The 72089-nt window shown below is 44.2% G+C and overlaps 1 protein-coding gene across 1 annotated transcript; it reads right to left on the reverse strand.

Moving 5' to 3' along the window:
• Window positions 1–8891: 8891 nt before the first annotated feature.
• Window positions 8892–58100, reverse strand: LOC124614383 (pyrimidodiazepine synthase-like). Its single transcript, XM_047142938.1, has 5 exons — window positions 57997–58100; window positions 29768–30099; window positions 23847–23979; window positions 13517–13629; window positions 8892–9328 (listed from the first exon to the last, which is right to left on the reverse strand). Exons 1-5 carry the CDS (start codon window positions 58019–58021, stop codon window positions 9206–9208), a joined length of 726 nt encoding a protein of 241 aa, XP_046998894.1. The 5' UTR covers window positions 58022–58100; the 3' UTR covers window positions 8892–9205.
• Window positions 58101–72089: the final 13989 nt, after the last annotated feature.

Genomic DNA, 72089 nt, shown 5'->3' on the forward strand with positions numbered 1-72089 from the left:
TTTGCCTGCCCACTAGTGGCAGCAGTGATGGTTATCGATATGTAGTAACTGTTGTCCTATCTTTGGGGCGACGTCGTTATTTTCCATGTCGTGTGAGTGTGGAAGCTCCACTGGGAACTCAAGAGGAGCCAGGTCCGCGCAGTGCGCGAACACGCCGGAACCGCTGGCGGCGCGCATGGACTGCCAGATGGAAGGGCTGTGGTCACAAACGTGCACGACCTCATCGTAAACCAGATCCTGCAGCTTTAAGATGAGTGCATTTCAATTCAAGTAGAGAAACCTCCACCACTGAGGCATCTTGCGATTCTCCAGTGACTTGGGTTCATGTTGCAGCTAGTAGAATCGCAGAGGCGAGGAGCAGCGAGTGGAGTGCTTGGGGAAAGCGGATTTGATTAGCTTTACTCGACCTCTTAGTACTATTTACTGCATTCAGCTTGCTACGATTTGTTAAGTTCGATCAGCGGTAGCGGTATTTTTCCTGCCTGGTGGCCGCTAACGCCCCAGTTACCTGCCCTAGGCGTTAGTATATGTAAAGGCAGTGTACGCTTCCTCGCCGTGCCGCTGCTGTCAGGTAAGGTATGTAGTTTTGACAGCTTTCTTGATGGTAGGCCGTTTGTGATTTTTCTACTCTGGTGGTAGTGATTCCTTTCTCGTTCCGGGCGCTCTAAGCACAGTATTCTGGGGGCGTGTTATTCCGTTCTTGCATTTGGTTCATTGGACGTCAGATAGCTTCAGCAAGATTATCATTAGACATTCGTTAGTCTGCCACTAGTCTGAGTTACCATCTTGTGAAGTGAAGGCAACTCTTGGCTGCTTATCTCACCGCTCGCGGAAGTGTTTGTTGCTGGACCTTCTCAGAGGTCGATTCCTGGAGCACCATCTGTGACAGGTCCTTGTATTTTATTATTGTATTATTTATTACCATACCTTGTAATGCCTACATTAAAGGTTATGTATGTCTAGTTAATAGATTCGGATGCCTTCTGGAATAAATCTAGCAGTGTAAGGGTTGTGTTAAAAGGTTACCATGATCTTATTTCACCCGTTGGGTGCTCAGTTGCTTGTCTCTTTTAATTAACCTTTGCTTGTATTTGCTGTTCTACAGCAGGTTTCTAAATTTTTTATATAATTGCCGTTCCTGGCGTGTAAGGCTTTCAGCCGTGATTGTAGTCATTTGCTTTAAAAAAGTAATTTGATATTTGTATTTTAGGAGTAAGCCTTTAAAACCTTATTTAGTGCCATTCCGTCGTCTGATACCTTCTGCTGTGTTTGTGGCCACTTACCTTTTAATATTTCAATACCTGTAAGTTGTAATTGCAGCAAGTTCTTAAACATTCTTAATTTATTGCCATTCTTGGCGTGTAAGGCCTCCAGCTGTGCCCGCATCTCGTGGTCGTGCGGTAGCGTTCTCGCTTCCCGCGCCCGGGTTCCCGGGTTCGATTCCCGGCGGGGTCAGGGATTTTCTCTGCCTCGTGATGGCTGGGTGTTGTGTGCTGTCCTTAGGTTAGTTAGGTTTAAGTAGTTCTAAGTTCTAGGGGACTGATGACCATAGATGTTAAGTCCCATAGTGCTCAGAGCTATTGAGCCTTCAGCTGTCATCACAGTAGCTTGTTTTTCTTAAAAATTATCTGTGTCTGTATTTTACGGTATTGCTAATTTGTAACACACTGAAAACACTATTATTTACACAGTTGTTTATTCCTTCATTAATAACGTGTGGTTTTTTAAATTTATTGTTGAGTCTGGAAATACTGTTTTAAAAATAGATGTATGTAACTGTAAAAGGCAACCAATCGCCATTTCATTTACTGTCGGTTTGATTTTTTAAACTCTGTTAGTGTTGTACGATTTCTGCCTTTGGTATTGTTTCTGTTTTATGTTATCAACTCTGTAATGGCGGTCAGGCAGTGCCCCGGGATCGGCCTATTGAGGAAGGACCACCTAACTTAAGAACTGGCGATGAGACGCCTATTGAGGGTAGTGTTCCGGACTTAGCAGTCCGCTTGCGTGCTACCATTCTTCAGCCGGTTGAGTTTTTGTTTAAAGCTCTTAGGGGTCTTGAGGACAACACCAGCTTTTTAGAGGGCACTCAACCTAGTGGCAGTCAGTTAGACAGGGTGCAGTCACAGTTGATGCATTTGACCAACTGGATATCTGATGTAAGGGCATTACAGTTAGAGGAGCGTTATAAGGAATCAACTGCTGAATAGTAGTCCTTGGTTAATAAATTGCAGTTTAGTGTTACATGTTTAGAGCTTGATGGGAAGAGGACGGGGCAGCACGATTTGTTACTTTCCGGGCGGTGCGCTAGCGAGCCCAGGAATAACGCTCTTATGTCCTTCGAGGGGCTAGCCAGGGCGTTTGCTAAATTGCCTAATACCCTGGTCCATCTGTTTCGAGACGTCACAGAATTATCTATAGACCTACTCGATCAAATTAGAAAGGTGTTATGGTTCTCGGTTCGCTTTGAGCAACACGTTGATGCATTTCGTGTTTCGCGTCTGGTAATTTTGTCTCTATTGTATCCTTTAACTAGAAGCGAATTAAGGACTGTGGTATCCAGGGCTATGGCAGGAGGGTTTTCATTGGAGCACTTGAGGAAGCTTGTGATCATCCAAAGATTGACCACGGGAGTTCGTAAACAGCTCGAGTGTCGCTATATTTGGCAGATGCAGCAAGATAGGGAGGAGTTGCAACAATACGTGGAGAGGGTTGAGATTGCCTGTTTAGCCTTGCTAGTCGACTTCCCAGAACCGGAGTTAGTTTCAATTGTCCTGAGGGGAATGTGAGCAGCGGATAAGTCACATTTTGTTTTCCGTGATCGTCCCTCCACTTTGGAAGAACTTCATACCGCCATTGTAGCGATATCCGCGTTGCCGCTCTCGGACGATAGAGACCGTGAAGTTAAAATTCAGCCCGTGGGCGTCACCGAGGGGAACTCCGGATTACCAAAATCAGCAGAGTCTGCTAAAGGCGAACTGCGGCATTGTTTCAGGTGGTGTCGAACAGGGCATTTAGGTCGTACTTGCATGCAGCTGCCGACACCCAGAGTCAATAAATGCCACCCGGCTGGGCAGCGACCCCGGGGTCGAGCCTTTAAACCCTGTTGTGGCCGTGTTGCTGCTCGATCATCACCCCCACTGCCCTATATTTGTTCTAGAGTAGATGGTGAACCTATTTCTGCCCTTTTTGATTCTGGTAGCTCCTTTTCATTGTTGAGCTAGGTATGGTTTCTTGAAATTGGTCATCTTGCAAGACCCTTCTTTGGTGCAGAGACGTCGGGTTGCCAATGGGCAGGTGTTGCCTCTGCGTGGTTGGGTCCGAGGGAGTATCTCGTTTGGGGATTTCTCGTGGCCCTTGTCTTTGGTCGACTTGATTTTGGGATGCGATTTTATCACATAAAACTGGATTTGTCTTGGATTATTCAGGGTACACCTTTTCCTTTAAGTTCGCTTCTGGTCAGAATTTATGGTTCTGTGAGTGTACTAAACTTAATGTGCATCGAGATGCAGGAATTCTGGTCGTTGATGCTAAGGTTAGAGAGTTTGACCTCACCCATCTTCCTTCCCAGCAGGCCTCTGAACAAGTGGGTTTGTTGGAGAGGTTCCCAGAGCTTCTCTGTGATAGACTGGTGGTTACTAATGTTCTTTACTACCATATTCGTCTGTCTGACCATATTCCCATCAGGCAGTCTCCATATCGTCTCTCGCCGCCTAAGATGAAGATACTACGGGAAAGATCTCCAAAACGCTTGAACAGGGAGTTATTAGGCCTTCTACAGTCACTTATGCCTCCCGTATACTCCTTGTCCCTAAGGATCAGGGGTGAGACTTTCGGCCTGTTGTTGACTACCGTCGCCTAAATGAGAAGGCTGTCCTTGGATCGGATCCTTTACCTGATCTTCATGACTCTTTTACTTGGTTTGCCGGGGCTAATTGGTTTACTGTGCCCACCCTGAATCAAGCCTATTATCAGATTCCCTTATCCGATGAAAGTAAACACGTTACAGCATTTTGTACTGATTGGAAACTGAATTTAATGGGGTCACCTTTGGTTTGGCTACTGATGCAGCCGTCCATGCTCGTTTGCTGGATAATATTCTTGGAGACTTGAAATTAGTCTGTGTTTACAATTACCTGGACGATTTGGTAATTTACAGTCGTTCGTTTCAAAAGCATTTGGAACATATCCAGCAAGTTTTTGCTAGGTTGAAGGGGTCGGTTTGACTGTTAAACCCAACAACGTGACATTAGCTAGGCACCAGGCATCCTTCTTAGGACACCTACTATCAGGCGAGAGTATTCGCATTGATCAGGAGTGGACTAAGGCCTTGAGAGCCCTTCCTCCACCCACTGATACGGGAGGGATTGCCAAGTTCATAGGGATAGCGAATTGTTTTAGGCGTTTTGTTCCTAATTTTGCTCAGTTGACGGCTCCTTTAAATGAATTGCACCGAAAAGAGGTGTGTTTTGAGTGGGACCCTGCTCAAGAGGCCGCGTTAGAGCACATTAAGGCGGCTATAGCCAATCCTCCGGTTCGCGGAGTGCCTGATTTTAATAAGAAATTTATTGTCCAAACCGACGCATCTAATGCGGAAATTGCGGCAGTCCTCCTCCAGGAGTTCGAGGGTCAAAGGCAGCCATTAGCATACGCGCCTCGTCGGTTAACCAGCGCCAAGCTTAAATACTCCGTTTACGAATGTGAGACATTGGCTATCTTGTTCGCGCTGTATAAGTACCGGTTTTATCTCGAACGTAGAGTATCGCAGCTAGAGACCGACAAACAAGCCTTAAGCTGGGTGCTAGCGAGGCCGCGTAAAACTGGTCATATCGCGAGGTGGGCGGTACGCATTTCGGTGTTTCAGTTCGAGGTTAAGCACATTAGAGGCTCTGAGAATGTGCTCGCTGACGTCCTCAGCCGTATGTTTACTGACCAACCATCTAGTGAGGGCGCCCAAGAAGTTTCGGGAGGCAGTCTTAGTTGTGTCGTGTTAGGCGATATTCCTCATGTGTTTAGTGACATCGCCGACCATCAGAATCAGGACCCCACTTGGGGCCCCGTTAAGAAACGGCTTTCGGCGGGGGAGCGTTTGAATGAAGACATTATCAGGAAAGGCATTTTGTGTAAAAGGGTGGGACGTACCAAGTAGATTAAGATCTGTCTACCAGGCACCCTAGTGCGCCCCGTTTTCCATTATTTTCACAACTCGTTGATTGGCGGGCATTTAGGAACCTATAAGACCTTGCAGAAGATTAAGTAGCATCTGCTTAGCCAGCTATTGACTGAGACGTTAGAGAAATGATTTCTCGGTGTCAGTTGTGTCGTGTGGCTAAACCGAATAAAGCTCTTCAACAAGGGTTCCTTAGTTCTGAGCGTGAATCTTGCCCCATGGACAAATTCTATATTGATTATGTGGGCCCCTTACCTCGCACCAAAAGAGGCCATCAGTATGTATTAGTTATTGATGACGCGTTTTCAAGGGTTACCTGGCTTCTTCCGAATCGTAATGCGACTGCTGCCACCACCATTACGCATTTAACTAACGTATATAGTGTTTTTGGACCTCCTAAGTAAATCTTTAGTGATAATGCGCCGGCCTTTCTGTCAGCTCCCTTCAAGACCTTCTGTTTTTAAAGCGGTTTTAAGCACGTAACTACCACTCTGTTTATCCGCGGGATCCTTAAATCCGTACTGACTATCTTTCATCAGAAGTCTCTCAGTAAGTGGGATTCTAGTCTGCCTTGGCTTAGCTTTGCCTTTAATACCGCCAGCTATGAGGCTTTGAAGGCTACTTCGGTTTCCTTGATGTTTGCTTATCCTGTTAATTACCCCCTTTCAAAATTATGGGGGATTCAGGATCTAATCCTTGCGGAAATAACCCCTCAGGTCATCAAAGAAAACTGGAATCGTGCAGGACGCAGTAGTCTCAGGGCCCACAATAGACAAGCTGGTCGTTATTACCGTAATCAGCGAGCCTCCAGGGGTAAGTCGGGAGATCAGGTATGTGTCCGTAATTTTCCTGGGAGGGAGGTGTGTGTTGGCAACCTTGGTAAGTTTACTCCCTGTTTTCTGGGTCTGTGCACGATTATGCAGATTTTAGGCCCATTTAATCTTCTGGTTAAGAACAACCGTACCGATAAGCAATACCGGGTCCACCTTAATCAGATTTGGTTAGGACGCTAATTGGGTCTCCTAACACATCCCCCGGGGTTTCTCCTTGAGAGGGGGAGGTTGAGCCGTGCTACGGCTCGCGTTCGTGCTGTTTGTAGGTTTCCGCCCTCTGTTGGAGGCCAGACCGTGTTGTTTAGTTGGCATGGTTGCGGTTGTTTGACTTCTTCTCGTCTTGACTGGCGCCACTCGTTTCGCAAGCATTGCCTGTCCGTTAGTGGCAGCAGCGGCGGTTATCGATATGTAGTAACTGCTGCCCTATCTTTGGGGCGACGTCGTTGTTTTTTCCTGTCGTGTGAGTGGGCCTTTTCGGTTGGGGACTGAGGAGGAACCAGGTCCGCGCAGTGCCAGAACACGCTGAGACTGCTGGCGCTGCGCATGGATTGCCGGATGGAAGGGCTCTGGTCACGAGGGTGTACGACCTCGCCGTAAACCAGATCCTGCAGGCTTTAAGATGAGTGCATTTCAATTCAAGTAGAGAAACCTCCACCACTGAGACATGTCGCGATTCTCCTGTGACTTGGGTTCATATTGCTGCTAGTAGTATCGCAGAGGCGAGGAGCAGCGAGTGGAGTGCTTGGGGAAAGCGGATTTGATTAGCTTTACTCGACCTCTTAGTACTATTTACTGCATTCAGCTTGTTACAATTTGTTAAGTTCAACCAGCGGTAGCGGTATTTTTCCTGCCTGATGGCCGCTAACGCCCCAATTACCTGCCCTAGGGGTTAGTGTCTGTAATGACAGTGTACGCTTCCTCGCCGTGCCGCTGCTGTCAGGTAAGGCATGCAGTTTTGACAGCTTTCTTGATGGTAGGCCGTTTGTGATTCTTCTACTCTGGTGGTAGTGATTCCATTCTCGTGCCGGGCGCTCTAAGCACAGTATTCTGGGGGCGTGTTATTCCGTTCTTGCATTTGGTTCATTGGACGTCAGATAGCTTCAGCAAGATTATCATTAGACATTCGTTAGTCTGCCACTAGTCTGAGTTACCATCTTGTGAAGTGAAGGCAACTCTTAGCTGCTTATCTCAACGCTCGCGGAAGTGTTTGTTGCTGGACCTTCTCAGAGGTCGATTCCTGGAGCACCATCTGTGACAGGTCCTTGTATTTTATTATTGTATTATTTATTACCATACCTTGTAATGCCTACATTAAAGGTTATGTATGTCTAGTTAATAGATCCGGTCGCCTTCTGGAATAAATCTAGCAGTGTAAGGGTTGTGTTAAAAGGTTACCATGATCTTATTTCACCCGTTGGGTGCTCAGTTGCTTGTCTCTTTTAATTAACCTTTGCTTGTATTTGCTGTTCTACAGCAGGTTTCTAAATTTTTTATATAATTGCCATTCTTGGTGTGTAAGACCTTCAGCCATGATTGTGGTCATTTGCTTAAAAAAATAATTTGATATTTGTTTTTTAGCAGTAAGCCTTTAAAACCTTATTTAGTGCGATTCCGGCGTCTGATACCTTCTGCTGTGTTTGTGGCCACTTACCTTTTTAATATTTCAGTACCTGTAAGTTGTAAAATAGCTGATGATGGTCGAAGTAGAGAGGATATAAATTGTAGACTGGCAATGGCAAGGAAATCGTTTCTGAAGAAGAGAAATTTGTTAACATCGAGTATAGATTTAAGTGTCAGGAAGTCGTTTCTGAAAGTATTTGTATGGAGTGTAGCCATGTATGGAAGTGAAACATGGACGATAACTAGTTTGGACAAGAAGAGAATAGAAGCTTTCGAAATGTGGTGCTACAGAAGAATGCTGAAGATAAGGTGGGTAGATCACGTAACTAATGAGGAGGTATTGAATAGGATTGGGGAGAAGAGAAGTTTGTGGCACAACTTGACTAGAAGAAGGGATCGGTTGGTAGGACATGTTTTGAGGCATCAAGGGATCACAAGTTTAGCATTGGAGGGCAGCGTGGAGGGTAAAAATCGTAGAGGGAGACCAAGAGATCAATACACTAAGCAGATTCAGAAGGATGTAGGTTGCAGTAGGTACTGGGAGATGAAGAAGCTTACACAGGATAGAGTAGCATGGAGAGCTGCATCAAACCAGTCTCAGGACTGAAGACCACAACAACAACAAGGGGTTTTTAATTGCAGCGAGTTCTTAAACATTCTTAATTTATTGCCATTCTTGGCGTGTAAGGCCTTCAGCTGTCATCACAGTAGCTTCTTTTTCTTAAAAATTATCTGTGTCTGTATTTTACGGTGTTGCTAATTTGTAACACACTGAAAACACTATTATTTACACAGTTGTTTATTCCTTCATTAATAACGTGTGGTATTTTATTTATTGTTAAGTCTGTAATAACTATTTTAAAATAAATTGTGTGTAACTGTAAAAGGCAACCAATAGTAACTGATTACGGCCCCGTCCACAATCGTAACCGAATCCTGCCTTCCCTTAACTAGAACAGGTTTCAATGTCGTTACAAAATAGTGTGCATATGTATTATGTAGTTTGCGGTGTTTGTTGGTTTCTTTGCTGTAACAGGCTCTGTTTCTTAGGCAACAGTAGTACGAATTGTGTCGATGATATTTTCACGTTAAATTGCAAATGGAATCTACATATAGTGTTAACGGTACACTACATGAGTATGTTGCTTTGTGCTAGAAACAAGTAGTGTTGTTTGGACTGGCTTTATGCTTAACATTTTCTTAACATTTTTTTCTGAATTAATCACAGCAGCAACTGATTAAAAAGCGGTAATAAAACACAGTTGATCTTCTGGGCTCAGGTACAAATATTTATTGTCAGTCTGTTTAAACACACTCAAAAGAAAAGAACACACAAAACTAATCGAAAGATAAAGACACATTTAATAATAAAACACCACATAAGTTTATTTAATTTACATGTGTATATTCTCATATTTTTATTAAGGAAACTATATTCAACAGTTTTCGTGTTAATGTCCATCTGTGAAATTATTCAACTTAGTTCAATGTCGAACGTCGAAGAACTGCAACCCATCTTCCAAGATGATACAGTTTCGACGCAGCAAACAGTGATCTGCTGGCAAACGGCACGCTGTGCCTGCTACAGCTTATCGTAGTCAAGGCTGCCGTCCCTGTATTTCATGATGAATGCTGCGTGCGCTTCTACGCTCATGATTGATGCTCTCACCGCTGGATCCTGCTTCATGGCCGCTCCCCACGCCATCTGCAAGGCAAACCTCTTTGTTATTATCTCATTTACAACGGTAACATCAGAGTAAACGGAAGTTTGTGATACGACAGTACTGGTTTAATACGTGTCGCGGCGAGAGTTTTGTGTACTTACAAGCGAATTTCTCTAAATGTTCAAATTTTTGTATTTTATTTTGAGTGCTTTAAGCCATACCATCTTACTGCTTGCTTACAATCAGCTTTATTTTCGTCAGACTAGTTTCCACGTGTACTCAAAGACAAGAAAAGACTGCCGAAACTGCCCTGCTATGAAAAGAAACGGCACCCCAGACCATCACTTTTGTTTATCGGGCAAATATCCCACCGATGTCTGGGTCGCACCCAGACATCTCTTTGCTAGTAATCGGGTCTCAGTTTGAAGTGGGGCTCATCACTGAAGACAGTTCCACTCCAATCAACGAGATTACAGGCCGAATACATGTCTGGAGACTTCCCAGGCAGTGGTGGGATACCAGCCCCCCGTCGCCCAACATATAGCCCGGCAGCCAGGAGTGACGGTCTGAGGTATCGTTTCATTTCGTAGCGGGACTACTTTGGTAGTCTTTCGAGGCACCCATACAGCACAGCGGTTCGTTGACGATATTCTACGATCAATTTTGCTGTCCGGCCGCTGTGACCGAGTGGTTCTAGGGCTTCAAATGGTTCAAATGGGTCTGAACACTATGGGACTTAACTTCTGAGGTCATCAGTCCCATAGAACTTAGAACTACTTAAACCTAACTAACCTAAGGACATCACACACATCCATGCCCGAGGCAGGATTCGAACCTGCGACCATAGCGGTCGCGCGGTTCCAGACTGTAGCGCCTAGAACCGATCGGCCACTCCGGCCGACCTAGGCGCTTCAGTCCGGAACCGAGCTGCTGGTACGGTCGCAGGTTCGAATCCTGCCTCGGGCATGGATGCGTGTGAGGGGACTGATGACCTCAGATGTTAAGTCCCATAGTGCTCAGAGCCATTCAGTTTTGTTGCCCTTCACCGCAACCCATCTTGGGCTTACATTTCAGCAAGATAATGCTCGCCCGTATACGGCGACAATTTCTACTGTGTTTCTTCGTGCTTGCTAAACACTTCCTTGGCCAGCAGGGTCGCCAGATCTCTCCCCAACTGAGAGCACTGGAGAATCATGGGCACGGCCCTCCAAGCAGCAGAGGATTTTGACGATCTAATGCGCCAGTTGGACAGATTCTGGCACGATATCCTTCATGAGAACATCCAAAAAAATCTATCAATCAATACCTAGCCGACTAAGTGCTTGCATAAGGGCCAGAGATCGACCAACGCGGCGTTGATTTGCTCAATTTGTGAAGCTCTTTCTCTTGAACTAATCACCAAATCTTCCTGAAAATGCAATAATTTGTTTGTCTGTACATATACATCTACCGAATTCCGTCCCATTCGGTTTACCCCATCGTGGTGCGTGGTTTTTTCTCTTTTTTTGTTTTGCTCTTTCTATGTTTTGGAGTGCATGTATTCGAGATTACGATAGGACAGTAGCTTTTTTAAATTGTGTCTTTATTGCTGGTTCATTTGAAGAACTTACTTAAGACAAGAACGTGGGTATTCATACCTTAGTCATTCTTCGATGTAATGTAGAAGCTTAGAGTCGTACATTAAGCTATAAACCACTAAATAAACGCCCATAAAGCAACGTTCATAAAATACATGAGTGTTTGACTTCTGTCAGAAGTCAATCAAGGGAAAACAAATATGACCATATAAAAATTTAACAACGTAACACAGAGTGCGTGAATCGACCCACAAGCGTCATTCGTTTGATTCATGGTGTGGAAGCATGCAGAGACGAGTGAGAACGCGGAGTTGGCCAATCACTGGTCATCCCGTTGGCCACTCCAGCTACGACAAACCAGACTCTGACGACGGTCACTGAAGTGGATTACCTCCTGGACCAGACTGCCTTGCCAGTATCGCACCCTGATTCAGCAGATGAACAACCCACCAGTCCTCCACAAACTGAACATACCGTGAGAAACTAAAGAAATGCTCCGACTATCACCGCCAATACACGAATCTAGCGAGAACTGCTGGGCTAGTATTAGTTCTAGTCGAAGGAAAGGGAAATTTTGTCAAAATTCGATGAAGACATGGTTGGGCGATGAAATCTGGGCTGCTGGCAGAGTGTGGTAACAGTCAGCAGCCAGCGGGCCAGCAAGGTGAACATGGCACTCTCAGGCACAGAGCTGCGATGGCAGTACTGCACGCACAGTTTGTTTTGAGTGGAGCAACAAGGAGGCAGAAAACTGCAGCATTGCTTTAAGTGATTGTGATGTATGAGGCAGGGCACCAGGCCAGGGCCAAGACTGGCAATTTGTAAGTAGCTGACGTGTGGGAATTCGAGGCTACAGGCCACGTTCGCTTCCCACCTGGTGTACCGGGGTACGGGCGTGGCATATGGTGTGGGAGGCGCAGCAGTGCTGCAACACCGCCAGAGACGGCGGTTGGTGTTGCCATCCGGCAAGCACTAGTGGCAAGTTGTGGCACACCATCCAGGAGGGCGCAGGTTCGAGTCTGGTCCTGTCCTGGGAGCAGCGGCGGCCCAGTACACCCACCTTCGTCCCAAGGTCGGACAGAGCAGGCCAATCGGGGCGGAGGGCGGCGAGGACCAGGGACTGTTGCAGTCTCTGGAATCGCGGGCAGCAGTGAAGCGCAAGTCGCAATGCATAGGCGGACAGCGACCAGGAGAGCGTGCCCGACTTCCAGCGGGGCGGCCTTGACGACAGCTGATGCGGCGACGACATACCAGGAGGCTGCTGAGATGACTGGACTCGCAGGACAGCGTGCGAGCGGCATACTGACACTACACTTCACCCATAGAGTACTGTAAATTACCTGAATAAACAAATGTTACCGAATACGACTGTACTGCCCCTTGGCACTCTTGAACTTGCTCGGCCTCCTGACAAAATACGGCATGGTGGGTCCCAGCTTCAGCTCTGCCATCTGGAGTCCCAGGTTCGACACACCAACCCCACGGGAGAACTATAGCAGCTTCAGCACATTCTCTGAAGCTGGACAACTGCTGCCTTTACCAGTGAACTCCGAATGTTTTACTGCAGTTTATAGTGATGTGCAATATTTCAAGTCATATTTAGTGAAGGAACAATACTACCGTACTTATAATGTTTGCTCATTGGTTTTTATGGTTAATGCTTTGAGAAACGAACTCAGCACACATTGGTCTGATGCAATTTATTAATGATCACTTGTATTACCTTCAGTTTAATCCTAACTGATGTGAGGCCACCAGTTGTGTAAGATCACTAAAATTGTTTTCGATTTGAGTTATAATGCTATTATGTTAGTCAACTTTATTAATGTCTAAACTTTTTTCATTCAATACATTTTTATATTAATAATTCACAAATCTGCCTGTAAATATTAGAACGATGGATTATTTACCGGAAATGTGAGACACATTTCCGCAGCCATAGATATCCCGGGTAATAGAGCGAGCACCTTGAAGAAAAGAGGAACTTCGGTGGATTGTGTAGGAAAAGGAACAACTTATCACAAAACAGCTGTATAAGGCGTTTGCATCCCTCTCGCATTGTATGTTCTATATCAGCAACCCACAAAACACTCTTTAGCACTCTCTCATTCTGTATCACCTAACGTCTTATACCTAACTGATAAGTGAAATGATGGAATTAAGTTGATTTTAGCAACAAGGAGTTCTCAAACAATCCCCATTCATAGCAGCAACGCCTATAGTGATTTGATCTTACCGTCTTGTATCGGTTTCCCGAAGATGACTTGGTGGAACAGTGTCAAGACTTAAAGATAATGTAAACAGTATCGAAAGATTCTGAAAATACAGCAGTATTTATTTAAATAGAAAACTTTATGTACGATTTGGTTTGCCTTACAGAGTATTAGAAAAAGAAAATAGCATGCACCGCGTTCAGTTCGGGTTCATTAAGAGCAAAAAGATCAGTTCGCGTGTTGGAGGGCACTGCAAAATCGAAAATTATTGATCAGCAATGTGGATTTCACGTTCCGACTCTCTATCTAAATTACGTGTCGCACATCTCTCGTGTCTTAGGGCTTTTTATCGAGGTTGAGTAAGGCATAGTAATAAGAATAGCCTTCTCGTGGTCATTACGACAATGAGTGATGAACGAGACAATCAGAATAGACTCACGAGTCTGGGGAAGTCCTGCAGCGGCAGCTTGACGTCGGGGTGCATCGCGCGCAGCGCTTCCATGCGCTCCGCCCACGGCCAGATCATGTAGTCCAGCATGCCGGGCCTCGCACCTGCAACACACACATCCAGTGCCGTGAGCACATGCCACATCTCAGCCAAAGTGTACGTACGTCACAGTGACCAGGAGTGATATCTCAGACGAATAAAATGAGCGTAAATTAAAAATAATTTGTAAAATGCTAAATCTAAATTAAACCCCAGAATAAACTGCTGTACCTCTTATAACCTGAAACAATGTCTATTCTTTAAGTACACTTCATTTTACTGTGAACAGCAACGGCAGCGGCGATTTATCTTCGACCCAGGCGGTGTGCACCATCAAGATGACAGTTCCCTACTAAAAAGTCTTGTTGTTGTAGCCTGTCACTATAGCTTATACATGAGGCAGGGCACTGACCAGTCATTCATTTAATAAGAAAAACTTAATTTTTCGAAAGAGCATTATGTGATCGGTATCGAAGCATACACCGATGACGACATACAGTGATCAGCCAGAACATTACGACAGCCGACCCACTATCGACATAAACCCGTCCAGGCGATAGCAGCGTCACCTGGTGTGAATTGACCGCTAGACAGACACACGCACGGTGCATATGTTATCAGGGAACGTGCTGTCCGTGTGTAGAAGGGGAAGATGCGCCATCTATCTGCGCCTGACCGAAAGCGGATTGTGATGTACCCGAGACTCGGCACGGGCATTTTGGAAACTCCGCGACTTGTTGGGTGTTCTAGGAGCGCTGTGGTGAGTGTCTTCAGTACGTGGAGAATCAAAGGCGAAAACACGTCCAGATGTCGTGGAGTTGGGCGGCCACCCCTCATTGTAGGTGCCACACGTCGTATGCTGGGAGACCGGTAAAACACGACAGGCCTCGAACTTTGACGAAACTAACATCAGACTTTAAAGCCGGGCAGAGTACAAGTGTGTCTGAACACACAGTGCACCTAACACTCATAATGATGGCCTCCACAGACCACGTCGCACGGTGTGCTGAACACAAGGACATCGCTAACTATGGGGACGTGACCGTTGGCACTGGACGTTGGCGCAGTAGCAGAGCGTTTCATGGTCTGATGAATCGTGACACTTTCTTCATGTACCGATGGAAGGGCACGAATCCGTCGTCTACCACGGGAACAGCTTCTTGACACTTCTACTGCGGGATGGAGACAATCTTGCAACGGCTCCATTATGCTCTGGGGAAGATTCACGTGGGCACCCATGGGTCAAGTGGAGCTCGTGCAAGTCCATGAACAGACCACATACTACACTCCTTCATGACGATCATGTTTCCCAACGGCATTGGCATTTTACAACAAGATATTGCTCCACGTCACAAGACTAGGAGCGTGATTGGGTGGTTCGACAGATGCAGTGGTGAGTCGCCAAATCTGAACACGATCGAACACGTCTGGGATGTGGCTGAACGTGACGTCAGAACTCATCTTCCATCTCGTCGGAATTTACGGAAATTACCTGCCAGCTCCCTCCAGTGACCTACCAAGGCCACATTGCTTCCACGCCGCGATGTATCGCCGCTGTTATCTTGCCAAAGGTGGACATGCTGACTATTAGGTAGCTGGTCATAATTTTCTGGTTGATCAGTGTACATTTTATGTCAAAGGGAAAAGTCTGATTTTTGGCGCGAACTTCATTCTGTTCATGGTTGTTCAACAACATATGGAGTCAGAGTATATTTACTGTATTGGTAGTTTAATAAAAAATATAAATGTAAACAAATCAAATAATAACAACTATTGTATTATTGATGTAAAATTTATAAATGTCTGAGAAACTTTATGTCAACGATTCTGTGAGAATAAAAGCTTTTATTTTGTTTCAAGAGATGTTTGAATAACAACATTCATGGCATCAGCCATTTAATCGGGTCTATCTGAATATTCGTAACTGCTTGTGATGATGAACGGAAACCCTGCTGCCACGTACTTATGAAAATGGCCAAGATGGCATTTCTGGGACTACAAACAGACTGACTTTTCCGTTCTATGGCTGGTAAAATACTGAACTGTGACTGATTGTTTCACTTTAATGGTCATTAAGATACTGGGATGTGATTGGAGGTGAAGAAAGGGGAGGTGAGGGTAGGGGTGTGTCAGTGGAGGGTGTGGCTAATGAAGCGGTAGTGTGGCTTGGGAAGGGGTGTGTGACTTAAGCAGGGGGCATGGCCAAAAATGAGGGCCAGTCTGAGGAAGATGATGTGGCTTAGGAAGGGGGCATGGCTTCGGACAGGGGTGTGGCTTGGAAAGGTGGCATGGCTTAGTAAGAGGCTTTGGCATGGAGGAGGCTGTGGCTTAGTGAAGAGCCATGGCTTAGTGAGAGGATGTGGCAGTAGTATGGCTACCTACTACACTTTACACTTACACTCATTACTGAAGACTGCAGTAACATTGACACCACAATCCAAGATTCCACCCACTTGATCTTGAGAAGAGCAAGAGTTAGTGCAGGGTGTGTACATGCAATTTATTCATATATAATAAGCCATGCCCTTTGTTAATGACATAATTATTGTGACATCATAAGCCATGAACCTTCCTATTGATGATCACATAAGAAATGGACGCAGGAAAATTTAAAATTGGCAGGACATTAAAAAAAGTTAAAGCTGATACTGGGCAGTAAATTCGAAGTCGAAGTCTCTCTCTCTCTCTCTCTCTCTCTCTCTCTCTCTCTCTCTCTCTCTCTCTCTCACACACACACACACACACACACACACACACACACACACCACATACACACACACACACATATACACACACACCCTTACGAAATGATCAAAAGAATTCGACTGTTCGTTTTACACTTACGCTCATTTATCCAAAAAAATTACTAAACGCACAAACAGATACAACCCCCCCCCCCACCCACCCTCCAGACATACATACATAATCAGAGCCTAATATATTTTAGCCAACACTAAAATGAGAGAGGGAGAGTTACAATGTAGTGTCGTCTGGTCTGTGTTAAAAGTATACAAATGACCTGAATTATTTATCAAAAAATACCTCACACACTTAAAACAGATCTAATTTGCGTCAAACTAGTGTCCAAAATGTATATGTCGACTCTAAAGTTAGTATTACATTCCTGGATACTGACTAATAACATAACCTAACAGTGTATAAAGTTAGGCATAAGAGACTGATGTAAAACTAACCTGACAAGACTTATAAACGCAGAAAATACATATTAGCTAAAATACTACACTAAGCAATCAAGCATACGAATCAAGAGACAGTCTGACTTTTTGGAAGAATGTGATTAATTAGGACTACAGTTCATGTAAGTCACAATACATCCACAAATTAAATATTTCCACATCTAAATCATTCTCAAGCACGATGTTACAAGGGACAAATATAATGCATCATGTTGTACACAGTAAAAATATAACCCATGATACTGACTGTCAGCTATTGCTTTTATTATGAATGAATCAGGCCCACTAGGTGTTATGTACAATAACAACTTTCGACTAAAGTTGCAACATCTATCAACCGTAGCTATGGTACCAAGGCTTGCTAAACGTTTGTAGACTGTATTTCCTATAATCAACTATTAAATAACTCCAATATCTAAAACAATTAGCGATGGGAAAACACACACTTACACACACAACGAACCCAAAAGAACAAACAAACTGAGCAGATACCACGTTAAGAAAGAAGGAAGAAGTTGTTTTGACGATTTTTCTGCGGTGTAGAACTCAAACTGCAAATTTTTTCATAATACATAATTAGATCTTTCCCTATGTTTAATTGTCTATCACAATTAATGATTATGACTGTGTTGGAACGTCTCCAAAGAAGATGGAATCGATATCTCAAAAATAAACTCTTTGATACACACATGTATCCACACTCATTCACACTGATACACAAACAGATACATGCTGATTACATGCTTCTCATAATACGCATATAGAATTACAGATTGCTACAAAAATTTGAGCAAAATGAAACTGTATTATTTCTGGAAATATGTAAGATTTTGCAAATTAAATATTTCTGCATCTAAATTGTCTGTAGCAGTGATCAAAAACACATCCAGATCACTTTTTGACACTACTTAAATAGATTACATGTTAGTAGTTCACAGTAGTTCAATCTTTGTACCATACATTCAGTTAATTTAAGTTCATACAAATTTGGTTGCACAAACATGCACATGAGCACTTCTTCAAATCTAGCCTATAGCCAAAACTCAGTTCTAAAACAGAAAGTTCGATTTCCTAACACACTTTGCATACGCAATGGACCCTCAAATTATATATTTCCACACTTAATTTTCTGTATAACTTATTAAAATACACACAGCTCGGTTGCTGACAACATTAAATTCATCTAGAGCACTACTGTAGCTCTAACTTGCCATCCAAATTACTCTGAAATTAGAAAAGTAAACAATGACACATCGCAAAAACAGCTCACTATACATGTTGGAATGCATTTAGCGTAGCAGTACGATCACAGTACCTACCTCTAGCGCAGTACAAAATGGCATTCACCCTTCACTAACCTAGTAGTATCTATTTTCTTTATGATTCAGAATGTTAAAAAATTTACAATGCAGACAGTCTAAATGCGCTGCAGGAAGCAATGGTGACTGTCCATCATTGAGCACTAACCATCATTTTGCATTGAGCATCATTCTCTTCAACTAACAGTATTTAGGGTAGTGGTGGTCAGACATTTCCACATCCGCTCATCTACCAGGTTGCCTCATAATTCATTTTTATTACATGTGTGTGTACAGTACGTTAAAAAATTAAAATACAAAATTTCCACATCTGCCTCATCAACACCTCTCTGATGTGTACACCACAGTAACTTGTGTGTCTGTGTAATGCTTACTTTAACGATGCAACAACACAGGAAATACAGTTTTGCACTGTGTAACAGTGGAAGATGGCAACATGTTGTACTGTGCTAGTAGTAGGCATTCTGATCATATTGTTATGGTAAATGTATTCTGACATACATAGTAAACTGCTTTTTGTGATATTGTTACTGTTCACTTTGCGAATTCTCGAAGTACTTTAGGCTGTGAGTTAGAGCTACAGTAGTGCTCTACACTGAGATGGCAAAAGTCATGGGATAGAGATATGGACACATACAGATGGCAGCAGTCTCGCATGCACAAGGTATAAAAGAGCAGTGTGTTGACAGAGTTGTCATTTGTTCTTAGGTAATCTGAAGAGGTTTCCAACGTGATAAGGGCCGTACGACAGAAATTAACAGACTTTGAATACGAAGTGGTAGTTGGAGCTAGATGCACGGAACATTCAGTTTCAGAAATCGTTAGGGAATTCAATATTCCGAGATCGACAGTGTCAAGAGTGTGTCGAGAATACAACATTTCAGGCAGTGGCCTACGGCCTTCGCTTAACGAACGGGAATACTGGCGTTTGCGTGGAGTTGTCAGCGCTAACAGACATGCAACACTGCGAGAAATTACAGCTGAAATCAATGTGGGACGCACGACGAACGTATCCGTTAGAACAGTACGGCGAAATTTGGCGTTAATGGGCTATGGAATCAGACGACCGCCATGAGTGCCTTTGCTAGCAGACGACATTGCCTACAGCGCTTCTCCTGGGCTCATGAAAATGGTTCAAATGGCTCTGAGCACTATGGGACTCAACTGCTGAGGTCATTAGTCCCCTAGAACTTAGAACTAGTTAAACCTAACCAACCTAAGGACATCACAAACATCCATGCCCGAGGCAGGATTCGAACCTGCGACCGTAGCGGTCTTGCGGTTCCAGACTGCAGCGCCTTTAACCGCACGGCCACTTCGGCCGGCCTTGGGCTCATGACCATACCGTTTGGACCATAGGTGATTGGCAAAAAGTGGTCTAGTCTGTTGGTAAGAGCTGATACTTGCAGTAGGATTCGAGTGTGGCGCAGTCCCCGCGAAGCCCTAGAACCAAGTTGTCAACAAGGTACTGTGCATGCTGGTAGTGGTTCCATAACGGTGTGGGCCGTGATTACATGGAACGGACTGGGTTCTCTGACCCAGCTTAATCGATCAGTGACTGAAAATGGTTATGTTCGGCTACCTGGAGACCATTTGTAGCTATTCATATACTTAATGTCTACATACAACTTCGGATCGAGCGAGGTGGCTCACTGGTTAGCACACTGGACTCGCATTCGGGAGGACGACGGTTCAATCCTGTGTCAGGCCATCCTGATATAGGTTTTCCGTAATTTTCCTAAACTACTCCAGGCAAATGCCGGGATGGTTCCTTTGAAAGGGCACGGCCGCCTTCCTTTCCCGACCTTCCCTAATCTGAAAAGATCGATGACCTCGCTGTTTGGTCTCTTCCCCTAAACAACCCAACCCAACACAACTATGGAATTTTGTGGATGACAATGTGCAATGTCACCGGAGCACAATTGTTCGCTATTGGTTTGAAGGACATTCTAGACAATTCGAGAGAATGATTTTGCCACCTACATCGCTCGACATGAATTCCATCGATCATTTATGGGACATAATCGAGAGGTCAGTTTGTGCACAAAATCCTGCACCGGTAACACTTTTCGCTGTTATAGACGACTATAGCTCAGTATTTCCAGAGGGGATTTCGCGAAACATGTTGAGTCCGTGCCACGTCGAGCTGCTGCAATACGCCGGCCAGTAGGAGTCCTGACACTATTAGGAAGTCCCCCATGACTTTTATCACTTCAATGCACACGAATTTCAAGTTATCAATAAGTGAACCGTATGTATTTTAATAAGTTATACAGAGAATTTAGATGTGAAAATATTTAATTTGAAGGTCCGTTGGCCGGCCCTGTGGCCGAGCGGTTCTAGGCGCTACAGTCTGGAACCGCGCGACCGCTACGGTAGCAGGTTCGAATCCTGCCCCGGGCATGGATGTGTGTGATGTCCTTAGGTTAGTTAGGTTTAAGTGGTTCTAAGTTCTAGGGGACTGATGACTTGATATGTTAAGTCCCATAGTGCTCAGAGCCATTTGAACCATTTTTTTTGAAGGTCCGTTGTGCATGCGAAGTATGATAGGAATATCGGACTTGCGGTTTTAGAGATGAGTTTTACACGTGAGTGTATGACTGGTAATTCGTGGTGCAGTTTAAGCGGTACGTAAAATCTGAAGTAGTGCTCATGTGCATCTTGTTTCAACCAATTTTAAGTATTTAGATGAATTTAATGTGTGGTACAAAGATCGAACTACAGTCATCTACTAACATCATTTAAGAAGTCTCAGCGAGCTGTGTGTACTACAGACAATTTAGATCCGGAAATATTTAATTTGACGGTCCATGATGCTTGCAAAGTTCGCGATATCTTATATGTTTTCCAGAAGTAATATGGTTTTATTTTGCTCGAATTTTCGTGGAGATCTGCAATTATGCTTGCATGTTATGATAACGTACAAGCGGTATATATTTTATAGTAAGTAATGCAGACAATTTAGATTTAATTGTAAGTTACACTATGTCTGAAACCTGTTCAGAATGCTATATTTTTCGATACCATTAAATCTTGCTCGAATTTCTCTAGAGATCTGTAATTATGCTTGCAAATTATGACAAATACGCAAGTTGTGTGAATCTGAGTGCATGTGTTTGTACGTGTATGCAAGTGCATGTGTATGTGTGTGTGTGTGTGTGTGTGTGTGTGTGTGTGTGTGTGTGTGTGTTTGTTAGTACTCGAAAATTGATAAATAATTATATCAAAAAATTTACTTTAGAGATACCTACTCTGTTTTGTTCTAGAATTTCATATGAAGATGCTTCAACTCTGACATCGACTTCGGTCCTAATGTGCCTAAACATAAGGAAAGTTCTTGCTGTGAATTACTAAAAAATGTGCAGTTTGAGTGTTAAAACGCAATAAAATCGTCGAAACACCCTCATCCTTCCTTTTTGCTCTGGTGTGTGTGTGTGTGTGTGCGTGTGTGTGTGTGTGTGTGTGTGTGTGTGTGTGTGTGCGTGTGTGTTTATTTTCACATCACATATTTTTATTAGATTCTGGTGTTATTTAATAGCTGATTATCGGAAATGCGGTCTACAATTGTTTAGAGAGCACTGGTACCATAGTTCCAACTGATAAATATTGCAACTTTTGTCGAAAGTTGTTACTGTACATAACTTCTAGTGGGCCTAATAAAAGCAACAACTGCCAATCAATATCAATAATTATGTTTTTCAACTACATAACATGATACATTAACTTTGATCTTTGTAGTGTGGTGCTTTAGAACAATTTATATGTGGAAATGTTTAATTTGAGAGTTTATCGTGGCTTAAACCAAGAGAAGGCCAAATTAATTACATTTTTTCAGGAAATTGGTCTGCCTATTGGTGTGTTTGTTCGACTGCTTAAGCTAATTTCATTTTTCTGCAGTTATAATCCTTGTCATGTTAGTTTTACGATATTCATCTCTTAGGCGTACCATCTAATGTCAGTTATTAGTTTATCATGTTACCTGCAATTGTTTAGGCATAAAAATAGCATTGGAGTACTCACTTTGGAGTTGACAATCGTATTTTAGGCACTGAGTTGATGAATATGTATGTGGAAAATAACATGGGATACTTAAGTATTCAACTCCTTTGCGCTTCTGACGTATTTTATTAGACATTTTACACATGGAAAGAACATTGTGACACATGACAAGCATCATAGACGTGCTAAATAATTAATCTGAGGCCATGTTGCTTCTTAAAACAAATGTGGTACTCTGATCGAACTATGAACATAGCCCCCTGTTAGCGATGACACGCAACAAGAGGTTAGACCTGTAGTTGATTTTATTTCCTTTTTTGAAGTTTTTCAGAATAGTATTTAAAGTATAGCTCATCTTCAACATCGTATATTACCAGTTCAGTAATCACGTTGCATAGGCATACTTTGATTTTTATCTGTTTATGTTTTATACTAGATCTCATATTCAATAATAAATGTATCTGCCTTCTTAGGTAGGCATGAAAATGGTATTGGGATACGTAGTTTAGATGTCTGAATCATGTTTTCGACACCAGTTTGAAGTAAACATTGCAATTTTTTGCATTTGGATGCATTTTTGCAGACTTGGAATGAAAAATGTGACTTTTGCAAGCATCATAAACGTGGTAAATAATTTATTTGAGGTTCTGTTGTGTCTGAAGCCAAGCATGTTACTGAGATGAACTTTGAAAGCTTTACCAATGTAGCTGTCTGCTGAGGAGGACAAGCAACAGGAGCATGAGAGCAACAGTTGATTGGCTTTTGAAGTTTCATGGACTAGTATTTAAGGTGAGACTCATGTTTGACAACTACGTATTACTAATTCATTAGCTACACTGGATAATAAAATGTTTGTTTTTTACTATTTATGGAGAATATGTTATGTACCTGTAATAATATTTTATACTAAAGAAGACATAGCTTCCAACGAAGTTTACCAATGTGTCTGGTGAGCCAGTTGGTAAAAGGTTTTTTGAATACAGTGACGAACACATTTTCAAGTAGGATACTTTTTCAAGTGTGTGACGTATTTTTTGATAAATAATTCAGGTCGTTTAGATGCTTTTGAGCACAGTCCAGATGTGGCAACTGTGTAATTGGAAGTTTCACTTTAATGGTGGCTAAAACACTAGGCTCTGATTGTAGAAGAGGAGAGAGGGACTGTACATTAGGCAGTGTGTGCGTGTGTGTGTGTGTGTGTGTGTGTGTGTGTGTGTGTGTGTGTGAGTCTGTTAATTTGTGAGTGTTTAAATTTACGTCACTCTACAATCTTTCATTTTTTAAATTTCCCACCAGTTTTCAAATTTCTTGCCTCTGTCTCTTGATGAAATCTTCGAAAAAAAACGGGTGTGGCTTCTGACGTCACAATAATTACATAATTAATAAAAGGGTATGGCTTATTATATCATTGTCTCTGCACGTAGGCAATTTTCACAATCACCTGCAATTTTCAAGGTCAAGTGGGTGATGTCTTTCATTTTAACACCAATGGTATCGCATACCTCAGTACTGTGTTTAAGTGCAAAATGCACCAGGTAGCAAGTAGCCTTACTAGCCTTACTACTCGTAGCAAACACCTGCCACAGGCTTACCAGTGGCCTGTGAGCATATATGATACCGAATACCCTCTGCATTCCAAGCACTGTTGTAGCATTTTTCTTGGAGTGCTCATTACCATCTACCTATACCATATAATCACAGTAACTACGATCAACAACTGCTGTTATATTTGCTACTTAAGAGTCGAGGAAGAGCTGAATGGCTTACCTCCAAAGTACTTGGATCCTGTCTTTGCAAGTTCATTCTCGAAGGGCTGAATGCCAGCCGCAATAGAGTACACGACATCTTCCACTGCCTGTGAAGCGTTGGGCCCTAAGAGCTTCATGTAAATTGGGATCATCTGCCAAAAAGAAACATGTCAGAGCATAGCAGGCGGTGTTTTTAGTTGAAAATGACGGCAGCCAAAACTGGTGTTAAACACATAATATATGCTTGAAACAACAAGTGAAATTCTATGTCAAGCACTTATAATCCTAGTGCTCGGTTTTGACACTAGACAATTATACTGAAGAGAATACATGAATGCGTATTTACAGATATAAAAGCTCAAGGTGTCACAATTTTTTCCACAGTAAATTGTTAACAAATAGCATTAGAAGCAATTTTTATGATATCAATTCACACTTTATTAAAAATTTAATCATAAATAATACACGCAAATGAAAATATGAATAAATTGTTCCCTAACCTCTTACGGATATTAACAATCGCTTTATAATGCAAATATCTTCGATAGATAAATGAGAAGAAGGTGGCTGAGGAAGGTGGTATTCCATAATCATCAATGTATTTGAAAATTTTGATCTTTCACAGTTAACTCGGGATCACGAAACAAAAAGAGCAAGCTGCGTTTCACACGAGCAATGCTTTGTAAAACCATGCACATAAGCTTTTCACTCTTAAGAAAGTTTATTCCACGGCATTATTGTTCAACAAGATTACAAGATTTTTGCGCAGTTACTGGCGACGCGCTGCGGATCCCTCTGACCACGTGTCCTCTCCACCTCACAAACTACGCCAGGTGGCACAGTTAACGTCTTGACAGCAACTGAGACTGTCGTGATTTGAATGCGCTGGCAGAGGCGTGCAGACTTCCTGCGGCGATTATTGCCGTTAGTTATGGGAGCGCGTTTGACAGGATGCGCGCGCGCGTTTGCTGGTCCAGCTGAACAGACGTGTGGCGGGGCCGATACCGATTCAACGGTCGGTCCGACAAGGCTGCCCTCTGTCTATGCCCCTTGATGCAGTCACTCATAAGTCTGCTGACGACGTAGTTGTCTGGACTCTCCTTACGTGGTTACATCTTCCCGTATCGTGCATACACGGATGATCTGCTGCTGGTTAGTTCTCTAGAGGAGGTATCACGGATCCTAGACACCTTCATGGTTCGTGGACGAACGACTGGAAGTGTGGCGAGTGTGCGCAGATCCACGGCGCTGTTTATTGGTCGCGGGCTACCCCCTAGAGATCTGGCGCCGCTGCTCTGTGCCTAACATCTCCGCTCTCTGAGAATCATCATTACATCGTCAACGCGCCGAACAGCGGCGGTCAACCTTCGTCAGGTTTAGAGAATTACCGGTATGATGATCAGTTACAGTTCCCTACACCACCTAGATCCTTAGTGTGATGCCTACCTGAATGATGGTTCATACTGCGCAGATTCTATTGCTGACGATTACGATAGGGCGTTGTATCAAGGGGGATGGAGATATTTTGTGACGGCTGTGCTCATCTTCAAAGTACGCTGTGACACACTCAGTCACCGCCCCGCTTTTAGGAGGACTTGGTCTTACGAACGTCCGCTATCGTGTGGCAGCACTTTACATGACCACAATGCGTAAATAATGGCGCAGTGTCAAGGCCTCCATTACGCACCATTTACTTGCAGTCCTTGTGCCAGTATCTCTATCCCTGCCGGTCCCGGTCGGTAGCATCAGACCGACGTTTGCACAGATCGCGGCCTTCATTGTGGAACTCTTACTCACGCTCGCGCCTTTTCCTGCGTAGTGTCGCCTGTAGCATCGTAGAACGTAAGGTCCCAGTGTTGCAGTGAACTGTGATTTGACGGCACATGCATCACAGCTTCTTTCCGACGCATATCAGATCGACTTGATATTATGCGACCTGTGGGAACTAATCAGGGGCTCCATGCCATAGGGCTAGCGAACTCTCCCCTCTGCGCCGTCTGTTGTAGTGTCGACGATGATTATCACTGATTCAACTGTGTAGCCGTTGCGGATACGGAGGCGTTTTCACCCTTTTTGGACGACCGACACTGACAACACTGTTGTCACGAACATTACCCGTTTTTTCAAACTTGCGAATCAACTTGTTTGCACACCTGGGCCGGTTGTCCTCAGCTTTAACTCGGTCGCAAACTTCCTTGGAGCCGTAGATGGGCTGTTAGTGCTCGCATAGTAGGATTTCACAAGCGCTCTACGCTCACGCACGCTGTACCGTGACATTTTCACGTGCAAATGGCAATTCCCAGCCGGCCGATGTGGCCGTGCGGTTCTAGGCGCTTCAGTCTGGAACCGCGTGAGCGCTACGGTCGCAGGTTCGAATCCTGCCTCGGGCATGGATGTATGTGATGTCCCTAGGTTAGTTAGGGGACTAATGACCACAGATGTTAAGTCTCATAGTGCTCAGAGCCATTTGAACCATTTTGAACTAATTCCCAGCATGCCTCGCGGCCAACTGTGCAGTTTGAATGTCCTAACGCAAACCGTTCAGAAGTTATGATGATTTTATTTCATATAGTTCAATAAGTGTCACACCGTACATAGAATCTATGAATAACGCTGCACTTATTGTTGTTTAAGTTTTCTTAACGGCTCAATCATGGCTGTGTTTCATATCAGTATTTATTATTTAAAATTTAGATGTAAATGTCGTGTGACTAGGGCCTCCCGTTGGGTAGACCGTTCGCCGGGTGCAAGTCTTTCGATTTGACGTCACTTCGTGGGCTTGCGCGTCGATGGGGATGAAGTGATGATGATGAGGACAACACAACACCCAGTCCCTGAGCGGAGGAAATCTCCGACCCAGCCGGGAATCGAACCCGGGCCCTTAGGATTGACATTCTGTCGCGCTGACCAATCAGCTACCATGGGCGGACTATAATTTAGATGCAGTATGCAGTATACTAAACTGGGATGTAAGTCGCTTTCGTACATGTTATCTATTATTTTAGTAATCGTTTATAAAATGTAATTCGATTCCTAATATATGCGTCTCAGGGCCCTATCATGTTTTATACACCAGTTAGATGTAAGAATATTTGGCTCGACAAATGGTCGCGTGTTTTCTACGAGTGCCGCCGCATGTTATTGACTCCGAGTCTTCTCTTTACCCAGCAGTGGAATATTTTTCTGCAACAAAGTCTCGGACGGTCCTCTGGATAAAGAGCTGGGCTTTGGAATATCTATATGGAGATAATCATCACTCACTACTTGAGTTTTGTCAATACTTGCAAACTGAACTTGCCGAGGCTGTCAATTATCTTAAGAGCGTTTTTACCACGCCTCCTCAAAACGGGAGTGTTCCCGACGTGATAAGTGCCGGCGCGATTCGGAATAAAACATGACGCACCTACATCTTGGAATCGGCCAGCCTGCCATCCTTTACCACCCTGCGTGATTTCCAGGGTCCCAGATGGGTGGTCTACTTTTAATTTCTTTTTCCTCTTTATGTATGTGTACAAAAACATGAAATAAGTAAATAAATAAAATAAATATGAGCAATGTGAGGGTGCAGCACGGCGTCGTGGCCAGGTCTCGGTATTCGACGCTTGCCCACCTTGTCTCCTCCAACCTATAGCTGACTCTGGCGCTAACAAACCGAAATAAGAAAGATAAATAAATAAAGAAATTAATTAAACAGGAAGAAGTGTCTCTTATTTCAAGAGCCCAAAAATTGTTAAAAAAAGGGTAGTGTCTAAATAAAAAAGGGGTGTGATTCCTGCTTTGAGTTCTGTTAAATCAAAAAAGAGGTATCGTCTTTGGAAGAAAAGTAAGCAGGAAAAAAAAGTGGTTCAAGAGTGGGATTACAATGCAAGGTGAAAGAATATCAGTGGTACGATTCGCTGATGCTATTCTGAGTAAAAGTGAAGAAGAATTGCAGGCTCTGTTGAATGGAATTAACAGTCTAATGAGTACAGAATATGGAGTGAGAATAAATCGAAGAAAGACGGAAGTGATGAGAAGTAGCAGAAATGAGAACAGCGAGAAACTTAACACCAGGACTGACGGTCACGAAGTAGATGAAGTTAAAGAATTCTACTACCTAGGCAGCAGCATGGCCAATGACGGAAGGAGCATAGAGAATCGAAGCATTTAACATGTGGTGCTGCAGACGAATGTTGAAAATTAGGTGAACCGAAAAGGTAAGGCATGAGGAGGTTCTACACAGAATCGTTGAGCAAAGAAATATGTGGAAAACACTGACAGGATGAAGGAACAGGATGATAGGGCATTTATTAAGGCACCAGGGAATGACTTCCATGGCACTAGACGGAACTGTAGAGGACAAAACACTGTAGAGAAACACAGGGATTGGAATACATCCAGCAAATAATTGAGGATATATGTTGCAAGTGCAAATATGAGACGAAAAGTGTGGCACAGGAGAAAAATTTGTGGGGTGTCGCCGCATCAAACCAGTCAGAAAACTGATGACAAAAAAAAAAGGCGACCTCTTGCGTAAAGCTGTAAATTTGGATTAGAGTCCCGGTCCGGCACATATTTTCGTACGTTACTAATAAATTGTATTGCCGTTGTTCTATCCTACAAGCAGTTTGTGGCAGCATTTCATAATTTAACAATGCGTTTGTACTGCAGAAGGATGTGCCTTGTGCAGTCAGCATAATTAACTACTTGAGACCATCATTGATGTTGTTATCAATGGAGACACGTCTACAGACGTTAAAGTAACCTCTGGCGTGCCACAGGGGAGTGTTATGGGACCATTGCTTTTCACAATATATATAAATGACCTAGTAGATAGTGTCGGAAGTTCCATGCGGCTTTTCGCGGATGATGCTGTAGTATACAGAGAAGTTGCAGCATTAGAAAATTGTAGCGAAATGCAGGAAGATCTGCAGCGGATAGGCACTTGGTGCAGGGAGTGGCAACTGACCCTTAACATAGACAAATGTAATGTATTGCGAATACATAGAAAGAAGGATCCTTTATTGTATGATTATATGATAGCGGAACAAACACTTGTAGCAGTTACTTCTGTAAAATATCTGGGAGTATGCGTGCGGAACGATTTGAAGTGGAATGATCATATAAAATTAATTGTTGGTAAGGCGGGTACCAGGTTGAGATTCATTGGGAGAGTGCTTAGAAAATGTAGTCCATCAACAAAGGAGGTGGCTTACAAAACACTCGTTCGACCTATACTTGAGTATTGCTCATCAGTGTGGCATCCGTACCAGATCGGTTTGATGGAGGAGATAGAGAAGATCCAAAGAAGAGCGGCGCGTTTCGTCACAGGGTTATTTGGTAACCGTGATAGCGTTACGGGGATGTTTAATAAACTCAAGTGGCAGACTCTGCAAGAGAGGCGCTCTGCATCGCGGCGTCGCTTGCTCGCCAGGTTTCGAGAGGGTGCGGTTCTGGATGAGGTATCGAATATATTGCTTCCCCCTACTTATATCTCCCGAGGAGATCACGAATGTAAAATTAGAGAGATCGCGCACGGAGGCTTTCAGACAGTCGTTCTTCCCGCGAACCATACGCGACTGGAAAAGGAAAGGGAGGTAATAACAGTGGCACGTAAAGTGCCCTCCACCACACACCGTTGGGTGGCTTGCGGAGTATAATTGTAGATGTAGATGTAGAGGTGGAAAATTATATGTGTAGTATCAAACCATTAATAAATTAAAGATTTGTGCCTTACTTGGGCATCAAATGAGCCAGTGTAGCTCGAATGACGCACCGGCTGGTACTTCGTTCTAGAAATTCCTTTTTGTCCTATCGATTGTTCTCCCAGAGCCTTACAGCGTGGCCTGTGAAAGGCTGAAGGTCAGTGTAAGACAGTTCTGGAATGTGAATGTAGCGTGAAGCGGGAAAACCGCACATTTTGTTATGTAAGGAATATTTTCTTGTGCGAAAGCGACTAACCTTCCCAAACGTCTGCAGCAGCTGTTTATGGCGAAGATTCTTCTCCTGGTCAACAGACCACAGTGGTGGTTCTGGAAACTTTCGGTCCAGATAGTCTGATACGTCGAGAGACTCGACGACCACGTCGCCGCCACCCACCTCCAGGGCGGGCACTTTTGTCTCCGGATGCACAGCGCTGTACCACTCCGGCTTGTTCTTGAGGTTGATGTCCACCATCTCGAAGGGAACGTCCTTGGCAGCCAGGACGAGGCGCGCTCGCTGCGCGAAGGGGCAGTACAGCATGGAGTAGAGTCGCAGCTTGCCCGCCTCCACTGGAGGCGGCTGCGGGTCACCTGCCGACACACGTGAACCAAATGTGCTGCAGTTTGCAAGATATGTTTTTCATGTGATGAGTCGCAGTAGGTTTTCCCGAACTTGTCACAAACTGTTGTTCGTTTAAACAGACTCAGAATCATTCTGAGGAATTGGTAGGACTGTAGTTCAAAAAAATGGCTCTCAGCACTATGGGACTTAACGTCTGTCATCAGTCCCCTAGACTTAGAACTAATTAAACATAACTAACCTGCCGAGGCAGGATTCGAACCTGCGACCGTTCAGCGGTTCAGCCCCTAGAACCGCTCGGCCACAGCGGCCGGCTGAAGTGAAAGTGTATCACCATGCTGAGATTTATCACATTTCATTGAATCGTGAGGTAAATTGTGCCAGTAGTAAGGGTTAGGACTGTTGAAGGCTGAGTAAAACCCATGCCAGAATTACGGATCTGCTACTAACTTTTGCTAAGTGACATCTGGGCCCCTGCTTTATAGATCTGCTGTGTATTGTGGGCAACAGCTGTCAACTGCCGTATGAAAGAGGCGGATTTTATTATCTATCATAACTGATTCTTAAAATTTCATTTCCTTTTGTTACAGTTACGATCATCTTTCAACGTTATTTGCATGGGACTGGCTCATGTGGTTAGAGGTATGGCACAATAATTACAGTAATTTCAATTACATAAAACATATCACATACATACACTTACCTACAAACCTAGCCACCGTGTTACAAGGTAGTTATAAAATCGGAACTATAATATGTCACGGTGTGGTTGCTGGCCACTTGGTAACCTGTAACAGGATGTATCTTGCAACAAAAGCTAGTGTACAGTGATGAATGATAGCATACGTAATTATAGTCAGAGTGGACATATAATTCAGATCGCCCTCTAAATACATGCAACACTAGCAGACAGTTACTATCTGATGGCAACACGGTATACAAACCGTCAGTCTCAGTTAGTAGTGTCTAGGTATGGTTTTGTAGCATTTAAGATAGTCATAACGTCATCATGCATATAAACATACAAAGGTGTTAGTCCACAGGTCAGATGGTTATAGAAAGGTGTTAGTCTACAGGTCAGATGGTTTTAAGGTTTGCGATCCATTAGCCAATCTGATTTTAAGTTTTTCAGCTTGTTCATCCATCTTCGAGCTTATGCATGCTATCGATTTCAGCATAGTTTGTGCAAAGTAAGCTACGCACATCACTGTGGAAAACAATGTAAACTTTATAACGATAAACACAGTATTAGGACAACACTACGTGAGCTACGTAGCTATAATACTGATAACAATAAAAACATAAAAGCTAACATACTAATTTAAATACAAAAAACTGTTATGTCTTTTTTGTGCAGTCTATGAATTCTTTGACTGCATAAAACGTCTTTCTTTAGCCAGTTATGAAAATCTTTAATGGGACAGTATGCACTTGAAGCGGTGCCTAGACATGTGTAAATTTTCTGCGTTTTACTTAGTATTGGTGTAGTATTGATATCGTCTATTTTTTGACTGTGAAGTCTTTTATGTTGATGAATTGGCCATCTTAACTTATATTTGTTTGATTTTTTCATGTACACTTGGCAAATGAGTGTAAATAATAAGGGCACTGTCAAAAAAATCCAGTTCTTTTAAAACCTGGCATATTGGTTACATCGTTTCTAAGATATTTCCAGTACACTCATTGTCGGCTTCAGTCACATGATAAATTTTTTGTCCCAGAAGAGGTACCCCACAACAGCATGAGCATGTTCTACCGCTGTGAAGACATGTATAGTACAAGTAAAGTAGCATTTTCGTTAACACATACAAATACCCGAAGTTGACTTATTAAGTACGTGACTCTTGGTAGTCTAATTAATAAAAATATGTGTAATTGTCTTGCGATAATTTACTGTCCAAGGTCATACCTATCAGTTTGACAGTTATATAGTCAGCATTAGAATTAATTAATTTAAATGAAATGTTCTCAGTTTTATCCTCATTTACAGCTAATTCGTTTTCTTTAAACCAGTCACTGAATATTCTTAGATCCATTCGGCTTCTAAGTCATTTTCTGCTTAATGCGCGGATTTGCATGGCATGATATTGTGCCGGGAAATTCTAAGCTCAATTATTGAACCTCGGCGAACATCGACTGAAACAGTTAGTAATCTTGGGCTCTTATTGTGAAAGTTTGTCTTCCGCTTCCTATTTCTAATATATCATATTATAAGAGAAATTTATAAATCTAGACTACCAGAGTACCATTATTTATCTACTATGCTTTGATAGCTTATATAATGAAAGGTTTACTCAGATCAATTAACAAGGATGTAGGTGACATTAATAACCACACATAAATAAAAACGCTAATTTAACGTATAATGACAATCAGTTTCACTATGAGAAGAAAAGCTACTAGACCGATAGATTATTTTTATATCCCTCACCCCCTCCACCCCCTTTCCCCCTCTAAAGTACGTAGCACCCAGGATGTAAGGGGTGGTTGAACTTAACTTCTCGTCCAGTTCTCGTATGGACAGTTGGACGCGGCACCAAGATATGTGACGGATGATGGACGGTTGGGCGTAATCAGTGGCTGCGTGGATGTGTTAACGCACTGCGTAACAGTGGTTAGTGGGCTGTCCAAAGATGGCGAGAGCATACCCCATACAGCTTCCTTGCCGCTTGCTGCGTTTGCCATTTTTCAAGGTGTCTGACGTCGCAACACTTGGAAAGGCCTGGTGTATGGAGGCTAAAGAGGGGATCAAACTAAATCAGTGCATGATATGGGCCAATGCTTTGTGTATAAAATCGGGTATTTGCCGCGATGCGTAGCAAGTGTCCGCTGGATCTCTGTGACATCTTACCGAATTTGCTATATCAATAGTAGTTCAGTCTGATTTGGCAGTCATACAGCTGCTACGTAGTCTGCCTGAATCCTCAGTGGCTCCTCCTAAACCATTTCAGCCAACGACGCACCGATGTTAGATGTATAAACCGTCCATCATCCCATAAATAACCATAGGAAGCACTTCCACCCACTTTTCTTGGTGACACGACAGCAGTCTTTGAAGTTGAATGCCACCTTTCAACCACTCCATTGGTGAAAGGGTGATAATTTGTTGTGTGGTGGCGTTCGAAATCGCGCACATTAGACAATTCGTTGAAATGGTTGGCCTCAAATTGCCGGCCGTGGTCTGTTGTAATATGGAGAGTAGAGCCGAAGTGTACTAACCAATTTGCGACGAACGTCTTCGCAATCGTCTCGGCGGATTTGTCCGTCACTGAATAGCTTCTGTCCATCTCGAGCATCTGCCAAGTGCCATAAATAGATACATGTAGCCTTTTGAAGGCAGTAGAGGACTCACGAGGTCATGTATATGTGATGTAACACCGCTGGAAACACAGGAAATATCTAATATCCGTATGAGCATGGAGTCGCACATTGCGTCTCTGACACGGAAGGCAGGAACTTAGGCCAGAGGGCCTTCCAACATTGACGATATCTAAATCTACGTCTATATCTGCGTGTGCATCTACATACGTGCTCCGCAAGCCACAATACAGTCAGTGGCGGAGGGTACTTTGTACCACCACTAATCATTTCCCTTCCTATTCCGCTTGCAAATAAAGGGAGGGAAAAACGCATGCCTATATGCCATCGAATGAAACCTAATTTCTCATGTCTTACGTTGGTGGTGGTAGGATCGTTATGCAGTTAGCTACAAATACTGGTTCTCTAAATTTGCACAATAGCGTCCCGCAAAAAGAATGTCGCCTTCTCTCCAGCGATTTTCATTTGAGTTCACAAAGCACCTGTGTAATACTTGGCGTGTTGTGTGAATCTACTGGGAACAAATCTAGCAGCACGCTTTTGAATTGCTTCGATGTGTTCTTTTTAATCCGTGCCGGCGGGTTTTCCAAACACTCGAGAACTATTCAAGAATGGGTCACACAAGTGTCCTACCTTCGATAACTTTTACAAACGAACCACACTATGCTAAAACTCTGCTGATGATCGAAAATCGACAATTCACCATCTCACTACAATACATCAAAATGGTTCAAATGGCTCTGAGCACTATGGGACTTAACATCTGAGGTCATCAGTGCCTAAAACGTAGAACTACTTAAACCTAACTAAGGACATCACACACATCCATGGACTAGGCAAGATTCGAACCTGCGACCGTAGCGGTCGCGCGGTTCCAGACTGAAGCGATTAGAACCGCTCGCTCACAGCGGCCAGCACTACAATTCTTACTTACATGCTCGTTCCGTTTCAAATCGCTTTGCAACATGAAGCCCAAATGTTTACAGACCTGACTGCTTCAGGTAGCATACTACTAATGCTGTAATCTAACATTGCGGGATTGTTTTCATACTCATCAGGGTTAACTTACATTTTTCTACATTTAAAGCAAGCTGCCACTCATCACACCAAATAGACACCCTGTTTAAGTCCTGTACCGTTCTACAGTTGTTCAAAGAGACGGCTTCGCGTACACCACAACATCATCAGTAAACGGCAACAGACTGCTGCTCACCGTTTGCGACAGATCATGTATGCATATACAGGGTGTTACAAAAAGGTACGGCCAAACTTTCAGGAAACATTCCTCGCACACAAGGAAAGAAAATACGTTATATGGACATGTGTCCGGAAACGCTTACTTTCCATGTCAGAGCTCACTTTATTACTTCTCTTCAAATCACATTAATCATGGAATGGAAACACACAGCAACAGAACGTACCAGCGTGACTTCAAACACTTTGTTACAGTAAATGTTCAAAATGTCCTCCGTTAGCGAGGATACATGCATCCACCTTCCGTCGCATGGAATCCCTGATGCGCTGATGCAGCCCTGGAGAATGGCGTATTGTATCACAGCCGTCCACAATACGAGCACGAAGAGTCTCTACATTTGGTACCGGGGTTGCGTAGACAAGAGCTTTCAAATGCCCCCATAAATGAAAGTCAAGAGGGTTTAGGTCAGGAGAACGTGGAGGCCATGGAATTGGTCCGCCTCTACGAATCTACATCTACATCTGTTGTTGAGAAGCGTACGAACACTTCGACTGAAATGTGTAGGAGCTCCATCGTGGATGAACCACATGTTGTGTCGTACTTGTAAAGGCACATGTTCTAGCAGCACAGGTAGAGTATCCCGTATGAAATCATGATAACATGCTCCACTGAGCGTAGGTGGAATAACTTAGGGCCCAATCAAGACATCACCAACAATGCCTGCCCAAACGTTCACAGAAAATCTGTGTTGATGACGTGATTGCACAATTGCGTGCGGATTCTCGTCAGCCCACACATGTTGATTGTGAAAATGTACAATTTGATCACGTTGGAATGAAGCCTCATCCGTAAAGAGAACATTTGCACTGAAATGAGGATTGACACATTGTTGGATGAACGATTCGCAGAAGTGTACCCGTGGAGGCCAATCAGCTGCTGATAGTGCCTGCACACGCTATACATGGTATGGAAACAACTGGTTCTTCCGTAGCACTCTCCATACAATGACGTGGTCAACGTTACCTTGTACAGCAGCAACTTCTCTGACGCTAACATTAGGTTATCGTCAACTGCACGAAGAATTGCCTCGTCCTTTGCAGGTGTCCTCGTCGTTCTAGGTCTTCTCCAGTCGCGAGTCATAGGCTGGAATGTTCCGTGCTCCCTAAGACGCCGATCAATTGCTTCGAACGTCTTCCTGTCGGGACACCTTCGTTCTGGAAATCTGTCTCGATACAAGCGTACCGCGCCACGGCTATTGCCCCGTGCTAATCCATACATCAAATGGGCATCTGCCAACTCCGCATTTGTAAACATTGCATTGACTGCAAAACCACGTTCGTGATGAACACTAACCTGTTGATGCTACGTACTGATGTGCTTGGTGCTAGTACTGTAGAGCAATGAGTCGCATGTCAACACAAGCACCGAAGTCAACATTACCTTCCTTCAATTGGGCCAACTGGCGGTGAATCGAGGAAGTATAGTACATACTGACGAAACTAAAATAACCTCTAACATGGAAATTAAGCGTTTCCGACACATGTCCATATAACATTTTTTTCTTTATTTGTGTGTGAGGAATGTTTCCTGAAAGTTTGGCAGTACCTTTTCGTAACACCCTGTAGACAATAACAGCAGTGCTGCCACATTTCCCACGGGCACTACTGACATTACGCCTGTCTCTGACGAACATTTGCCATCCGGGTCGTTGCTTCTTTTTCTTCTATTTATCAGTCTTCTGACTGACTTGATGCGTCCGCCACGACTTCCTTTGCTGTGCCAACGTCTTCATCTCAGAGTTTCACTTGCAACCTACTACATCCTTAGTTATTTAGTGGATGTATCCCATTCTCCGTCTTCCTTTTCAGTTTTTACCCTCTACAGCTTCCTCTAGTACTATGGAAGTCATTTTCTGATGGCTTAACAGATGTCCTATCATCCTGTCAGTGTTTCCCATATAACGCTTTCCTCTCCGGATCTGCACAGAACCTCGTCATTCCTCACCTCATCAATAAACCTAATTTTCAACATTCGTCTGTAGCACCAAAACTCAAATGCTTCGATTCTCTTCTGTTACGGTTTCCCCACAGTCCATATTTCGCTACCATACACCGCTGTGGTCTAAACGTACATTCTATGACATTTCTTACTTAAATTAAGGCCTATGTTTGATATTAGTAGATTTCTCTTGGCCAGGAATGCACTTTTTGCCAGGGAAAATCTGCTTTGATGCTCTCTTCGCTCCGTTCATCACTGTTTATTTTGCTGCCTAGGTTGTGGAGTTCGTTAACTTCATCTACTTCATGATCATCAGTCCTGATGCCAAGTTCCTCGCTATTCTCATTTCTGCTACTTCTCATTGCTTTTGTCTTCCTTCGATTTACTCTCAATCCGTATTCTGCACTCATTAGACTGGTCATTCCATTCAGCAGATCTGTAATTCTTCGTCACTTTCATTGAGGACAGCAATATCACCAGCGAATCGTATCATTGATATCGTTTCACATTGAATTTTAAAACCACTCCTGAACCTTTATTTTATTTTCATCATTGCTTCTTCGATGCGTAGATCTACTAAGGATACTGCCTACACTATGCTCGTCAGTTCTCTTTTAGAATACTGCTGCGCGATATGGGATCTTTACCAGATAGGACTGACGGAGTACATCGAAAAAGTTCAAAGAAGAGCAGCACGTTTTGTATTATCGAGAAATATGGGAGAGAGTGTCACAGAAATGATACAGAATTTGGGCTGGACGTCATTAAAAGAAAGGCGTTTTTCGTTGCGACGGAGTCTTGTCACGAAATTCCAATCACCAACGTTCTTCTCCGAATGCGAAAATATTTTGTTGACACCGACCTACATAGGTAGAAACGATCACCACGATAAAATAAGGGAAATCAGAGCTAGTACGTAAAGATATAGTTGTTCGTCCTTTCCGCGTGCTATACGAGACCAAAATAATAGATAATTGTGAAGGTGGTTCGATGAACGATCTGCCAGGCACTTAAATGTGGTTTGCAGAGTATCCATGTAGATGTAGATATAGATTGAACAGTAGGGGCGACCCTTTTTAATCCGAGCACTTCGTTCTTGGTGTTCAACTCTGATTATTCCGTCTTAGCTCTTGTACATGTCGTATATTACCTGTCTCTCCTCACAGTTCAACCCTATTTTCCTCAGAATTTAGAACATCTTGCACTATTTGCCACTGTCGAACGATTTTCCCAGGTCGACTTTAGTCTTGCTTCCATTATCAGCCGCAACATCAGAATTGCCTTTCTGGTGCCTTTACCTTCCCTAAGGCCAGACTGATCATCGTCTAACACACCTTCAGTTTTCTTTTCAGTTCTTTTGTACATAACTCTTGTCGACAATTTGGATACATGAACTGTTAAACTGAATGTGCAATAATTCTGGCACTTGTCAGCTCTTGTAGTCGTCGGAACTCTATGGATGATACTTTTCCAAAAAGTCAGATGGTATATCTCCTGACTAATAGGCCAACATTCTACGTACCAATGTGAATAGCCGTTTTGTTGTCAGTTCCCCCAATAATTTTAGAAATTATGATGGAATGTCATCTATCCCTTCTGCCTTATTTGATCTTAAGTCTTCCAAAGGTCTGTTAAATTTGTAATCTAATGCTGGATCTCCTACCTCTTCTAAATCGACTCCTGTTTCTTCTTCTATCACATTAGACTAATCTTCCTCGTCATAGGGGCCTTCAATGTACTCTTCGACCTATCTGCTCTCTCCTCTGCATTTGACAGCGGAATCCCGTTGCACTCTTAATGTTATCACGCTTGCTTTTAGTTTCACCGAAGGTTATTTTGACTTTCCTATATGTTGAGTCAGTCTTTCCGACAATCATTTTTTTTTAGATTTCTTCATATTTTTCATGCATCCATTTCGTCTTAGCTCCCCTGCACTTCCTGTTTATTTCGGTCCTCAGCGACTTGTATTTCTGTATTCTTGAATTTCCCTTTCCATTGATCGACTGAAGTATTTCTTCTGTTACCTATGGTTTCATCGCAATTGCCTTCTTTGTGCCTAAGTTTTTCTTTTCCACATCTGTGATTGCCGTTTTTAGAGATGTACACCCCCTTCCATTGTACTGCCTATAGCGCGATTCCTTATTGCAGTATCTGTAGCCTTAGATAACTTTAAGCGTATCTCTTCATTCCTTAGTACCTCCGTATCCCCCGTATTGATTCTCCCTGACTAATCTCTCAAACTTCAGTCTACTCTTCATCACTACTAAATTATGAACTGAGTCTGCACCATGTGATCAAAAGTATCCAGACACCCCCAGACACATACAGTTTCATATTAGGTGCATTGTGCTGTCACCTATTGGCAGGTACATCATGTCAGCGAACTCGAAGTCACTAGACATCGTGATGGAGAAAAATGGGGTGCTCCGCGCAACTCACGGACTTTGAACGTGGTCAAGTGATTGGGTGCCACTTGTGTCACACGTCTGTACGCGTGATTTCCACACTCCTAAACATCCCTAGGTCCACTGTTTCCGATGTGATAGTCAAGTGGAAACGTGAAGGGACACATACAGCACAAATTCGTACAGACCGACTTTATCTGTTGACTGACAGAGACCGCCGACTGTTGAAGAGGGTCGTAATGTGTAATAGGCAGACGTCTATCCAGACCATCATACAGGAATTCCAAACTGCATCAGGATCCACTGCAAGTACCATGACAGTTAGGCGGGAGGTGAGAAAACTTGGATTTCATGGTCGAGCGGCTGCTCATAAACCACACATCACGCCGGTAAATGCCAAACGACGGATTGCTTGGTGTAAGGAGCGTAAACATTGGTCGATTGACCAGTGGAAAAACGTTGTATGGAGTGACGAATCGCGGTACACAATTTGGCCATCCGATGGCAGGATGTGGGTATGGTGAATTCCCGGTGAACGTCTTCTGCCAGCGTATGTAGTGCCAACAGTAAAATTCGGAGGCGATGGTGTTATGGTTTGGTCGTGTTTTTCATGGAGGGGACATGCACCCCTTATTGTTTTGCGTGGCCGACCGCGGTGGTCGTGCGGCTCTAGGCGCTGCAGTCCGGAACCGCGGGACTGCTCCGGTCGCAGGTTCGTATCCTGTCTCGGGCATGGATGTGTGTGATGTCCTTAGGTTAGTTAGGTTTAAGTAGTTCTAAGTTCTAGGGGACTGATGACCTAAGATGTTAAGTCCCATAGTGCTCAGAGCCATTTGAACCATTTTTTTGTTTTGCGTGACACTATCACAGCACAGGTCTACATTGATGTTTTAAGCACCTCCTTGCTTCCCATTGTTGAAGAGCAATCCGGGAATGGCGATTGCATTTTTCAACTCGATGGAGCACCTGTTCATGATGCACGGCCTGTGGCGGTTACACGACAATAACATCCCTCTAATGGACTGGCCTGCACGTAGTCCTGACCTAAAATCTAAAGAACACCTTTGGGATGTATTGGAACGCCGACTTCGTGTCAAGTCTCACCGACTGACATCGATACCTCTCGTCAATGCAGCACTCCTTGAAGAATGGGCTGTCATTACCCAAGAAAGCTTCGAGCACCTGATTGAACGTATGCCTGTGAGAGTGGAAGCTGTCATGAAGGCTAAGGATGGGCCAACACCATATTGAATTCCAGCATTACCGATGGAGGGCACCACGAACTTGTGTGTCATTTTCAGCCAGGTGTCCGGATGCTTTTGATCACTTAGTGTATATCTGCTCCGTGGTACGTCTTGCAATTCAGTCTCTGATTTCTGAATCTCTGTCTGACTATGTTGTAATGTAACTGAAATCTTCCCGTATCTCCCCCAAGTGTACTTCCGGCTCTTGTGATTCTTGAACAGAATATTCGTGTTACTAACTGAAATTTACTGCAGAACTGCCTTTCTCCTCACTAATTCCTAGTACCAAGCCCATATTCTCCCGTAAATCTTTCTTCATTTCAGTCACTCCTACTATACCTGTTATAGTTTTCCTACTATATTTAAGCTTCTGTCATTCCACACCCCTACCGATAGAGCGTTATCCTTTCTTTGGTTATTCAATCTTTTCCTCATGATCTCTTCCCCCTTGGCAGTCCCCTCACGGAGATCCAAATGGGGGACTATTCTGGAATCTTTTGCCAATGAAGTGATCGTCATGACACTTTTCCAAATATGTCTTGTGGATACACGCTATGTATCTTTAATGCAGTGGTTTCCATTGCCTTCTACATCTTCTTGCTGTTGATCATTGCTGATTCTTCCACCTTTATTGGCAGTTTCCCACTTCAAGGGCAATAGAGTGCCCTGAACCTCCGTCTTCTCCTCCGCCCTCTTTGGCAAGGCCGTTGCAGCATCAGCGTGAGTTCTTATGCCGGAAGTGTTCGGCCGCCAGTACAGATTTTTATTTAAAATCTAGGCGTTAGCATTGTTCGAAGCCGGGACCGAGGACGTTTTGATTAGTAATTAAAAAGGCTACGTCTGGACCGCAGGTCACGTAATCATGGTAATGTCCTGCGTCCTATTACTTAACGAGTCTTCAAGCCACTAACGTATCGGGAATCTATTCCGTATGCTCGTACCTTCGTGCGTGCGTGTGTGTGTGTGTGTGTGTGTGTGTGCGTGTGTGTGTGTGTGTGTGTGTGTGTGTGTGTGTGTGTGGGTGTGGGTGTGTGTTTGTATTTGTGTTTCGAGTTTACAGGCCCTAAACAGCGAGTTTATCAGTGCCCTTAGAAATATTAAAAGAAACACATGTAGAGAAAATGACAAGCGAATAAAGGGCAAGTTGAGTTTCGCACGACCGATGCTTTCTTAAAATATTACGGAGGTAAAATAGTCCCCCATTCGGATCTCCGGGCGGGAACGTTGTTATCAGGAGCAAGAAAACTGGCGTTCTACGGATCGGAGCGTGGAATGTCAGATCCCTTAATCGGGCAGGTAGGTTAGAAAATTTTAAAAAGGGAAATGGATAAGTTAAAGTTAGATATAGCGGGACTTAGTGAAGTTCGGTGGCAGGAGGAACAAGACTTCAAATGGTTCAAATGGCTCTGAGCACTATGCGACTTAACTTCTGAGGTCATCAGTCGCCTAGAACTTAGAACTAATTAAACCTAACTAACCTAAGGACATCACACACATCCATGCCCGAGGCAGGATTCGAACCTGCGACCGTAGCGGTCGCTCGGCTCCAGACTGTAGCGCCTAGAACCGCACGGCCACACCGACCGGCGAACAAGACTTCTGGTCAGGTGAATACAGGGTTATAAATACAAAATCAAATAGGGGTAATGCAGGAGTAGGTTTAATAATGAATAGGAAAATAAAAATGCGGGTAAGCTACTACAAACAGCATAGTGAACGCATTATTGTGGCCAAGATAGATACGAAGCCCACGCCTACCACACTAGTACAAGTTTATATGGCAACTAGCTCCGCAGGTGACGAAGAGATTGATGAAATGTATGATGAGATAAAAGAAATTATTCAGATAGTGAAGGGAGACGAAAATTTAATAGTCATGGGTGACTGGAACTCGATAGTAGGAAAAGGAAGAGAAGGAAACGTAGTTGGTGAATATGGAATGAAAGAGTAAGGAATGAAAGAGGAAGCCGCCTGGTAGAATTTTGCTCAGAGCATAACTTAATCATAGCTGACACTTGGTTCAAGAATCATACAAGAAGGCTATATACATGGAAAAGCCTGGAGATACTGGAGGGATTCAGATAGATTATATAATGGTAAGACAGAGATTCAGGAACCAGGTTCTAAATTGTAAGACATTTCCGGGGGCAGATGTGGACTCTGACCACAATCTATTGGTTATGAACTGTAGATTAAAACTGAAGAAACTGCAAAAAGGTGGGAATATATGGAGATGGGACCTGGATAAACTGACTAAGCCAGAGGTTGTACAGAGTCCAAATGGCAGGAATGGGGGAAAGAAATACAGTAGAAGAAGAATGGGTAGCTTTGAGGGATGAAATAGTGAAGGCAGCAGAGGGTCAAGTAGGTAATAAGACGAGGGCTAATAGAAATCCTTGGGTAACGGAAGATATATTGAATTTGATTGATGAAAGGAGAAAATATAAAAATGCAGTAAATGAAGCAGCAAAAAGGAATACAAACGTCTCGAAAATGAGATCGATAGGAAGTGCAAAATGGCTAAGCAGAGATGGCTAGAGGACAAATGTGAAGATGTAGAGGTGCATATCACTAGGGATACGATAGATACTGCCTACAGGAAAGTTAAAGAGACCTTTGGAGGAAAGAGAAGCACTTGTATGAATATCAAGAGCTCAAATGGAAACCCAGTTATAAGCAGAAAGAGGAAGCAGAAAGGTGGAATGAGTATATAGAGGGTCTATACAAGAGCGATGTTCTTGAGGACAATATTATAGAAATGGAAGAGAATGAAGATGAAGATGAAATAGGAGATATGATACTGTGTGAAGAGTTTGACAGAGCACTGAAAGACCTAAGTCGAAACAAGGCCCCGGGAGTAGACAACACTCCATTAGAACTACTGACAGCCTTGGGAGAGCCAGTCTTGACAAAACTCTACCATCTGGTGAGCAAGATGTATGAGACTGGCGAAACTCCCTCAGACTTCAAGAAGAATATAATAATTCCAATCCCAAAGGCAGCTGGTGTTGACAGATGTGAAAATTACCAAACTATCAGTTTAATAAGCCACGGCTGCAAAATACTAACACTAATTCTTTACAGACGAATGGGAAAGCTGGTAGAAGGCGACCCCGGGGAAGATCAGTTCGGATTCCATAGAAATGTTGGAACACGTGAGGCAATACTGACCCTACGACTTATCTTAGAAGCTAGATTAAGGAAAGGCAAACCTGCGTTTCTAGCATTTCTAGGCTTAGAGAAAGCTTTTGGCAACGTTGACTGGAATACTCTCATTCAAATTCTGGAGGTGGAAGAGGTAACATGCAGGGAGCGACAGACTATTTACAATTTGTACAGAAACCAGATGGCAGTTATAAGAGTCGAGGGACATGAAAGGGAAGCAGTGGTTGGGAAGGGAGTGAGACAGGGTTGTAGCCTATCTTCGATGTTATTGAATCTGTATATTGCGCAAGCAGTAAAGGAAACAAAAGAAAAATTCGGAGTACGAATTAAAATCCATGGAGAAGAAATAAAAACTTTGAGGTTCGCCGATGACATTGTAATTCTGTCAGAGACAGCAAAGGACCTGGAAGAGCAGCTGATCGGAATGGACAGTGTCTTGAAAGGAGGATATCAGATGAACATCAATAAAATCAAAACGAGAATAATGGAATGTAGTCGAATTAAATCGGATGATGCTGAGGGAATTAGATTAGGAAATGAGACACTTAAAGTAGTAAAGAAATTTTGCTATTTTGGGAGCAAAATAACTGATGATGGTCGAAGTGTTTCTGAAGAAGAGAAATTTGTTGACATCGAGTATGGATTTAAGTGTCAGGAAGTCGTTTCTGAAAGTATTTGTATGGAGTGTAGTCTTGTATGGAAGTGAAACATGGACGATAAATAGTTTAGACAAGAAGAGAACACAAGGTTTCGAAATGTGGTGCTACAGAAGAATGCTGAAGATTAGATGGGTAGATCACATAACTTATGAGGAGGTACTGAATAGAATTGGAGAGTAGAGAAATTTGTGGCACAACTTGACTAGAAGAATGGATCGGTTGGTAGGGCATTTTATGAGGCCTCAAGGGATCACCAATTTAGTGTTGGAGGGCAGCGTGGAGGGTAAAAATCGTAGAGGGAGACCAAGAGATGAATACACTAAACAGATTCAGAAGGATGTAGGTTGCAGTAGGTACTGGGAGATGAAGAAGCTTGCACAGGATAGAATAGCATGGAGAGCTGCATCAAACCAGTCTCTGGACTGAAGACCACAACAACAACAACATGTTTTGTAACTGTCCGTGCACCTTAGCAGGTACCATGAAACTTTTCCGAAGTAGCTTGCTACGTAACATGCAGAAAGGTGAGCCGTTAGAACCGACAAATCCGAGATAGATGTAAGATTCATCATACTTTCCTTTTCTTTTTTTTTATTTAGTCGTTAGGTATCTTACTGGCTGAAAATATGGAGCTTAAAATCTTTACATCATCTTCTTGAATATCATAATCTTCATCGAATATCTTTGAGGGTGATGGTTCAAATGGCTCTGAGCACTATGGGACTTAACATCTGAGGTCATCAGTCCCCTAGAACTTAGAACTACTTAAACCTAACTAATGTAAGGACATCACACACATCCATGCCCGAGGCAGGATTCGAACCTGCGACCGTAGCGGTCGCGCGGTTCCAGACTGTAGCGCCTAGAACCACTCGGCCACCCCGACCGGCTTTGAGGGTGATGACCTTTGAACTGTCTATGCAAGATTTTGTTGCAACATTTCTAAGTCAACCCTCCATTCTGTCTTTTAAAATGAACAGTTTAATTTTACAATATGACAAATTTGAATACTATAGTCACAAGATATTAAATATTATAACTGTAGTCAATGACAACCACGAATCTAATACACAGCAATCCGAGAACAGTGCAGATTCGCCGTGCCGAACCGGAGTGCGTTGCAATGGCAAACTCGAATAGGAACTGTGCTTTATGCTGCTCGGCGTGGGTTTGTATAGCTTCAGGCGGGGTAACATAGATAGGGAACTGCCAAAATCCTTCAACGCAGTTCGAGATGTTTAAGAAGGATGAGAGGGAGATAGGAAGAGCATAAGGGAATGGTCGCAGGATGTATAGATGAGACAGCACGCAGGGTGGGAGAGAGAGAGTGAGAGGGGGGGGGGGGGGGGGGGGAGGAAGCATGAACATGGTCACTGCTTGTGTGTGTAGTGACAAGTCGCCACATACCTACACTTACAACCTAAGTTCCCCTGTTTGGAATTTTTGATCGTAGTATTATTATGCTGCTTGTCACCCACTGAGAAAGAAATTGACCTTCAAAATCAGTGGTAAGAGATTTGTAAGACCCGGTTTTCTCAGTATTTTACAAGACTAGTTGATATTACTTTGGCAGAGCCGTCACAGAGGTCTTGCAAAGCCGCAGGGCCCCATGGAGCACAATTTGAGTATCGCTGGGCTGTACTAATATTATAATGCAGATCTGTGCTACAAGCGACGAAACTCACTAATTATACGTAGTAACTTTGACAAATAATTTAATGCATAAACAATCATGACGAATTAAAAACGTTTGTACTACTAAGAAAGCTAACCACTAAATTTCAAGAAGGTAACTAAAAGGCAAAAAACACTGACTGGGACATTTTCTTGCACAAGAGTCTGTGCACCTGAAGACGTCAACTTGTTCTAAAGTTCAAATGTGTGTGAATTCCTAAGGGACCAAACTGCTTAGGTCATCGGTCGCTAGACTTACACACTACTTAAACTAACTTATGCTAAGAACAACACACACACCCACGCCCGAGTGAGGACTCGAACCTCCGGCGGGAGGGGCTTCGCAATCCGTTACTTGACGCATCAAGCCACGCAGCCATTCCGCGCGGGCCAATATGTTCTATTGTCGAAATACTGTTATATTTGAGACGGCGATCTGGTCTTTCACAGTATTACATTTACTCCAGTCCCCGAGTGACGGTTGAGAACACTCTCTCAAACACTCTGACCCAACGGGATCGAAAGCCACAAATAAATACCAGGAACACAAGTCGTCAACGGTGGGTCCACAGAAGAGATCAGAGAAAGCGTCGAGGATTAAACAGCTACTGCTTGCAGAACACAGCATTATTACTGTGAATTAAAGCTCCAAACGAGCACGATCGAGTACAACTATGGCCACGGCGACACTAGGGTGCGCTGCTTGTCAGTTAGCGTGATCAGTCTGTCACCACGACCTTAAAGCATGTGCACAATACCCGAATATGAAAGTAGGATTTACTCAACACTCAGCCCACAAATAAACTTCAGAATGTTCAAATTCGTCTTCGCTCGTAGATGGCTCACCTGAGGATGACTGGCAGGTGTGATGTCGAAATATCGAGGAGTACAGTATTCGATGACCGCCCGCAAGCCCGAAACTCTCTTGAACATTTTTTCCCTCGAGAGATTCTCATCAAACACACAGAGGGTTGGATCCCCTCATTCGAAGGCGCCAGATTGCAACGCCTGGGCTACTCTCAGGTTGGAATCTCCGCTTTCGAAGATTGTGTCCGTCTGTCTGTCTGTCTGTCTGTCTGCCCGTCTGCCCGCCGCTTACTGCTGTAGCTGTTCGTTCGTTCGTCCGTCCGTCCGTCCGCCTGCCTGCTCGCTGTCCGTCTCCGCCGCTACCGCTGCTGCCTGCTGTCCGTCCGTCCGTCTGTTCGCCGCCGCCGCCGCCGCCGCCGCCGCCGCCGCCAGCCGGTGCTCGCCGCCGCCGCCGCCTGGTCGCCGCCGTCGCCGTCCGACCCTGGTCTTCGGCCGTCCTCGTCTTCCTCCGTCTTTGTCTTCGTCTGCCCCGGTTTGTGTCCTTTCCCTTTCGTTCTGTGCGTTATTGTTTCTCCCTGTCGTCATGTCCGCCCCCGCCACCACCGTCACCACTACCACCACCGCCATAGTTTACACTTCCCCTTCCGCCGCCTCCACCACTATAACGTGGTGTGCCCAGTCCCACACCCCTCCTTCCATCGCACCTCTTCTCACTCTCCCTTTGCCCTCGCTCTTTGTCGCCCCCTCTCCAGCTTCTTCCTCCTGCTCCTCTCGATCTGATCCTTTCCCCCCACTCCCCCAGCCTGTCACTGCAGCTCCAGCTAGGGTGGTGGCCCGTCGGGCCACTGTCCATGCCCAGCTCTCCCCGTCGCCTTCACCATCACCGCCGCCGTCATCTTCATAGTCGCCGTCGCCTTCGCCGTCACAGTCATCATCTCCGGCGCCGACTCCAGCCCCGGGACCTGTCACTCCCCGCCACATTCCAGTTGTTCCCATCCCCACACCTCCTCCGCCGCCGTCAAGCGCCCCAGTGGCACCTCTGCCTCGTCTGCTCCAAAAAAGGCTCCGCCTCGTCCCCCTTCCCCCACCCCTGTTGCCATGGATGTCTCCCCGCCCGTCCCTGCCCCCTCCTCCTCCTCCTCTACCCCCTCCTCCTACCGCTACCTCCTCTCACGTCCGGATCCCTCCCTCCTTGAAGCCCGGAACCTCACCCTCTTCCTTCGCCAGAATTGTCCAGGTGCCCCCATCTCCCTCCTCACTCCTCGCCGTGATTCGGTACTCATCTCCTCCCCTAGTCCTACCCTCCACACAGACCTCCTTTCCCGCATCCCTGTCACCCGCTTTGGCTCTCATGCCTCTCTCACCCTTGCTCCCTCGCCACCTCCCTCCCGCCAACCCCAACCTCCGCGTCGCCCGCCGACCCTCACCGCCGTGATCACTCGGCTCAGTCCAGTGATCACGGAGGAGGAGGTGTTGGCGGAGCTTCAGGCCCATCCCCATCTGGACCTGCGTGCGGTTCGCCGGATCCATAACGCTGCCGGCCCAACCTGCCTTATGTGGGTTTTTTCTGAGCACGCCCCCTCCATAGACTGTCTCCTGAAGGAGGGTGCCCTGCTTTTTAACCAGCGTAATAAGGTTGACCCCTCCCGTTCCCCTCCTCAATCCCTCCGCTGCCAGAGGTGTCTGCGCTATAACGCGCACCCCACAGCTGAGTGCCGCGAGGCCCCCACCTGCCCGCATTGTAGGCAAGCGCACTTCCTCAGGCAGTGCCCTAACCTCCAATCCCCTCCTTCCTGCAATACCTGCAATCTCCCCCATCCCACCTACTCCCAAAAGTGTAAAGCCCAACCCCCTCCGACCACTCCTGAACTCACCGTCCCTGTCTGTCCCCTGGACGCCCCCACCCCTCCTGGCAATTCCCTTCGTCCCCCCCCACACCGCTGAGGACGTCATCAGGTTCATCACCATCGTCCTTCAAAATGTTCATCCCTTTCAGCGCCCCCACACCCTCCAGCAGATCTCCCTTGCCGCTCGTTCCATATTCCAACTCAAGATGTACACCACCTACTCCAACAACCATGCCCATTTCACCTTCTCCCGTCTTGACACCCTTGTCTAAATCCCTGTCATGGCGTGACAGCAACGTATCCTTTTCAACAATATCCGCTCCCTCTCCGCCAACAAGAACCTCTTCCTGCACACCCTTGCCACCCACCGCGTGGATGCCTTCCTCCTCAATGTAACCTTCCTCCAACCCCACCACTCCATCCACACCTCACCCTATCTCCTCCACCGCTCCGATAACCCCCTCCCAATTGCGCGTGGCAGAGTTGCCATTGGTCACTACCGCCAGATCCCCGTTCGGCTCCAACCTCTCCTTCCCGACCCCACCGAACACCTGATCCTTAGTCTCTTCTTCCCCGGCCTTACCGTTACCTGCACCACCATCTATGTCCGCCCTAATGCCCCTATTCCCTTCGACTTCCTCTCCCACATTGACCGTACCTTCTCCTCCTACGTGATCGCCGCCGACCTCAACATCCATAGTCGTTCCGCCGCCCAGTTATGGCGGTGGCATCGGTTCCTCTCCTCCCTTCAAGGTGACCTCATCCCCATCCCCCACCACACCCGTCCCGAATCCAACTCCACTCCTGATGTTATCCTCTCCTCCCCCAACCTCCTTGGCTGCATAACAGTGGATGTCCTGGAGCCTATTGGTAGCGTCCATCTCCCTGTCCTCCTCACCGTTTCAGACGGTCGTCGCCCTCGCCCCGACCCTCGTACTGACCCTCCCCCTAAGTATGTCCACGACTATTCCCGTGCCGACTGGAATGCCTACCGGGATACCCTTTCCACCCAGGTCGATAGCCACCCCTTCACCTACCACCACCCTGACGATGTCACCAATGCCGCCTCCTTTCTCCAGCAGACCTTGTCTGAGGCCGTGGAGGCCCACGTCCCTACTGTCGCCATCCACCCCCACCGTCCTACCTTACCCCCACAGGCCGTTCTCCTCCTCCGTGAATCCCGTCGTCTCTACCGTGCCTTCCTCCGCACGTGTGACCCGGACACACTACGACGCCACCGGCAACTCCAGTGACACATTCGTAATTTGCTCGCGGCTAAGAAACGCCGGGACTGGCGACAGACGTGCACCCATTTAAATGCTACCCTACCAATCAACTCGACCAAGTTCTGGTCGGCCTTCCGTCGCCTTACCGGAACTAAACCCTCCCCCTATTATCCTCTTCTCCATGATGATCACCCTTTCCCTGACACCCTTAGTAAGGCCAATCACTTTGCCTCCTACCTCTCCGATGTATTTTCCATCCCTGATGATCCCCTGTTTGATTACTCCCTCTTCCCAGATGTCCGCGATCGAACTGACACCTCCGTCGCTCCCCTCACTCCTGGTTTCCAGCACTTGGACAACATTGCACACACGGAACTCAATGCCCCTATCACTACACAGGATCTCATTGCTACACTCCGCACAAAACGCAACACCGCTCCTGGTCACGATTGTGTCACCTACCGTCACCTTCGTGAAGCTCCTGTCTCTTTCCTCTCCACCCTGGCCAGGCTCTACAATGTAGTCCTGTCCACCGGTTACTACCCCGACCTGTGGAAAACCTCCCGTATCCTCATGTTCCTTAAACCTGGCAAACCGCCGTCTGCCGTCTCCTCCTACCGTCCCATCAGCCTTACCTCGGTCTTCAGCAAGGTCCTGGAATCTATCCTCACCCGACGCATCCACCAGCATCTCCGCCAGCACCGCCTCCTTCCCATTACCCAGTGCGGCTTTCGGCCGTCCTTCTCTTCCGACGACCTTCTCCTTCACCTCACTCATCTCCTTTCCGAACAGCTTAATTCCCGTCGCTCCGCAATCTTCCTCTCCCTGGACCTCGAACGTGCATATGACCGCGTATGGCATTCCGGTCTCCTCTTCAAGCTCCAAACCTTCGCTCTTCCCATTAACTACGTCCGTCTGATCCGCTCCTTTCTCTCCCGCCGTCCTTCCTATGTCACCATCCATAACACAGATTCCTACACCTTTTTCCCCTCTGCCGGTGTGCCCCAAGGCTCCGTCCTCTCCCCCTTTCTGTGCCTTTTGTACACGGCGGACATGCCGCCGCCATCAGCCCCCGTCCACCTTCTCCAGTTTGCCGATGACACCACCTTCCTTGCCCTTGCCCCCACCCTACAGCGCTCCCAACACCTTCTCCAATCCCATCTTGACCGGTTCACCGCTTGGTGCAACCAGTGGTTGCTCAAGGTCAATCCCTCCAAAACCCAGGCGATCATTGTAGGCAGAACCACCCCTTCCTTCCGCCTCCTTGATTTCAGTCTCACCATCTATGGCCGTCCTATCGCCCTCACTCCCACCTTTAAGTACCTTGGCGTCACCCTCGACCGTCGCCTCTCCTGGACTCCCCACCTCCGGACAATCCAAGGCAAGGCACGCTCCCCGCTCAGTCTCCTCAAGCTCCTCTCTGGCCGTACGTGGGGTCTGGACCCCTCCACCATCCTCCACACCTATAAATCCCTCATCCGCCCTATCCTTTGTTATGCCCATCCGGCTTGGATCTCCGCCCCCCTACCTTTTATAAATCCCTCCAAATCCTTGAACATCATGCTCTCCGCCTCGCCTATCGCATCCGTCTCCCCTCCCCCACGTGGATACTGTACAATCTCATCCCCTTCCCCCACCTCCTCCTTTTCCTTGAAAGGATACGGATCCTGTATACCTCCCGCAAATTCGATCCTCCTCACCCGCTCGTCTCCCCGATCCTCTCCCACCCCCGCCTGCTGTCGCGCCTGTATTCGCACGTCCCACCCGGTCTCCATCTCTCCACCCTCCTTACCCTCTCCCAAGGTGGCTTCCGCCAGCTCCCCCTCCCTGATGATGCCCTCCTCCCCTCCATCTACCCCTCCTATCAACTTTGACCCTGCCCCACACCCCACTTCCGGTGTCCTTTCCTTTGGGCACCTTTCCTCCCTTCTCTTCCCTTCCCTTCTCTTTACTTTTCCCACGACCCCTCCCTCCACCCCTCTTCCCCCGGGTTTCCCCTCCCCCTTCCTCCCTCCCCCCTTTCTCCCCTGCCCGCGGCATCTCTGCTCTCCCCTCTCGCTCTCCCACTCCCCTTCCTCCTCCTCCTCTCTTGGCAGGTCCCCGGACTCGCACACGCATGGTGAACATTCGCGCGCCGGAGATCATCGACATCAGTATCTCGTGTGTGTGCTTCGTTTTGTGTTTCGTGCAGTTACGACTCCACTGTTCACATGTGCCATCGCCGTTCTCCGTGTTTTGTGCGCCGTGTCCACAAGTGTTAGTGTTTTTATCGTCCAACGTGAACGGCTTCATGTTTATTGTTTTTTTTGTATCTCCATTTTTTGCCCGCCGTTTTTTGTATTGTCTGTATCACCTCTGTCATGTTATTGTTCCACTTAAGGCTGAAGAGCAGCGTAATGTGCTGCTGCCAGCCCGCCGGTATAGGTGATTAAAATTACAATAAAGGAAAAAAAAATCTCATCAAACCACGTCGCTCTTCCTGCTATCAGTATCGTCTGTCACCGATGGCGTAGACAAAGCTTAGCGGGCCATATCGATGTACTGAACATACGTACTGGATACAGCATTGCATGGGACTAATCTGTGTCCTCTGATGTGAAAAAGTCTAAAAGTTCTTAACCTGAGGTTTTGTCAGTCCTGTGACCATTATGACTGTAGATTCCCCGAGCTGTGCTACAGATGGAAAATTTATAAAACTGTTCTGAATAGAGCAGGCATACACTATAGCTCAGAAGCGTCCGTTCAGGTGGCAGCGTACTTTTGGAATACACATCAGGAATAGTTCATGCAGCTAGGTTATTCGAAACTTCGAGTTCCCCTGATGAAAATATCTCAGGATACATTTACTAATATCGAACCCGTGTAAAAAATGGAAAGTGAAAAAGTAGTCTGTCATATTTTATTAGAGATTGTGAACTCTTTCAGACCCGAATAAGAAAGTAGGATTTATTCAACACTTACTGGAATGAATATGAGTAAGACAGATTATACTCTTCTAGGATGGAGTGAGCAGAAACAAATTTGCGGAGGCAAAATGAATCCTACAGTGGTAAGGCATAGTCAGAAACAGCTAACTGGGAGTGTAACATTAACAACGAGTGTCTCTGCATGCTGCCATATTCAGGCACATTAGTCATTGAGCCAATGACAGCCATCCTTAACTTCACAGAGCGAGTATATTCCAAATATCCCAAACACCTGGTTGTAATAGTGAATGACTTTAATTTGTTTACTAACGGCTGAAAAACTATGCTCACCTTACAAGCGAGCATCGCTCCTGTTACCGTCTACAACTAGTCGGACAGTCCATATGTAAGGCAAATATTTTAAATATTTTCAACATTTCGCGGTAAACTTTGCAACTGAGGCTGTTGGTTTTTACAGTCAAAAAAATATATTTTAATATTCTTAGTTGCTTACGTTTCTCGTATCTTCCATGTGCAATCAAGGAAAGAGCGGTGGCTGTTACCAAACGCAAATGAAAGCTAAGAGAGTAATGTGTTTGGCAGAGGCAATCGTAAATTTCCTTCTTGAAACACGACTTCAGGACATTTCGTTCAAAGCCTCCAAACTAAGAAGAAAGACGGAATGAGTTTGAAAGCATCACAACCTCTCTTCTAGATAAAAACCTAAAACTAAATATAGAAATCACAGTAAACGAAAATAAGACAAAATACATGATGATGACGGATTCTAATGCTAGAAGAATACCACATAACCTAACAGCATCTAAAATTATTTTAAGAAATAACCTGCTTCAGCTATCTATGCGTCCTTTTCACCAGTGATAATAATACATACATTAAAAAAAGTTTTGCATCACCTCTATTCCGAGAGTTCCGAAACCTGTACAGAAAATTGGAGTAGAGATCAACTTAAACATCATTTCCGCCCTTTTTATTGTTCATGAAAACCACACATTACATGTTGTACCGAAAGATAGCGAGACCTTCAGAGGTGCTTGTCCAGATTGCTATACACACTGTTGCCTCTAATACCCAATAGCACGTCCTCTTGCATTGATGCATGCCTGTATTCGTCGTGGTATACTATCCACAAGTTCATCAAGGCACTGTCAGTCCATATTGTCCCACTCCTCAACGGCCATTCGGCGTGGATCCCTCAGAGTGGTTGGTGGGTCACGTCGTCCACAAACAGCCCTTTACAATCTATCCCACGCATCTTCGATATGATTCGTATCTGGAGAACATGCTGGCCACTCTAGTCGAGCGATGTCGTTATCCTGAAGGAAGTCACAAGATGTGCACCCGAATTGTCGTCCATGAAGACGAATACCTTGCCAATATACTGTCGATATGGTTGCACTATTGCACTATCGGTCGGGGGAAGGCATTCACATATCGTACAGCCGTCACGGCGCCTTCTACGACCACCAGCGGCCTACGTCGGCCCCACATAATGCCACCCCCAAAATAGGGAACCTCCACCTTGTTGCACTCCCTAGACAGTATGTCTAAGGCGTTCAGCCTGACCGTGTTGCCTCAAAACATGTCACTGTCAGATGTGTGGTTGAAGGCATATGCGACACCCATAGGGGAAGACAACGTTATGCCAATCCTGAGCGGTCCATTCGTCATATTGTTGGGCCGATCTGTACCGCACTGTTTGGTGCCTTGGTTGCACAGGTGGACCTCGCCATGGACGTCGCATGTGAAGTTGCGCATCATGCAGCCTATTGCGCACAGTTTGAGTCGTAACACGACGTCCTGTGGCTGCACGAAAAGTATTATTCAACATGGTGGCGTTGGTGTCAGGGCTCCTCCGAGCCATAATCCGTAGGTAGCGGTCATCCACTGCAGCAGTAGGCATTGGGCAGCCTGAACGAGGCTTGTCATTAACAGTTCCTGTCTCTCTGTATCTCCTTCATGTCCGGACAACATCACTTTGGTTCACTTAGAGATGCCTGGACACTTCCCTTGTTGAGAGCCCTTCCTGACACAACGTAAAAATGCGGACGCGATCGAACCGCGGCACTGACAGCCTAAGCATTGTTTAATTACAGACAACACGAGCCGTGTACCTCCTTCCTGCTGGAATGTCTGGAACTGAATGGCTGTCGGACCCCCTCCGTCTAATATGCGCTGCTCATGCGTGGTTGTTTACGTCTTTGGGCGGGTTTAATGACATCTCTGAACAGTCGGAGGGACTGTGTCTGTGATGCAATATCCACAGTCAACGTCTGTCTTCAGGAGTTCTGGGAACCGGGGTGATGCAAAACTTTTTTTGGTGTTTGCATGAGGCAAGAGTACAAGCAGCAGTAAAGCATCTTATGCAAACTTACAGGTATTTAACAATTCTGTAAATATGAGAACGAAAAGTAATAGCATATTATTCCCTCATACGATCAGTTGTTACAATGGCATACATGAATTTAAGCCATTTGTGAGAAAGATCCCGTGGAAAATGCTATGGGCTTGTGAGATATGCAGAGGGCTGGAGAAAAAGATACTCTCATGAATTACAACGGCTTGTACAAGAGAAAAATATGACAATATTTATGAAATATGACAATATACTTGGTTTAGGACATGTTTAGAGGATTTTAGGGGACAGAATGGCCAAAAACGTAGTGAGTGGAATACAGTATTTGACCACAAGGAAGGACCGACCAAGAGCAAGAAGAAGAGGGTATGAAGGAAGATTATTCAGGAAGACAAGATCCATTAAGTGCCAAAGCAGATGAAGGAGGAGAAGATGAAAACGTACCTAATAAGGAAATACGAAACACAACTGTACACATTTGTTAGAGTCCACCACAGGTAGAATTTTACGGAAAGAGAAACTAACGATATCATTATGAAAATAACAGAGGAAATTTAAGTTCATTTCTTGTATCTGGAAGAAGGACGATGTGTAAGTCCTATAACAATTTCCAGTTAGATCCTGACCATGCAGCTATCGACTAGTCATATAAGGTTCTCGACTTTCATAGAAGTATTTATCAGATCCGTATCTACTGTTCAGTCTCCTGTGGATCTGTCTGCTGCTTAAACCAAAGACAATAAAAAAATCAAGTGTTAAATTCCGCATACGAGAGCACATTCATGCGTAATAATTCCACTGCCGTACCAATTATTGACCACAATACACTTTCATTAATGAGTGATATAAGTTAGTTTAAGTAGTGTGAAGTCCAGGGACCGATGACCTCAGCAGTTTGGCCCCTTAGGAATTCACACACATATGAGCATTTGAACATCTTTACACACAAGGTGTGTTGGAGATGAACCGTGTGATTTTCAACATGCATCTTTCTTTGCATATTTTCGATTGATAACAAGGCTGCAATAAAATGAAGTATTTTGCAGACATGTGACTAATACGGAGAACTATTGACGCATAGAATCCAATACGTTACACTGCTCGATAAATGTTCAACAGCACCGAAAGTGTTTACATAAAATCAAAGGAAGGAAAGCAGCACTCTCAGATTGTACATCGGTTATAATACTGTGCACAGAAAAAACAGGGAAATACGAGATAACTTACACAGTATTTTCGATTGGTACACTGAATAAGAGTTTCCTTTGAAATGAGTAACTGAAAGAAAATATCCACAATAGAGTAAATAACACGGAAGTTTGTTATCAAACCTCTGCAGCCTATCGTACCATTTACAAACCAAGTGACAATACTCTGAAGCGACAGAACGAAGATGTGTAATTAGTAGCAAAAATGTAGAAATAAAGAGTAGGTTTGGTGGGAGAGTACTGGAAGAGTGCGGTGCATCTTTGACCGAAGCTGCATCGACATATTATTCATCGTAGTTGTTGTTGCTGTGCGATATTGAGAATTAAAATGCAAATATAGGCTTATTCTGCATTCTCCCACGTATGCTGTTCGATCGGATGGGAATTTCTTCTATTAAGTTATCAACAGATTTGTGTTTGTGAAATAAAAGTAGAGGCATAGCACATTCATAGTAAGGGATATGTTTAGTTAAATTTCATGTAGTGACATTTTAAACTTTGTTACGCTCATAGACCAGACTGAAAGATATTGGTTATGATACTGTGAACTGAGGGAGTGTTTCACGGTTACTTCAAATCAACATCTATGGATTCATGTTGAAATGAAGCTGAAAGAAGAATAGTTCTGATTCAGGAAAGTAAAACGAAAGAAGAATGCAACTGAAATGTTGAAATAATTAATGAAACATACCAGAAGAAATGCAAGGCTCAATAAGTTGTATTTGTTGATCTGGAGAAAGCATGTGAGAGGGTGAAATTGTCAAAGTTAGGAGGTGCGTACCGATAAGCAACTTAATTGTAACGTAGTAAAGAACGAGAGCAGCTGGATGGGAAATATCAGCAGGAGTCAAATCGGATGTGAATCAATAATGATATTAGCCACAGACTTTATTCAGGATTTACTTGGAGGAAACAGTAAAGAGTTTTCTTCATGAAGGCCTTGCAGTAGGCAGAAGCTAGCTCACACACAAAATATTTGGTACTGATACTTCATAGCTGAAGAAGAGATGACAGTCATTAATAGTCTGGAAGAGCTGGAAGACAGCTTTGAACAGCGTGGTACGAAAACACATGTTAAAAAGACGTAGAAAATAATTATGTACAGAGGAAAAAACAAAATGGATGTGCAATTGAAAGAGTAATGCTGAAGCAAAAAAATATTTCAAAGTATTTAGGTTGTTAAAAAGTGTAGTATGAGATGCAAGAAGTCTCGGCCTGTGGAAAGGCAATGACTAGCGCTTAAAAGCCTTTTAACATTGTGCCTGGAGGAAACCTCAGATAGGAAGACAAAACAAAGAATGTGAAGGTACGTAAAAGGTGAAAGAGGAATGAGTGTTAATCAAAATAATCAACAATAACAAAATAGACTGACTTACCTACTCAATGAGAACAGACTGTACAATAAGAAAGAGTACTTTATAAGAAATTGTGATCCGTCAAAAGTTCAAAAGACAGAGACTGCATCAAAACATATTCCTCACTCTGCTAAACAACAAGGAAAGAGGGAGATCAGGAAAAAAATGGAAGAGGGTGAGCTCTCAGTGAAAGACCCCTGTAGTGTAGGCACATGGGGATGCTGATGATGCTAATAATATTGAGATCAATATCTGGCAACAGAGAGACAATAATATTTCGCGGCACGCCAAAACATTGAAATCCTCTCGGGCTCCTTGCTGCGTCACTTCTGATACGCAAATGAGTGTTTTCGTGGTAATAAAACCGAAAAGTTTTTTGTGCTCAACACGTTGATATTCAACCCTGACACGAAAACTTCGGATGCATGCGTACAAGAATTATTTCCAGCAATACTTTAATTCAGTGGAAGTGTAATGAGGTCTTGATCGAATAGGTTTAAAATCAGGTATAATACTTCACTTACCCTTCTTAAGGAACTTCACGCCCATAACTGACTCTCGTAAAAAGTATGTGTCCAACAAACTGCGGCAGAATGTCTGTGGAACTCGCTGTCGGCAGTTCTTATAAAGGAACCGCACGTATCTCGCGTAGGTCGGTTAAAGGTCTTTCGCGCAGTCACGGTCAAAATGATAACCCGTGTTTGGCCTGACACGGCTGAAATGTGGTTCCTTTCTTTAAATGCTGAGTCACGTAGAAGGATGGACACAAGAAAGACGGATCGCAGCAGGTCGCACCATCTGGCCGTAGATCGCACGTGAGTGGGGAAATCTCAGATCGATCGCTGATTGCTTATAATTTCCAACCATTCTGATGAATCGCATGCGACGAATCGGCTATGTATTGCACCACGGCTGTCTAGCTGCGACTCGTTTGTCTAGGTATTACGCGCGGTTGTGTAACTTTTCGTCGTTTCGCTATGGCCAAGTGAAGTAAGGATTTCAAGTTAGGATGCGCAGCTATTCAGGGAGCACAAACCAGTTTGAAGAGTGAAGTTGAAAGCCAAGGTGAAGCTGCCACTAAGAAGGAATATGTATCTGAAACACCGATGCTCGCATTTCGGAGGTTATGCTGTAGAAATTCGTGGAAAGTCATAGCGTCTGCACTACAAATGGTGATTGTGAATTTTCTATTGAACACCTAGGGGCATTATTAATGTTTTTTTTTTATAAAAGAAAGGTAATATTAAGTACACATTTTAATCTAAATGTTCAGGTGGTAGCTATGCTACAGACATACTTAGTCGTATGTCATTTCATATGATATTCCTTACACAATTAACATCGAAAATACTGAAACATGACGTCCTAGCCACACTTCCGAGATTTTCATTCATAACTGAAGCCATATGTTATGGAGAAACAGATATTTAATCTCAGGAAAAACACGCAGTCAGGCGAATTTTTTCAGGTTCTCCACTATTTATGACAACAGAAGGCGCCTAACAAGATATAAGTTGCACCCGACGACGTTTCTGTACTGGTGAAATGTGGACTATACGCGTGTGGAGCAATATCACTGGATATATGTGAAACAAGCCTCACTTGCTGTACAGTTATCAAATTAGTTTTCGTAACATCTTTGCTGCACCGTAGCTTCTGAGGCACATTGAAACAACTACCAAAAAAATAGCAGAATTAGATATATTTTAACGATCTTCAAAGCTACTGCATTCAGTAAGAAGGAAACATTAATAGTAAGAATAATATCTTCAGTTCATTTACGGAAGAACATTTATTTACTGGGGTATTATTCGCATCAAATAACTGGAATATAACGTTAATGGTTTTCTTTTACAATATGCAGGTGTGCAAATTAGCTGCAAGTGTCACACCAGTTTGGCACCAATGCAGATAGATATATAATTACCGTTCATAATGTACAACGTACTAAAGTGCAATGGAGCTGCCAGTAAGTTCAAATCTTGTAATTTCGAAGAAGGTGGAAGAAACAATCTCGTACTTCAACGAAGTGGGAGTAAAGTCATACGTGTGATCTAGCGAGAACGGCCCACACACACGTTGAGGGGGGGGGGGGGGGGGGTTCATCCAAAATATCATCAAAACAGTACATGGCAAATAATGTCTAAAGCTAAATATTAATGACCTATAGAGCAGAGAACTGCCGTGGACATGAGTATCTCGTTGCAATAGCCAGTGCCTCCGCCCACTTCACACTTCGCGATCGTAGCCCCTGTGTAAACTATGATCGGTGCACACAATCTCTGCCGCCCAGCAAGCTCATTACTTGATCACTGCTGCTCCAATGTGGGGATAATATAACCAGCTGTGCAGCAAGTGAAGGTTTGTTGGTAAAAAGGACGGATTCGGACACATAGGCTGAGTTACTGCGCAGCAAAATTAGAAGCTTTGTTTCGACAACGAAAGCAACAAAACGTTTAGAATTAACTGCGTTCTTTCTTGGCAGCGCACCATATTGCAGAGCATCTTCCTATGCTGAAAAGATTATTCATCATGTCAGGAGCATGACGAAGTGTGGAAGTGGCTATATTCCTTGATGAATCAGAGTTATCACCAAAAGCAGAGAACGTCATTTGTAATACAATATTTATAGTTTCCTTTGCAACGAAAGTACCCTGACTAAATTTCACGATTCTTTTAAAACTCTGTGATGTTATCAGACTATCTGTATTGACATATTCACTTTTTTTGTCGGTATGTGGATGATTAGACCTTTGGTTTACTGCAGCCCACCACTAATTCCACTTCTGTGCCGTCGTCTTCATCTCTGAGTAGCCCTTAAACCCAGCTCTGTTTCTTGGATATATTCACATCATTGTCTTCCCCTACAGTCTTTACCTTCTGTGTCTGCCTATCTTTTGACGCCTTAACATATGCTTTGTCATCTGTTCCTTCTTCTTGTCAGTGTACGAACATGTTCCCCTCCTCGTCGATTCTGTAAAGAATTCCTCATTTCTTATCTTATCAATAAAATTAATTTTCTTCACTCTTATGTCATACTTAAATGCTTCGATTCTCTTTTTTTTTCGTTTTTCCCACAGTCCATGATTCAGTTCCGTACAATGCTGTGCTCCAAACGCAATTCCTCAGAAATTTCACCCTCAAAATAAGGGCAATGTTTTCTAGTTAGTAGACTTCTTCTAGCCAGGAAACTTTTGTTTCATGTGCTAGTCTGATTCTTATCGGCTACTTGATTCGTTCATTATTTGCTGTTTTCCTAACAATGTGGAAAAATTTCTCCACTTCGTCTCCTCTGTGATCGCCAATTTCGATGTTATTTTATCTCTACTCTCATTTCTAGTATTTAGTCCTCATTATTTTCGTTTTTCTCCGGTTTACTTTCAATCAAGATTCTGTTCTCATTAGACCGTTCATTTCATTCTACATGTCCTGCATTTTTCTCCAACTTTCACTGAGCTTAGCAATGTCATTAGAGAATCTCATTTCAGTCTTAATCATAGTCCCTCCTGTAAAAACTTTCTTGCCTTCCCACATTGCTTCTTCAACGTATAGCCTGAACAGTACCGACGAAAGACTACATCCTTGTCTTACACCCTTTATAATGCGAGAAATTTGTTCTTGGTCTTCAGGTAATATTCTATCCTTTCGTTTTTTGCGTATCGTTCATATTATCCATCTTTCCCTACATCTTACACCTATTTCACTGAGAATTTCAAAAGTATTGCAACATTTCACATTGCCGAACATCTAAAAACATGTTTCGTTTTTTTCTTATGTCTTATTTCCATTATCAAGCGCCGGCCGGGGTGGCCGAGCGGTTCTAGGCGCTACAGTCTGGAACCGCGCGACCGTTACGGTCGCAGGTTCGAATCCTGCCTCGGACATGGATGTGTGTGATGTCCTTAGGTTAGTTAGGTTTAAGTAGTTCTAAGTTCTAGGGGACTGATGACCTCAGAAGTTAAGTCCCATAGCGCTCAGAGCCAGCCATTATCAAGCGTCACGTCAGAACGTATTTGACCTTTACCTTTCCTGAACCCAAACTGATACCCACCCATACATAATCAGTTTTCTTTTCCATTCTTCTGTACATTATTCTTGTCAGCAACGACGATGCATGAGTTGTTAAACTGATTATGCTGTGGTTTTCGTGCTTTTGTGTCTCTTCTATCTTGGGGAGTGTGTGAATAATGTTCTTGCAAAACTCTGCAGCTACATCTCCAGCTCACAAATTCTGTACCTTATCTTGAATAGTCGTATGGTTGTCACGTCTCAGTGGCTTTGGAAATTTCGAAGAAATATATGGCTTTAGGACAGTAAAGAATCATTTTGGTACCTACCTTCTGACTATGTCCTCTTGCTATTCGTTGATTCTAATTTATCTGTTCAATTAAAAAGTAAATGATCAATAAATTGAATTGGGAGGAAGAATCAAGGTCCAAGTAGAAACCTATCTAAAACCATAAATAATCAATAATGGAACTGAACTGTTTCTAATTTAATTTTTTTACCAGATTTGACTGAAGTATATAATCCCTTACGACAGTGGTGCTGTGAAACTTAAGGTATTGCCAACGACCGACATGTAGTTAATAAACAGAAAGTTGTAAACGACCCAGCAGAGACAGGCGCCAAACAGACTGAGATATAAAATATATTATTTATAGAAATGAAAAACAGAAGCAGTCTGTGAATCAGGTTTTATCAAAATGTTGCCAAATGTTTCTTAAGTGTGGAAAAAAAAAGACTTCATCAAAGATTTTAAAGTTTCACAGAAAAAGTTATTCCCTAGTCATATTTACCTCAGACACATTACCGTAATGGATAGTATTTTTACACTTAATTTAGGACTATTGATACTTTAGTTGCATGTAGCTAAGTTGATGGTTTATCAGCTACCGTTATTTTGAGATAAAAAATTTAATTGAGATTTTTATGGGATTTATGGATTTCTCCGTACGAGGAGCCTAGGAATACTCCAACCCTCTTTCCCTATTGCGGCAAATTGAGCACGATTTAATTTTTGCGCTGTAATACTGAGCTAGAGGGTAGCGCAGAAAACCAAAAATCAGAGTCACGCTATTGGAGAGCGATGCAGCAACAGTAGTAAGTGGTTTAGACTACACAGATAGAAGGAGAGAGAGAGAGAGAGAGAGAGAGAGAGTACACAAAGAGCCAGAACGGCCCTCTCTCGTGGCCGGAACCATCAGTGTAAAGTCGAGGTCATTCAATGAACAGCTCTTGAAGGAAGTGCAAGCTTGAAAGCTTGAGCTATTATGATATCAAAGTCTGCATCAGTACCAGTACATGAATGAGTTGGAACAGAGTAATAACGTCGGCCTATGGGAAGTTACACGTTTTTCTGACACATTCACCTCATACTTTGCGTCCTGCTTTAACGATAATGCGTATATGGAACCAATGGATAGGGGGAAAACGAACACAGCGACAATCAGGCAATGGGCCAAGCAGTGTGACTTGTGTGACTCCAGAACTGATTGGATGGCTTAGGTGCGCATGACCGTAACGGTCTGCACATGCTGTAGCACAGTGTTGACTTGTCCCTAGAACACTGCTGCGTTTACATTTAAACGACGTGTGCTACAGACGGAACTGATTTCACATCTAGAAGCCACAAGCGGCTGCTTGTAAAACGACCATGTGGTCGCCATCGTTAGTTATAGTGGTTTCCGAAGAGTCACGCTTCTACTTGCCTCACAATGTTGACATATACTTGTAGGACTACCTTGGAAATATATAGGACCCATTGGCAACAAGTAGACCTCACATCTTTGAAGATGTCCACATTGAGACTAGTATCAGTTATCATGAGGCAGCTGAAGCAAAAGGGATTACGAATGTACAAAGGGCAATTAAAACAAGTCGCAGAATTTATATGTTCAGTATAATAAGAGACAGTAGTGTGAAACTTTTAGATCAGGACGTCTGGAAAACAAGTATGTTTTGTAATAAACGGCAAGGTTGAGTTAACACTGGGAGCCAGAGAGAGTGGGATTATCCCCGCCCCCTGCATCTACATCTACATATATACTCCGTAAGCTAATGTATGGTGCCTGGCGGGTGGTACCTTGTACAACTACTAGGCATTTCCTTTCCTGTACCACTAGCAAATGGAGCAAGGGGAAAACGACGTCTACACACCCCCTTACGGGCACTAATTTCTCACAAAAATGTACATTGGTGGCAGTAGAATCGCCAAGCACTCAGCTGTAAATACCGATTCTCTTTTTTGTAAGTCGTGTTTCGCGAAAAGAAAGTCGCCTCCCCTCCAGGGAGTCCCATTTCAGTTCAAGAAGCATCTCTATAATATTCGTTTGGTGATGGAACCTACCGGTGACATATCTAGCAGCACATCTCTGAATTCCTTCCATGTCTTCCTTTAATCTGACCTTGAGAGGGCCCAAACGTTCCAGCCATATTCAAAAATGGGTCACATTAGTGTTCTAAACGCGGTTTCCTTTATAGATGAGCTACGCTTTCCTAAAACAATCCCCATAAAATGACGTGGACCATTCGCCTCACTTATTGCAACCCTAACGTGCTCGCTCCATTTCATATCGCTTTCCACCATTGTACATAGATATGTAACTGAGGTGACTGTGTCAGGCACGACACCACTAACAATGTATTCGAACATTATAGGATTGTTTTTCCCTTCTGGCGTACATTATCTCACATTTTTCTACATTTAGAGCAAGCTGCCATTCATCACAGCAAATAGAAATCCTACTTTAGTCATCCTGTATCCTTCGACCGTTTCTCAACTACGATTCTTTCCCGTTGTAAGGTTTTCATATGTTTTCTGCTGTTGTAAACAATCCATCTTTATTGTACTGGGACCAAGATGAAAGAGCGCACTGCATGAATAGTGAATAAGATCCTTAACTTTGCATTTAGTTTTGTCTGCAGTTGAGTTGCTAGTCAGTTAGTTGTACAGCGCTGGGGCATTCTTTTTGAGGCATAGTAGCGAGCAGTTGACTTTTTCAAAGAAAGAGCTCAGTTATTTGTGAGTCTGAGAGAAATGTCTGGAATACTTTATTATGGAGATGAAAACTCATTTATAATACTTTCTTTATCTTTATTCTCTTGGAGAAGATTTTAGGAATTTTAAAGGAATATTTGTAATTTTTGTAATGAGAGAATTTTGTAATTGTTAGAGTCTTCTGGTGTTGGACTGTCTTTTTCTCAGTAATAAGAGTTTGATTTCTCAAGAGCGATTTTCTTTAGAGTAAAACCTATCTCCATGGTTCATAGTAAAATTATGAAGAGTTTGTTAGCACTGCGGAAGGGGGTTCTCAGGACACTTTTGATATCAAATTGATATGCAGATTAATTAAATTCGTCAATTAATTACCCCCATCCCCCACCCAAACACCCCAACCGCCACCTCTGGATGATGCCGTATGTTTTTTTTTTTTTTTTTTTTCCAGCCAGCATGTGGCTCCCTGCCCCCTTCCCTTCCTCATCCCTCTCGTCCCCCTCCGACACCTACCCTATTGGCGGGATTTTCGACTTTTGGCGGGAATTTCTTTGCCCTAGAGCTGTATTGACGTCCCACCCCACTCCACGACTGGAATTGGCGGGATATTAAAACCCTGGTCCTTCTGGAGAGAAAGGCCAAGTGCACCATCCTAACACATGGACACTGTCCAGATGGAGGAGAGGAAGTTTAGGCTAGTGTATTTTATTTACTTTGGTTGGGAAACTGAAGTAAAGATGGGTCCTAATGACGTGATTAATCATAAAAATGCTCAAATGTGTGTGAATTCCTAAGGGACCAAACTGCTTAGGTCATCGGTCCCTAGACTTCTTCGCGATTGGTAATACGCATGCATAGTCTGTCTGCGGCGGACTGTTGTTAATCTACAAATTACGCTGTCAGGGATGCGCACTCTGCAGATATGAAAAGGGAAACTGTCACGTTCTAGGATGCTAAGTGTTGTCGACACACTGTCAAGTAAGGAATAATCTATTACTAGGGGGAAAAAAAACAAAAAAAGAACAAAAAAAAAAACAAAAAAAACGAGATCTACAGTTTGTAGATGTCCTGACGGTGTTCTGGGGACATATCAGAGTTGGAAGTCATAAACAAAAGTAGCGAAGCTCATCTGGTAAGCAATAAGAAAGCAATAAGAGCATACACTTACGGGCAAAAATATCAGAGCAGCAGCGGAAATCAACTGTGTACACACGTCAGCTCTCTGTTGCAGTTCCCTACACGGTAAAGTGGAAGTCAAATGAAGGTGTAGAACGGTGCCAGACTCTTGAGTTTCCATCAAGTGCATCGCTACATGAGTCTGCAGACAAGTTCTCTGACGCGTCGTAGCAATACACAGATTTGTTTCCAGACTATGAGTTTCCAGCCTGCAGCACTCGTTGAGCCTCATCGAAGTACGAGGCGAGTGTTAGTATACTTTTCATGAGTTTTCCTAGCCAAAATGCATGCATGTAGATCATCGGGATGAGGGGAATTCTTAGGACTTTTCAGTAGACTGGTGTATAGGACAAGCAAATATCTTCGTCTAAAACCATACAATGCATGGGTATGTCAGCAATATGATCATATACTCACGGAAACCTATTGAAAAAATTACACAAAATCGGTAAAAATTGAGGAAAACCTGGTATAATTGCGACAAATTGATGGCAAATATGTAAAATTGTGGGTACTACGACGAAATATGTAAAATTGCGAAGAACTTGTAAAATTAGTTAAATTGACTGAGACTACATAAAATTACAAAAAAAAAGTAACTTGAAATGCAGCGAATTGAGGTGGGTATTGGGTACCCAGAAACTCAAGTCCCACGAAAGGTTAAAAATTATGCCCTGTCTGCATTCAGGTTTAACCTACCCTCCCCGTCCCCCGCCCACCACTCGCTCTCCTCCTGTAAACTACCTAGGTTTTCGTAATACATTCTTCAACAAAGACGATGTAAGTATTACATAGAGGCGTTGTATTAAAGCCCGCGAGACGTATGTATCCAAATCCAGATTTGTGTTCTCACACATGCAGTCGAATATACACTCCTGGAAATTGAAATAAGAACACCGTGAATTCATTGTCCCAGGAAGGGGAAACTTTATTGACACATTCCTGGGGTCAGATACATCACAGGATCACACTGACAGAACCACAGGCACATAGACACAGGCAACAGAGCATGCACAATGTCGGCACTAGTACAGTGTATATCCACCTTTCGCAGCAATGCAGGCTGCTATTCTCCCATGGAGACGATCTTAGAGATGCTGGATGTAGTCCTGTGGAACGGCTTGCCATGCCATTTCCACCTGGCGCCTCAGTTGGACCAGCGTTCGTTCTGGACGTGCAGACCGCGTGAGACGACGCTTCATCCAGTCCCAAACATGCTCAATGGGGGACAGATCCGGAGATCTTGCTGGCCAGGGTAGTTGACTTACACCTTCTAGAGCACGTTGGGTGGCACGGGATACATGCGGACGTGCATTGTCCTGTTGGAACAGCAAGTTCCCTTGCCGGTCTAGGAATGGTAGAACGATGGGTTCGATGACGGTTTGGATGTACCGTGCACTATTCAGTGTCCCCTCGACGATCACCAGTGGTGTACGGCCAGTGTAGGAGATCGCTCCCCACACCATGATGCCGGGTGTCGGCCCTGTGTGCCTCGGTCGTATGCAGCCCTGATTGTGGCGCTCACCTGCACGGCGCCAAACACGCATATGACCATCATTGGCACCAAGGCAGAAGCGACTCTCATCGCTGAAGACGACACGTCTCCATTCACGCCTGTCGCGACACCACTGGAGGCGGGCTGCACGATGTTGGGGCGTGAGCGGAAGACGGCCTAACGGTGTGCGGGACCGTAGCCCAGCTTCATGGAGACGGTTGCGAATGGTCCTCGCCGATACCCCAGGAGCAACAGTGTCCCTAATTTGCTGGGAAGTGGCGGTGCGGTCCCCTACGGCACTGCGTAGGATCCTACGGTCTTGGCGTGCATCCGTGCGTCGCTGCGGTCCGGTCCCAGGTCGACGGGCACGTGCACCTTCCGCCGACCACTGGCGACAACATCGATGTACTGTGGAGACCTCACGCCCCACGTGTTGAGCAATTCGGCGGTACGTCCACCCGGCCTCCCGCATGCCCACTATACGCCCTCGCTCAAAGTCCGTCAACTGCACATACGGTTCACGTCCACGCTGTCGCGGCATGCTACCAGTGTTAAAGACTGCGATGGATCTCCGTATGCCACGGCAAACTGGCTGACACTGACGGCGGCGGTGCACAAATGCTGCGCAGCTAGCGCCATTCGACGGCCAACACCGCGGTTCCTGGTGTGTCCGCTGTGCCGTGCGTGTGATCATTGCTTGTACAGCCCTCTCGCAGTGTCCGGAGCAAGTATGGTGGGTCTGACACACCGGTGTCAATGTGTTCTTTTTTCCATTTCCAGGAGTGTAGATAATAGCGAATTACCCTTAGTTTTCACAAGCATAGTTATTTCCTAAGTATTATGGAGAATAATCAATACGTTTATCAGACTTAAGTCATTCCCTAAAGTGTTCTGTTTGGAGAGTGTACCGATGCCACGTATATCACTTTTAACAGTGTGAGGAGGCTGTACTTGAGAGACGTGGTGTTAGGACGAAATTGCTTTATTATCCTTCACATGAGCAAAACTACTTCTTCGTGCAAGAGGAATGCTACCAGAACAGTGGCGATGGTACTGTAACCAGCAATAAGACAGTCAAATCTCCTTTGGGTACTGATCGTGGGACTTACTCCCTTGTAAGAAGTTGCCGCTTTTCGTGTGCATTTTCGTGCAGCAGGGCACGGGTGGTAACTCAATGTACCAACTGTCGAAAATATTCATGTCGTTTTTTCTTCGCTGTATTTTCTAGTGAGGCATACCCACATTCATCAAAACCACTACTATGACTAAGAATGGGCATGACCGATGTGGGAAGTGTGATTGACGGTACATACGTTTCCGACTTAAGAATACGTACTAAATCCAATTATTTCCTAAGTGACAGAACAGCAGTCTCCTGACTTCGTTGTAGTTGGTTTATAAGCAGCTCTAGCAGCAGATACACAGCGACGATGCCTTCCTAGGACACAAGGATAGTGTAGAAGGAAGTAGTTTTATTATATTAAAGTTTGTCACCGTAGTGATTGGGGTAGGACGTGCTAGGTAGTTGTATGTCTGAAGTTGGATAAATATATCCTGCATTAGAGTATTAAGAGCATTGAGTTCCAGACACTAGTAGTTTGGAATCCATATGGCTTTAACAATATAGCGTTATTAGATGCAGAACCAAGTAGCCATAGGAGTTTGTGTTCATGCTCTACGATCATTTCTCTCTCGCTGGTACGTTTCTGGTACTGACTCCAGACAGTGGAATAATACTTCACCGCGAAGGGTAGCTGCGAGGTCTGGGGCGCCTTCTCACGGTCCATTCAGTTCCCCCCCCGTCGAAGGTTCGAGTCCTTCCTCGGGCATGGGTGTGTGTGTTGTCCTTAGGGTAAGTTAGTTTAAGTTAGACTAAGTAGTGCGTATGCTTAGGGACCGATGAACTCAGCAGTCTGGTCCCATAAGACCTTACCACAACTTTCAACAATACTTCAGAATTTATAGCACAGTTGATTTAAGTGAAATGTTTCAAACTCCATCTGTCTGGAGCTCCATCATGTATAAACCACACATTTCTTCTTAACCATCTGTATGTCACCGCAACACTCTCATGTCTACAATACACTCTCGACATGCATCCATCTGGAGAGATCTTGTGCACTTGGATTGGTGCTGTGGATAAAGCTGGTGTGAAACACTCTTCACTGAACAGCAGCTACAGACACAGCTCGCTCTGTTCCTTCACGAGACATGGAATGTAATGGGTGTAGGACCCCCCCCCCCCCCCCCAATGAACCATGGACCTTGCCGTTGGTGGGTGGGGAGACTTGCGTGCCTCAGCGATACAGATAGCTGTACCATACATGGGTGCTACCACAACGGAGGGGTCTGTTGAGAGGCCAGACAAACGTGGGGTTCCTCAAGAGGGGCAGCAGCCTTTTCGATAGTTGCTGGGGCATAAGTCTGGATGATTGACTCATCTGGCATTCTAACACTAACCAATACGGCCTTGGTGTGCTGGTACTGCAAACAGCTCAAAGCAAGGGGAAACTACAGCTGTAATTTTTCCCGAGAGCATGCAGCTTTACTGTATGGTTAAATGATGATGGCGTCCACTTGGGTAAAATATTCCGGAGGTAAAATAGTCCCCTATTCGCATCTCTGGGCGGGGACTACTCAGGAGGATGTTGTTATAAGGAGAAAGAAAACTGGCGTTCTATGGGCCAGAGCGTGGAATGTCAGATCCCTTAACCGGCAGGTAAGTTAGAAAATTTAAAAAGGGAAACGAAATGGATAGGTTAAAGTTAGATATAGTGGGAATTAGTGTAATTCGGTGGCAGGAGGAACAAGATTTCTGGTCAGGTGACTACAGGGTTATAAATACAAAATCAAATAGGGGTAATGCAGGAGTAGGTTTAATAGTGAATTAAAAAAATAGGAATGCGGGTAAGCTACTACAAACAGCCTAGTGAACGCATTATTGAGGCCAAGATAGATACGAAGCCGACGCCTAGCACAGTAGTACCAGTTTATATGCCAACTAGCTCCGCAGATGACGAAGAGATTAAAGAAATGTATGATGAGATAAAAGAAATTATTCAGATAAGGAAGGGAGACGAAAATTTAATAGTAATGGGTGACTGGAATTCGATAGTAGGAAAAGGAAGAGAAGGAAACGTAGTAGGTGAATATGGAATGGGGGTAAGGAATGAAAGAGGAATCCGCCTGGTAGAATTTTGCACAGAGCATAATTTAATCATAGCTAACACTTGGTTCAAGAATCATGAAAGAAGGTTGTATACATGTAAGAAGCCTGGAGATACTGGAAGGTTTCAGACAAATTATATAATGGTAAGACAGAGATTTAGGTATCAGGTTATGAAACGTCCCCTTTGAAAAATTGTACATGACTGTGCTTAAACTGACACACAATATTTTGTTAGCGCAACGCAATCTGACTTTCAAAATTCCCTACAAAAGAATGGCCCTGACTAACATTAAACTACACCTTTCACAAATCACTTACCTCACAAAAATCTTCGCTGCTCAAGCTACTGCAATACAGCGAGCGCCACTACTGCTAGCTAAATAAAAGATTCAAACTACTGAAGGCACTAACTACTGATAGGGATAGTTAGCAAATGAAAGATATTAATAGAGAACAAACAATGTATTTACCTTGATATCATCATATATAAATATAGCAGTTCATGACAAATTTCAAAACTCCGCCATCTCTCTCCCCACATCCACCACTGCTGGCGGCTCACCTCCAACTGCGCAACGCTACGCGCTGTTCACAGCCAGCTGCCTAACACTACAATGGCGAGTATTACAACAATGCAGAGCAGACACAGACTGCCCACAGCACAGCCAGTGATTTTCATACAGAGGTGGCGTTACCAATAAAAAAACCTAAACAGCCTACTTACATAGCAGACACAGACTGCCCACAGCACAGCCAGTGATTTTCATACAGAGGTGGCGTTACCAATAAAAAACCTAAACAGCCTACTTACATAGCCCCCATGCTCCCCACAAAAAATTTTACAAATTTTTTTGGGCACTGGCCAATACATATTTGTTAAATTTTTTTTCACAATTACAATAACAAAGAAATCAAAGGCACACACTTATTGATACAATGTTGGTCAAAAGCTAAAATTTTCTCACAGTCCATAAAGACTGTCCCGATTCATCACAGTAAAATTACAGTGTTTTTCTTTTTTTTTCAAAGTCTGAACAGTAAAAGAGAATGCACACATAAATAGTGGATTTCCATGCAGTCTTGAAGAAGTAGTGTCCTTCCATCAGAAAGACAGTGCTGACTCTTGACATGCTGACAGGTAATGGGCCACAACATAGCAAACCCACAGCAGAGTCATTCGACGTTTTGAAGAGTATTGGTAGGTCATCACAGAGCAGACCCACTGTAGTCCTGGTAGCGATTACGGTATTGGTGGGCCACCAGAGGTGCAGACCCACTGCAGTCCTTGTAGAGATGATGGTATTGATGGTTGATGTAGACCCACTGTAGTCCTTGTAGAGATAGCCAACAGCCATCTGTTGTGACTGTGCAGGTGCACAATCACCATTGAAGAGTCTTGCGGATAATATAGCAAGTGGATAACCACCACTTGTGCACTCACAAAGTTTTTGGAATTGTCCTTAGAACCAGCAATGCTGTTATCCAGTCTCTTGCTGAATTATTAACACACGTGCAAACACTATCAGTCCCTACTTCACACATATTGTCCATATACTATGACCAACTGAAATGTGTGCAGTGAAATGAATGCTTACAAGTTACTTAGTTTGATAAACTGGTGTCAATTACAATTTTATAACATGAGAATACAATAACAAAGGTACAAAATACATCATCAAAAACATAATAATACAGATAACATTTGTAGTAATATGGGCTTTACAAAAGAATCGAAATAACATATACATCAGTGTTACAGGAATTATGACATTAGTAAATA

This window comes from Schistocerca americana, chromosome 1, assembly GCF_021461395.2.
Source record: "Schistocerca americana isolate TAMUIC-IGC-003095 chromosome 1, iqSchAmer2.1, whole genome shotgun sequence".
NCBI lineage: Eukaryota > Metazoa > Arthropoda > Insecta > Orthoptera > Acrididae > Schistocerca > Schistocerca americana.

Coding starts and splice junctions, on each gene's coding strand:
- LOC124614383 (XM_047142938.1), bottom strand. CDS start 58,021: ATGGGCGTGAAGTTCCTTAAGAAGG. Junction 23,980..29,767: donor TGCTGCAGACGTTTGGGAAG/GTTAGTCGCTTT, acceptor TCTTTTTGGCAG/ATGATCCCAATTTACATGAA. Junction 9,329..13,516: donor TGCAGGACTTCCCCAGACTC/GTGAGTCTATTC, acceptor TTTGCCTTGCAG/ATGGCGTGGGGAGCGGCCAT.